Raw genomic sequence first — 72,089 nt, 5'->3', positions numbered from 1 at the left:
GAAGTGATATAGGGTATCCTGCCTAAGCAGGGGGTTGGACTAGAAGACCTCCAAGGCCCCTTCCAACTCTGATTCTATTCTATTCTATTCTATTCTATTCTATTCTATTCTATTCTATTCTATTCTATTCTATTCTATTCTATTCTATTCTATTCTATTCTATTCTTAAAACATTTCTATAGCCACACATCTAATATTGAAGTCTCGGTGGCTTCCAATTAACAATTAAAACACCATCAATAATAAAACAACATAATACTATTAAATCTATAAAAATCTATTTAATCTGTTAAACATTCAAAAACTGGGACCAAGGTTAAGCTTCCACATGCAGTCCTTCATTAAATCCTCTCATCCACCTCATATCCTAGCACCTGGGGCAAAAAGTTAGATGCTAACTGCTTTTTAGATGGCTAAAACAGGAGAGGAAGTGCCAAATTTCAAGGGGAGAGGATGCTGTCACATTTGCCAGATCCTATAAATGGCAACACAGGTTGTCCTTGACTCACAACCACAACTGAGCCCAAAATTACTGTAGCTAAGTGAAACAGTTGTTAAGTGAGTTTTGCCCTATTTTATGACTTTTCTTGCCACCGTTGTTAAATGAATCCCTGCAGTTGTTAAGTCAGTAGTGCAGTTGCTAAGTGAATCTGGCTTCCTCGTTGACTTTGCTTGTCAGAAAGTCGCAAAAGGGGTTCACACAACCCCCCCCCCCGAACACTTTAACCGTCATAAACGTGAATCAGTTGCCAGGCATCTGAATTTTGAAGATGTGATCATGGCGATGCTGCAATTGTCGTAAGTATGAAAAATGGTCATAATTCACTATTTTCAGTGCCATTGTAACTTTGAATAGTCACTAAATGAACTGTTGTTAGTCGAGGACTACCTGTTCTTAAGGAACAGAACTAAGAGCATGACCACCCTATCTAATCTGGGATGATGTATAGATAATTTTAGGGGGGAGGTAGATAACCTGGTGCTGTGCCATGTAAAGCCTATGTTGAGTAAACCTGAAGTGACACCCGTCACTTCACCCACCACCGGATTTTCGATCTTCCTGATAGCTTTGAAAGAAGCCCTTGGACAAGAACAAGGACTAACAAGGACTAAGATGACTCTATAAGATATGTGAACTCGGCAATTTTCTGATGAATCACTAACTTTATTCACTTATGCCTCCATGCTTCTTTTCTTCTCCGGAAGCATACTCTTTCCTTTGAATGTCAAAAACATAAACCATAGCAGGGTCATTTATATTACATCGTAGAATACTTAAACATTGAATTGTCTGATTTATTAGAGTGTCATTGACTATCTTTTCCTATAAGTTTCTGGGATTTGCCAAGTCTTTGGAAAAGTTTTTGTTTTAAATGTCACCACCAAGGAACATAAGGTGAACTTTGAGTTCCTCGTTTATCTTGCAGACCCTTTTAATCAATTAGAAAAGTTAAACCTAAAGCTTAAAAGAAATTATTTCATATCGTAGAATGGCACAGTATTTTTTTTTTACTCATTTTCTTCCCAGAGCTGTTTATAATGTACCCAAACATTAATTCTAAACACTGTGACTATATAAGAACTCAAAAGCTTTGCATAATAATGTATTTCAATGTGTTCTTGACTGCATAGGTCAAATAAAATGTATATTTTCTCTTATATAATGTTTATATGTAGCAAACCACTGACCAATAAAGTGGAATTTCATGATTATTTTTATTATTTGTCAAATGTATGAGACACATGGAAGCTACAAGAAACTTCTACTCATAAGTGTAAAGACCCATAAAGGAATTAGATTTGAATTGTTTCATTCTTGGTAATATCAGTCATGATTTTCATTGAATGGGAAACAAAAATAATAGGAGTCTTTTAAGTTAGTTCAATTAAATATATTTCAAATCAGGACTGTGATCAGGACTTTTGATGATAAAGGGTGATCATAGAGATTATTCACTCAGATTTATCCCTTTTCAGATTTTCATCCTCCATACATTATTCTCAAATGAGTTTTCTGAATACACATAGAAGAGTCAAAGGATTGCACCAACCTGGTTAGCCATGCTCCATGTTAAATTGGGTTTGTTACTGCCATTAGCATATATATGAGAGCATTTTAAAAAATGGAATTAGCTACATAGCCTGTAACACAAAATTCACATAAATTCATATATAAAAAGGAAGACTTGAAGTTCGTGTACTTCATGCTTTCATATTCTCAAGTAAGTTGAAGCATTCATAATATTGTTTTCATACATTCATTCATTGGGCAATCACCATCGCCCCAATGTTATATGGATTTAGTTGTATAAATAGAGGCAAATGCCACAATACTTTATTTTGAAGAAATTGATACCCTGGAGATATTTTGTTTGCAGATTGCCTTTTGTAATTAGTTTTGGTGCTGTGTAATTTCCAAAATTAAATCAATTTGCTCTAGAGTTGTCAAAAGATAGCGGATTTTGTTTTATTTAGGATTGTATTTTTATTTTTATTCAACATAGTATTTTGAGTGAAACGGAGTGATAGAATTAGGTGGGATTCTAGTTAGATATTAACTAGAAATTTTTAAGAATGAAAGATAACACCCAGACACATTTTTGAACCATTAAGAAAACTGAGATTTCATATATACTTAATGGTGAGTTAGTCGGTAGCTGTGGGAAACAGTTCTCACAATGCCAGAAGCAAAGAACCTAAAACTAGGTTTATCCACTACTAGAATAAGGAACAGATGGAAACGATTCTTTCCACACAAAAGAAAATGGTGTCAACCCTGTTAAATCCCTCTGGAAAAAAAATGCAACAATTCAAATCTTGAATTTTCTCTAAGTAGGGCTTGCAATTTCATATACAATACCCACTGGAATTCTTTCATAAATACTTCATTAGTTTTTCTACACTAAGATTTTCTCTATAGAAGCAGTGTGTCCTCGAAAGCCTGTTGAACTTACTTACAATCTAGCAATGCTGAGAGAAACTGATAATGGTTGACAATGGTTACTTCTGAATTGTCATATGTACAGTAAGTTACATGGCAACCTCTGTGATTTATTAGGATGAAAAATTATAGATCTCCAGAAATTGGTGGATTCCATTTTACCCTAGACCCACCCGGCATAAGCAAAGCTCAGGTGATGGGAATTGTTGTTTAATAGATTGAAGGGTCACAGATTTCCTATCCCACCCTAGATGGGTAGATGGCATGAGCTTTTCAGGAGAGAAATTCTCAGCAGACACATCTTTAAAGTGTGAAATACAATTATTTTATGGAATTTATTCTAGAGGCTCGTGCTATATATTTTATAAATCAAGCATCAAGATTATTCCAATTATTCCTTGTGCCTGGAAGGAATGGTAGGGTGATTGTGTATGCAAAATGCTACTCAGAGAGTGTGAGTGTGTAATCCTTAACCTAAAGTCAACATTTCACAGGAGTATTGATTTTTTGCTTAACACATCTTCATATTTTGCAATTATTTAAATATGACACTACTGTTATATACGTACAGACTCTGTTAATCATGACATCATGGGTGAAAAACCAGGCAAGCTGAATAGAGCTGAAGGGCAATCCAATCAATCCAAGCTTCTCATTAAAAGGTAAAAGTGTCAATAATCTTTGTCAGGCCTTTTTATCTTGTGGTTTAGCACACTGTGATCCCCAAGGCAACTACTGTTATTGAGATTTTAAAATGATCCTTGATTTCACATCTCCATCAGATTAACTCTTTGGCTACTTGGCTAACATTACTTCTGCCCTATTCAGGAGTGCTGCTGGAATAGCAAAAGATTCACTGTCCCTGAATTAGGAATACAACAAAAAGATGTCACAACTCTTCATCATTTGACAAGTGCTTCAGAGTATGAGAAAATGCAAACACAATAGTTGCTAACCTTGTCTGCAACTCCTTAATAGCAATAGCAATAGTACTTATACACTGCTTCACAGTGCTGTACAGCCTTCTCTAAGCTGTTTACAGAGTCAGCTCATTGCCCCCAACGATCTGGGTTCTCATTTTATTGACCTTGGAATGATGGAAGGCTGAGTCAACATTGAGCCCATCAGGATCGAACTCTTGGTGGTGAGCAGAGTCAGCCTGCAAGATTGTACCACCTTAAAGCAAACCCATTGTTTCTTTGGATTGTGCTGCATTTTGAAAGAAATTTGTCATAAAGTTTATTGCACTAGCTTAACTATGAAATCACCAGAGTGTGGATTAATGTAGAAGAACAACTTTTATTCCTATGGATGTTCTACCTGAAAAAAGAATAAGGAAACTCATTTTTAATTCCCTATGTAGTGAAAATTAGCCATTCCACAAACTGATCACCAATTATCGTTTCTCCTTCAAATCCCAAATTTCAAAGCTTTGAATCACTTGAAATCAAACAAGTCACCTTTGAATCATTTTGGAAAGATGTGTAGGCAGTGAAAAGATCTATCAGACTTATCTTGTGCATTTGGATTCTACAGAGTCTCAAATGTCGCAGTTTTACTTCTATATGTGGAGAAAAGTGAAAGAGATTAGAGTAGTATGGTTGGATGTCTGATAGCCAGACAATGAGCCATGCTAAAAAGCTTTTTTGTCTAGAAAAGTAAATAATAAGCCTGTCAGGGATCCGATCAATGCCCTAATTAAAACATGAATCTCAAGCTGAGGTTCAAAAGAAATCCAGTTATTTATTAGGAATGTCATGTCGGCACATACCAAGTGAAGCCAACTCTGACCTCACTTAATTCACGTCTTGGCTCTGACCCTGTTTCCCCTCCCCTCAAGGTATGTCATCATTCACATTCCCCAACAAAGTAATTTCGTGGATTGTAGAAATCACTCCCTCTGGTCACTGTGGATCTCCATGGAGATGGCCTTGACATTTGCCAACTGGAATGTGCTTTGTTTTGACTGAGGTGAAAACTCCTCAATTCAGCTGTGAGGCTTGATTCCCCATCCCCCTGCCTATGGCAACTCGAGAGCAGGTCGGGAAGGGTTCACGAGTTGACAAAGCCCTTTGATCTTCAGTAATATCTTCATTTTCTCAAGATTTTTAATGATGTATAGAATACTTTCTGCATTGGTTCAAAACAACTACTCAATGGGATTATTTATTTTAACACACTGACTGCAACTTGGTGGGATCAATGATTTCTAAAAACATTGAATTAATTAATACATGGTCTCAGGAAATATGAATTTGAGTCAAATGTGTGTTTCCCTGAGGCCCTGCCATTATCCAGGAGAAAAAAAAACCATGAAGGGAGCTACAAGCTTTTTGAATCTTCCCCATTAAACCTTATGGATTTCTTCCCCCCTCTCCCCATTTTCACATGGCCCAGACAAATTAGTTCCTAGTTGCATCTTGAACTGTAAACTCAAAATGAATCATATCCTCTTTGAATCTCAAATTTCCAGATCAAAGCTGACTTATACCACCCAAACCCATCAGTTGGGCTGATTTTAATTCATTCATAGGAATAACATTTTGAAAATTAACAGGGAGTGTAGTAAGAAAAATGATGCTAAATTTCCACATTTTTCATTATTACAGCAAATCAAAATCTATTAGTTTACTAAAGAAACAGATTTTTTTTAGCTCAGCTGTGAATTTCTTTATTATAGCAAGATTAAAAATAAACGTGGATAGTTTCCTAAAAGTGAAACGCAGCCACCCACGCTTAATGAAGAATTTTTGTTTAGAGAAGGCAAGAAACAATGGAATGTAGTTATAGGAAATCTTATAAAGAGGCTCTCATTTATTAACAGTTCCCGTTATGCAAGAAAACAGCATCTATCAATACATAAGCACTTAACTGCCTTCTTCTAACTGTAAGTATCAATGCCAAATTTGAAAATAAACATGCTGATTTATTAGACCTGCTATAACTGGATAGCATATTATCATAATTATCCACTGTATTTAAACCATTGAAAAGATGTTGAACATTTTCTCTTGCTGCCACTATGGCCACCACTAATTATATTTCTGACTTAGAATCATGAAACGATATATGTAGAGAGCACATTTTAATCTGGAAAAACGTATTGGGGAAATTAATAATTTATCCTTAGCAGTCCTTATGCTTCTCCATTTATGCTTATCAGAACTTTGTAAGGACGCCATGCTTTATTTATGGATATGAAACTCAGACAGGTGATTAGAATTAGATCAGCCCCTAAAGTTAGGCCTGAGAAATAAGCTTGGAGCCTGTGCTGAAAGCATTGTTGTGGTCCATAAAGGTGTTCAGTCTATAACAAAGAAGAGGGGGGTCAACCTATTCTCCAAAACACCTGAAGGCAGGACAAGAAGCAATGGATGGAAACTAATCAAGGAGAAGCTACAACTAAGGAAAAAAATCCTGATAGTTAGAACAATTAATCAGTGGAACAAATTGTCCCCAGAAGTTGTGGGTGCTGTAATACTGGAGGTTTTTAAGAAGAGATTGGACAACCATTTATCTGAAACGGTATAAGCCTTCTGCTTGAGAAGGGAGTTGGACTAGAAGAAGGTCCCTTTCAACTTTATTATTCTGTTCTGTTCTGAAGTAGTTAGTATTCTCTAGAAACAGAAACTCTTTTTCCTAAAATAAACCTGATTAATTCATTTAGAAAATATGGCAATTAGAATTGCCTCTCTAGTTCTGGATGTTTTCTGTTAAATAACCAACATCAGGCATCATCGTGGGTTGAGGATACAACAAATCTAGACTATGTAGTGTAGGATATTAAACAGGGTTTGCAACCCTTCCAGTTGGAGCAGACACTAATTTTGCTAATGACCAGGAGTAATATTTAGGAAGATCCACTCATTCAGTCATAGCTGGATTGGTGGGGTTGGGGGAAAAAAAACTTTGTAGACACATGATCACTGAAGAGATCACAGAACTGAACATATCTACTTCGCTGCTTCCTGTCTGTTAGGAAGCTTATGATCCACTTACAAGTGTGTTCAGGTACCGCTAGCTGGTTTAGCTTAGTTAGAAGAATGTCTGGAATGATGGTGTTGAATGCTGAACTAAAGTCTACAAAGAGGACCCTTGCATAGGTCATTGGAGATTCAAGATGTTGTAGGATGTAGTGCAGAGCCATATTAACAGCATCATCTGTTGATCTATTTGCTTGGTATGCAAATTGCAGGGGGTCTAATAGCGGATCCGTGATGGTTTTCAAGTGGGACAGCACTAGCCTTTCAAAGGTTTTCATAACTACAGATGTTAGAGCAACTGGTTAGGGCCTGGTGGCTTAGCAGACTGATAGCATTGTGATTAACACCAGCTGTCTGCAATTACTGTAAGTTCGAATCTCACCAGGCTCAAAGTGGATTCAGCCTTCCATCCTTTCTAAGGTAGGTAAATTGAGGACCCAGTTTGTGTGGGCAATAGGCTGACTTTGTATAAATATACAAAAGTATGAAGGCTATTGCTTAACGCATTGTAAGCTGCCCTGAGTCTCTGGAGAAGGGCGGCATATAAATAAAAACAAAACAAAACTGGTTTGTAATCATTCAGTTCCTTCAGGAGGAAAGGAAACAATCTTTCCCCCTTTGCCTTAAGAGAGATGCAATTTACCCTGCAGCTGTCTTGGCTGGCAGGGAACTACAATAGGTTCATTTTTTTTTCCAGTGCTAAAGAAATTATAATGAAATTCATATGAGTGAGGTTTGAACTTCTTACATTTTTTCCTGTTCATGAGGCAATTAAGGGGTGCTACAGGTTTGTATCTGTTCTCTCTTTCTTCATCTGACCCAAAATCTGCAGCCTCCCTGGCTTTCCATCTTTTAATTAAATCCCAGGAAAAGTCACATTCTAAAGCTCAAACTCTTAGTGAGGCTGCAGAGAAATAGGGTGATGTGTTGTAGAAAAATACCAATAAAGGAGAATATTTTTAGCTCAGAGTTGAAGTGAGGCAGTGGTGAAATTCAATTTTTTTTTACTACCAGTTGTGTGGGCGTGGCTTGGTGGGCATGGTGTGGCTTGGTGGGTGTGGCTTGGTGGGCATGGCAGGGGAAGGATACTACAAAATCTCCATTCCCACCCCACTCTGGGACCAGCCAGAGGTGGTATTTGCCGGTTCTCCGAACTACTCAAAATTTCCGCTACCGGTTTTCCAGAACCTGTCAGAACCTGCTGGATTTCACCCCTGAAGTGAGGGGTCCTTGGTGCTCTCTTAGTTTAGTTGTTTTCTTGCAGACATTTCATTACCCAAACCAGGTAACTTAATCAGTGCACTGTTGATGTTAGCTACTTTGGGAAATGAAATGTCTTCAAGAAAACAACCAAGCTCAGGGAGCACCAAAGACCCCTAACAGAAAAGTGAATGAGCCAAGCGCTCCTGAAACAACCTCAAAAAAGAATACTGAGAATGGAATAGAAAAACAAATACTTTTTCATAGAGGAAGTGACTTTAGGGAAAATTGGACAAAGAATCTTGACACTTTATAATCCAAGAAGAAAGAAGAGAAACTCTATGGCCGTGAGAAGTTTTTTATTCATCAGCCCTAAGATTCTATGGACCACATTTCAATAGCTTTTCTAACATTAGCAATTCTGAACCAATGTTACCCAAAGCTCAGCCGTAGCATGGTTTTAAAAGATCCTACAAGATTTTTCTAGCAGCAACTGTTGTATATAACATATAACAAAGAAAAGTAGAAGAGATGAAATAGATGGTGGGCGGGTGGGCGGGTGGGCGGACGGATGGACAGAAAGACGGACAGACAGACAGACAGACAGACAGACAGAGACTGTAGTCCAATCAAATGAATAAAATTGACTTTGAATCTTATTCCAAGTAAACACAATCATGCTCCATTCTCTAACAAGATACAACGCTCATATGAAAAGGGTCAATCTATTTTTCTTGATTTGCTTGTATGATGCATTACAAATTTTCATTTCAGGACTAAAAGGCTAATAAAGAATATGATTTGTTTTTATTAGTCTTTAGTCAGCATTCTGTCTCTGGCAAAGCTAAGCAGATGAATACTTTTAAGTGTGGCATTTAGATTAATGTTATCCTATAAATTGCCTATATTACGTGATTTCTGAGGCTGATCTTTAGCAGAAATCAACAGAAAGAGAAGACTATTTCATATGTAGATACCAGACATTATTGAGAAAATGTTGTCTTGACACTGAGCCAACATATCTAAAGAAAACAGGGTAGACAAGCAAATAAATGCACAAAAGTATTAAAGCCTCCAAGGTGGCAATTCAATAGAAAAGTGCAAAAATTGTGCAAGTACCCGGTAGAAGAATCTTGTACTACAGCATCAAAACTGTGGCATAAAAGGCTTTGAGAAGACCTTTTGGTAGATACAAGGAATATCATCATGCCATTTGGGACTAATTAAAATTAATCTTCCATATATTCTTCCCTACCTCTGTGCATTCCTATTTTCGGAAACAGCTGTTTCCAACTTCACTCATGTCCCTTGGAAATGGGACTGTTTGCTGGGTGGCAGGTTTCAGCTAACTTTGTTTTCAAGCAGCATAGGCTTAATCTTAGTTAGTTAAAAGACCTTTATATTTCAAAGTTCTTTAGTGAAACTCATATCTTTAGCAATATTTTTTTTAGCCCAACATTTATCTCCCTTTCTTTCCAGCTTATGGTTTAACTGTCTCATTCCAGCCCATTTTTTGTCATTCTTCAACCATCCCTTATGAATTTCCTGGCTATGGATTATGCTACTTCCATATTCTATGTAGGAAACTGATTTTAAATGACAGAAACAGTCACATATATTTCTTTCTTTCCTCTTCTTTCTTTTATTTTTCTTTTTTTTTTAGAAATCCCTACCGTAAATAATCTTTGCATTACTTTCTGAAATGCTGACATTGACAAAAGTGTGAAGAGCTTACAGGCATTTTTCCCTGTTAACCATAAATATGTAAGCATTACATTTCTAAACATTACATTTTCGTTGAATGCTTAACTCATACACCAAACAATGTTACGGGAAAATCTTGTAGTAATAAAAAAGTAGCCAAAAGATTTGAGAAAGATGCTCATTTTCCTTCTTGCCTCTGGCCGACAGGAACAGGTCAAAACTTAACCACAGAGAATACAACCTTACCATTGTGAATTGCTTTTCTCTAACAAGAAATTGTCATTTTCACATGGATTCCATATTTTAAAGAAAACAGTTGAGGATATGTTGTTTTTATCATAATGACATTCCTATTTATTTTGTGCTTACACAGCAATGTGCAACATTGGTGTAGCATGACGAACAATAACATTTTCCCATTAAAACAAGGAAACCAAAATCAAAAAGAGATCCTTCTATGAAAAATGACCATGCATAATAATTTTGACTGCCTGTAAGAATGCCTTTGGCCCATATAGGCAGACGCTGTAGTGCTACTGCAGTTAAATGTCTCTTTGACCTAAAGGACATTTGGCATGAATGACGAGCTGTTCGAAATTCAACATATGTCCAATTTCAATATCGCTTCGTGCTTAAGAGCAAGAAATATTTAACATACCACAAAAGGCAGACAATGCTATTAAAGCATCTGTGTATTAGATCCAATACAAGGGAGATTTGTCATGAAAGGCAGATTTTATTCCTTTGAGTTGGTTCTAGCACATGTCCCAAGTGAATATGTACAGTTTGGAAAACATGCATAGCATATTCAAATCCTAAACTGAAGGTAAAGCTGAAGTTTTGTCAGAACAGGCAAATAATTCCTGGTAACTTCCTTGGGCTCAATTATATATTTGTTAAACAAGATTTATGAGACAATTGCATCATTATCTCTCTGCCATGTAGTATCCTGTTTATGGCTTAACTTTCTCCCTGTTTGAAGCTTCTCTGGGACTCTCCCGCACATTCTTTTTAAAATAAATTTCAGAGTGTCAGAATCACTGCTTCAACAACAGTCGAACAGCATCTGCCAAAAGGATAACTGACATTTTTGTTGCCATAGAAACTAGTCATATTACTTGGGCTTGCCTAGCTCCATGTTTATCATGCATTTTAGCCAGCAACGGAGTATATTCCCCTTTTATTTCACAAGGAATTATATTAAAACATAATTTGATTTTAGAGTATTTTCCAATCTCCTGCAAAGAGGATCACTGAATGTTAAAATACATGCAAAGAAAAGTGCAAAGTGTTGATAAAATTGCTATATAGTTTATATGCATTCAAACCTTAAAAAGAAAAGAAGGAAAATTGGATAATACAAACCCTTCTTTTTCCCCCTCTCAGATATTTGATATGCTATTAACCAACATAAAAGCATTGCTATATTTCAGCAAATCTGGCTTTTTCATACTGAAGTTTAAAACCAAGATAGTTTTATGAATAATTGACACCAATTATTCATTGGTGAATGAATACGAGCAAGCAAGTAAATAAAAAGAGAGCTATCTTTTGGAGTGGGGTGGCTATACTAAATCTAATTAATAATAATGAAATTATTATATGCTTATGGTGAAAAATCAGTGGGAGCTTACAATTGAAAAAGTAGTTGAAAATGAGCATGTTAAATATTGGGATTTTCAAATATAAACTGATATAAATCTTGCTTCATTAACACACCAGATTTAACTCTGGTTGAAAAGGAGAAAGTGTGGATAACTGATGTGGCAATGTTAGAAGATAATAGAATAGAAGACAAAGAACTGGAGAAGATCACAAAGTATGAAGATCTGAAACTCAAAGTTGAAAGGTTATGGCATAAACCAGCTGTGCTGGTCCCAGTGGTTATGGGCACACTGGGTGTCAAACCAAAAATTGTTGGATGGCACTTAGGAAATCTGTGCATTGACAAAATTTCCACCTAAAAAAAGGTTGCACTACTTGGATTCAACATTTACTGTGGCAATGCATTATGGCATGCTAAATTCTTGAGAAGAACTTGTGGCATACAAAGGCTAATATTAACTAAGGAACTGGTAGCTGTGATTTCACTTGGCTGTGCAAATAATAATAATAATAATAATAATAATAATAATAATAATAATAATAATAATAATAATAATAATAATAATAATAAACAACAACAACAACAACACAAAAGAATTCAGCCAAGACATTGGAATGCAGTTTGGAATTGACAAATGTGCAACAATAGCAACCAAAGCAGGCAAAATCATAGAAGAGGATGGAATAGAACTAGAGAATGAAGAAATGATAAAGGCAGTAAAATCAGAAGAAGGCTACAAGTACTTGGGGATTTTAGAAGCCTCTGACTTAATGCATAATAAAGTCAAGGAATTAATTTCAGCCAAGTACATTCGGCGAATTCGTAAGATATTAATGTCCAAATTGAGTGGAGGAAACATCATAAAAGCCATAAATACCTGGGCTATACCTGTGATTAGATACTTTGCAGGAATAATTGACTGGACCCAGATGGAGTTAGACAATTTGGACAGAAAAACAAGGAAGCTTATGACAATGAATCATGCCTTGCACCCTAAAAGTGATGTTGACCGATTATATTTACCAAGAGCAGAGGGTGGTCGAGGACTCCTACAAGTAAAGCAGACTGTGGAAGAAGAAAAATGCAGCTTGAATGATTACATCCAGAAAAGTGAAGAACCAATGATTAAGGAAGTAAATAAAGAAGGCCTTTTAAAGACAACTAAAACAAAAGCAGAATATAAGAAAGAAGTAATTGAGCAGCGAGCTGAAAATTGGAAACACAAAGCTCTGCATGGCCAATACTTGAAAAGTATTGAAGGCAAAGCTGACCAGAAACTAACTTGGAACTGGTTAAGATCAGGAGTACTGAAAAAAGAAACAGAAAGCTTTATTTTGGCAGCTCAAGAACAAGCCCTAGCCACAAACTGCATGAAGGCAAAAATTCAACATGTTACCACCAACAGCAAATGCCGCCTCTGCAATGAGAAAGATGAGACAGTCGACCACCTGATCAGTGGGTGCAGCAAAATTTCACAAACTGACTACCTACAACGCCATGACCGTGTTGCTAAGATCATTCACTGGAAATTGTGCCAGAAGTTTGGATTTGAGTACAGCAAAAACCACTGGGAACATCAGGTCGAGAAAGTTTTAGAGAATGAGAAACTCAAGATCTTGTGGGACTTTAGGATTCAGACTGACAGGCACTTGGTCCACAACACACCTGACATAACAATAATTGAAAAGAAAAAAGTATGGTTCATTGACATTGCAATACCTGGTGATGCACGGATTGAAGATAAGCAGCAAGAAAAAATCACAAAGTACCGGGATTTGCAAATTGAAGTTGAGCGACTATGGAAAAAGAAATCGTGTGTTGTCCCGATTGTAATTGGAGCCCTTGGAGCAATACCCAAAGGGCTACCCTGCTATTTAGAAATTCTAAATTTGCCGGACTTGAACATTTTGACTCTACAAAAAACCACCTTACTCGGAACAGCTTACATCCTCCGACGATACCTTAACAGTTCCTAGGTCCTTGGTTAGGACTCGAGCTGCTGAGCTATTAATCAGCCTCAAAGGCTGTGAATCTCACTAAAGATTAAATTATTATTATTATTATTATTATTATTATTATTATTATTATTATTATTATTATTATTATTATTATTATAGGAATGCATACAATTGAGATAAATTTCAGCTCTAGAATCAAAGTGGGTTGATTCATGGATGTCAAAACTGAAGGAGGGCTCCAATGAGGTCACTCAAATTGAAATCGGAACGCTTCCAAAGCTTTATTGGCAATGTAGAGTTCACAAGGATATGTAGACATAGGACATATTCACATTGCCAGGTTAACCAACACAAGTACCGGCCACACTATATTTTTGGAGAGCAGGAATAGACAACAATGTCCTCTCCTAGTCCTCTAGTCCTCCGCAAATGTTACCTTCCCTTAAATTTTCATGCACTTCCTTTAAAGCAATCTTTTCTGGTATGTGCCAGTTTTCAAGTTAGAGACAGCCCTGAGACTTTGAAGGGCAGAAAGGAAATAAATCGTCTGCTCTTCCAGAACAAGGGAGCAAATATGAAATAATTACTGTCAAGTGGCAGCAACTCAAGTGGGATTATATCTGCTAATGGGAAATACGATGGATCGGTTTTAAATTAGTATTTTATGGGGAAAATGTTTGTTTGCTTAATTTGCATAGCCTGATAGGCAAACCAAAGAGCAATTATACCTGGAAAAATATTTAAAAGATGAGTATTGGAGCAGGCTGTACAGACTTCAGAAATAATTCAGAAGCCTCAGGCCTTGTATAAGCGTGATTGTGCCCCACTGCTATTCTGACAGGAGCTGGAAAAAAGATGAAGTGGTTTTTATGAGTAACAGTGAGAAATCACATTTATATAAGTACTAAAGCACTTCTTGCATATCATTTACCAAACACGCAGAACTCAACAGCATTCAGAGGTAAAAATGGCTCCACAGCTCCATATTCATCAGCAAAGTGTACTTGGAAATTATGTATTACATTAAGAACAACTGTTCCTTAAATTATGCCTATTGAGCAGACTTTTAGCCAAAGATTTCTAAATTAATTGAATTAAAACATATTTGCATTTTCATTAGGACTACTTAAATAAAAATCAGGAACAAGAAGCAATAGTGTGTGGACATAGTGAAAATAACAATGCTTGGCAATGGTAGATATGGAAAATTTGGCTATTCGATCTAGATAGCAAACAACTGGATGACCAACACTTAGCATCAAAGTGGTACAAAACCCGCTAATTCTTTGCTGACTTCTAATGATTTTTGTAGCCCATGTATAGGAGCCCTAATGAAGACATGTAGTAAATTATGTTAATATAAGCTACATTTAATTGGATTTCTTTTCCTTTTATCCTCTGCCTCCCATTCCTTTTACTTATTACTTATTCTTTTCTCTGCTTTGCATAACGTTTCTTACCCTAAAACAGAATAGTTGATGAGTTTGTATGTATATTCTACCGAAACCAGTCAACTTGTAAAAATGGGAAATAGAAGAGAAGCCAAGATTGAAAAATTCAATATAAACTATTTGAACATCATGTTGTTTTTAAAAAGAGCATAATAATAGATTGCAACCTATTCCTATATACTAAAATGTTTTACAAAATTCTAAATGAGCATGTTTCCTCTCCTGTCCATTATTATATTATATGCTGCTTGATTAGGCTTGGGGGGAAAAGAATTGTGTGTGTGTGTGTGTGTGTGTGTGTGTGTACATGTGTGTGTATGTTGAAGCAGCTTCTTGCCATCCAAACCAATGGCCCTAGAAAAGTTGGCAAGCTCCACCATCCTGAGATTATAGAAAATCACTTTCCAAACAGTAGCGAGTGATACAAAAAAACCCACCCTTTTTAACAATGCAAGTTTCAGCCAAAGCTACATTTTGCTCTGAATTTCCTGAGTTTAAGCAAGTTAATTTAGCATGCCCCGTTGCATCAGTCTGTTGAGTTATGTTATGTAGCAAGCTGTCGCCCTGTAGAAAGCATGACGTATCATCCCAGTGAGGCATGAAATTAGAAAGATGTGCCTTGCTGGGTGAACCCTGGATCAATTGAACCTGATTTCCAGTCAAACTATACTTTGGTTTCTTTTCAAAGCAGAGAAAAAGAAATGAAAAGAAACCTTCACAGTCAACGAATCCCAAAGTACCGTACCCTTTTCATTCATTCTGGCTAGTTATGATACATCCATCTGAATAACTGATGCTTTGGAGGATTCACAAATGAACTAAAAATTTTATTAGGACAACTAATTATTCCTCCAACATTACTCCCAGAAATTAATAACTATGATTTCTTGAGGAAAGGCACAAGATTTAAATTAATTGCAATCTGCTAATGAGCAAAGATTGTAAAGTCAACTCATAAGACCCAGGGACACTGCTGTCCCTGTCACTAGAAGTTGGCCTCTGTAGCAAGGAGCCTCTTAAATATATGAAACTTCTGAAAACACTGAGTGCAGATTTTTGAGCAGTCTAGAAAACATGGAGAGCCTGCATGGTTAGAGGGGTGCTCCACTGAATACCATCACAGGGATCATGCAGGGATCATGGATAGGATGCCTGAAAGGGGAAGCCAAGCAATTATGCTTCTTCCCTTCCCATCCATTTGACACCTAAAGATGCTTTAGTTTTCTTTTAAAATACTCATTTGTTCAATTGAGAACAAATTGCATGTGGCATTCACCCCAAAGTTGTGGATAGGGAAATGGGGTGTCTGAATTTTCTTAATCCCCCGTTTTCAGAATTTCCATTGTTTGGCCTAACTGGAGCTGTACCCCTACTGATGGAACTGGTACATGATTGGGTCTTCCTAGATTTTCATTTCCTAGGGGAAAAAAACAGGTAGCATGTTAGGAAATGTAACGGTATGTGGGAATGGCCTTGGGAGACAGGAGGAAGAGGCACAGTTAAGGGAATGGTTGTAGAATTGGCAGCTTAGACTGCAGAAGGAATGCAGGTATGGCAAACAGCTCAAAAGGGACACAACACCCAGCCAGTTTCTTGGGTTGTACAGGCAAAGAGGGAGAGATGTACTTTCAGGTTTGCAAAGTTATTTTTAGTGTAACCTTACAGTAAAGTAGAATTAGTTCATCTGGGCATGCTTCCTATCTTGTACTTTTTCATCCTATGTACCAGTTTTATCCATTCTTGGATTGAGAGTCACTGCTCACTGCAAATGTTACCCTAACACTTTCCTGCAACTGACTATCTGAAGAGTTATCTGAAGAGTTTGGAAGCTGCCAGTGGCCAAAATGTAATGGAGTAAGTCATTATAAGTGTACCATGATATTAAAAAATCTGTATTAATTATCAGTGGATGTGTGTGTAGTTTAAGGTACTGGAGATAACCTGTAACACCCTCCATGGAACAGAGCTTGGATATTTCTCTCTCTGTGTAATTGTCTTTGCCTATTCTAGATGGTAAGATAAGGTGGACATGCTTGGAGTCTGATGAGGGGAGCTCATCACTGTTGACAGGGTAAGAATACGATATCCCTATACCATTTGTCTCTTGGTTCCTGTATTTTTGCTTAGTATTAAAAATTTAATTGGCATAGTTTTAAAATGTTAACTGCTTTTCTATTTACATTTTTATGATCTGTAAGTTGCCCAGAGCTGCCTTACTGGGATATAAATTTAAATAAATAAATAAATAAATAAATAAATAAATAAATAAATATAAACAAACAAACAAACAAACAAACATTGCCATTTCAAGGGTCATGAGAGTCATGTTGCGAAGGTTGTTGAGAGTGTGGTAGCACAACAGCTTCCCCGGTACCTGGATGAAACTGTCTATCTAGACCCGCTCCAGTCCGGCTTCCGACCTGGGCACAGCACGGAAACGGCATTGGTCGCGTTGGTGGATGATCTCTGGAGGGCTCGGGATAGGGGTTGCTCCTCTATCCTGGTCCTGTTAGACCTCTCAGCGGCTTTTGATACCATCGACCATGGTATCATGTTGCACCGGTTGGTGGGGTTGGGGGTGGGGGGCACCGTTCTGCGGTGGTTCTCCTCCTACCTCTCTGACCGGTCGCAATCTGTGTTGACGGGGGGGCAGCGGTCGACCCCGAGGCACCTTGCTTGTGGGGTGCCACAAGGGTCGGTTCTCTCGCCCCTTCTGTTCAACATTTATGTAAAGCCACTGGGTGAGATCATCCGTGGCTTCGGGGTGGAGTTCCATCAGTACGCTGATGACACCCAGCTGTACATCTCCACCCCAGGCCACCCCAACGATGCCCTTGAAGTGATGTCCCAGTGCCTGGAGGTCGTGCGGGCCTGGATGGGGAGAAACAGGCTCCAACTCAACCCCTCCAAGACCGAGTGGCTGTGGCTTCCAGCGTCCCGATATAGCCAGCTGACGCCATCGCTGGCTATTGGGGGCGAATCACTCGCCCCCACGGAGAGGGCTCGCAACTTGGGCGTCCTCCTGGACGCACGGCTGTCTTTAGAAGACCATTTGACGGCCGTGGCCAGGGGGGCTTTTTATCAGGTTCGCCTGATACGCCAGTTGCGCCCCTTTCTAGATCGGGACTCTCTACGCACAGTCACTCAGGCACTAGTCACTTCCCGCCTGGACTACTGCAACGCTCTCTACATGGGGCTCCCCCTGGGGTGCACCCGGAGGCTCCAGCTGGTCCAGAATGCGGCCGCGCGGGGGATTATGGGGGCGACGAGGCGCTCCCATGTGACACCTCTCCTGCGCGAGCTGCACTGGCTCCCGGTAGTCTTCCGGGTGCGCTTCAAGGTGTTGGTGACCACCTTTAAAGCGCTCCATGGCTTAGGGCCAGGGTACTTACGAGACCGCCTACTGCCACCAATAGCCTCCCACCGGCCAGTACGCTCGCACAGAGTGGGCCTCCTCAGGGTGCCGTCCGCCAGACAATGTCGGCTGACGACCCCCAGGGGCCCACCCTCTGGAATAACCTTCCCCCGGAGTTATGTATAATAACAGACCTCCGGATTTTTCGTCGGGCCCTGAAAACTTATTTATTTCAACTAGCTGGGCTGGCTTGAGCTAAATTTTAAATTGGTTTTAAATTGGGTTGTTTTAATTTACGGCCAGAATATCTAATTATTTTAATACTGTTTTTTAAATTTTGTATGCTTTGTTTTTACTTAGGCTGTGCACCGCCCTGAGTCCTATTTGGAGAAGGGCGGTATAGAAATTTAAACAAATAAAATAAATAAAATAAAATGCCCTCTATGTCACAATTCCTGTCATTTAGAACTGCATCTCCTGTGAGATCTGGATGACACTTTAGAAAGACCTTTCTTTTCCTACAGGAATTGGACCAGAATATCATGGGAACACACAAATTATGTCCAATTAGGATCTATTTTCACCTGCAAGGGGCTTTATTAGCATGGTTGTGTTTTTTTTAAAAAAAGAAATAAACTGCTCTCTTGGTGAGTTGGCAATTTTTGAAAATGAAAAAAAAAAAATTTCCATAGAAGGTGCAGGAATTCTCCAACTGTTTCTCAAGAGTAAGTCTTCATCTTAGAATTATCAATAGCATTGTTGCTGAAAAAAAAGAAAAAGTCCAGTGAGAACAATTTGTGGCTGAAATCTTTCCTTGAGATTTAATGGGAGTAGGAGAAGAGAATGTCTATGGAGATTCTCAGTCATCCAGGTCATGGTTGTCCCAAAGGTGCTTTTTCAAGAGGCAACTAGACTTTCTGGTTTTTCTTTGAAGATGTTTTGCTTCTCATCCAAGAAGCTTCTATCCAAGAAGATATGAGAACAGAAGCTCTTCTGCATACTGCTACAGAAATGAATGGAGAAGGGAAGACATAATATTCTGACATATTCCTTCCCCATTTTCCCACTAAATAACTGCAGGAACACCATAGTACTTTCTGACAATGCCTCAAAAACTCCTTTCTCCCATGAAAGGATTGCTACAGCAAATACAATTTGAACAAATCAAATTACTTCTAAAACAAATGTAAGGTAATGTTTCTGGCTGCCATCAATTCAAACTGGATATATCATTGCCGACAAACATTTGGGAAGGGAGAAAGGGGAAAACTTTTCATTGCTGTATTTGGTTAAAAGATGAGGAAAGTAAGACTAGGCGACATATGGGAACTGACATTACCTCACAGAAATGCACATATTAAAATATTGCCTTCCTAGGCCTTGACTGTTTCTTAATAGGGAAGATAGCTATTACATGATGGTGATTTTCTAATACATGTAGTGAGAGAAAAATAAAACTTCACTAATTGTGGTTAAAAAAAAACTCTGAGGAAATTAGTCCTTAAATTCTAGTTGCATAATCCTACACAAACATATTCAAAAGCCTAATTGTGACCAATTGAGTTGAAGATATATCATTTTATCTAATCCTTCTTTGACAATTGGGAGAAGGTTGATTGGACTGCATGGATTGTAGAACAATCTAAATCAATGAAATATGCAGGGACTCATTAATATCTATTCAGGTTATGAATCAGAAGTGTTTAGATGGTTGAAAAATAAATAGCCCAAAAAAAAAAAGAAAAGAAAAGAAAAGAAAAGAAAAAAGAAAAAAGAAAAAAAAGAAAAATCCATATAAGGACCATTAAGTATAATGAACTTGGTGCAACAAGATTATGTATACCTTTGCCATTCACAAAACCCAAGCATCAAATAAAATGTTTCATTCCAATAATTTAAGATACAAAAAATTAATATCTATTGCACTGAGTGGGAGACTTTAAAAGAAATTAATGAAATTAAATTTCAAACAACCTATATTTAGCCTTCCAGTGACATAAATGTCATTCAGTTGCTATTGCCTTTTTCATTTCTTTGCATTTACAAAGTAGAACTGACATTAAGTTTAGTTAATTCCATATATGTGTGTGTGTGCCTTTAGTTTCTTCAATCTGCTTTTACAATTCCATGCTAATAAATGTATATTTGAGGATTTAGAGTGAATTACTGGGCAGAGCTTGACTTCCGACTAGGAATCTTATTAAAGCATTGCCCCAGGGAAGGGTTTTCAATGCAGCATAAATTATCGTGTCAGCTTTCAGAGACAGCATAGTATTTGGCTTCCTCTTTTTTTAGCCTTTTTTCCTCTTAACTTTAAAATGACACAACGTGCAAGCAGCCTGATGGGAAGGAGAGAGAACCCACAAAAATGAGCAAAATTAGTAACCTTCAGAGGAAACGGAAGAAATTGCTTTGAGGCTATGCTACAGGTATCCACACCAAGACTGGATAAAGAAAACTGCCCCGAAAGAAGCACAAAACTTAAAATTCGGAAAAGCCAACAAATGATTTGGACTATCGTCATTAAGTATAACCTGGTGAAACCCATGAGAACGTTGTTCCTGAATACTCCATCTCAACTGCCTTTCATTTTAAGAAGAAAAAGTTGAGTTGCACACAAAATGCATGAAATTTCAAGGTGATGCCTATCTTCCATATGAGGTTCCATGCTAACTTCTGCATTTTGGGACCAATACTGCCCCAGAAACATCCCATGGTTCTTTTAGTATTCTGAATTTACTGTGCTAGTACATCTGAATAGTACATTAGTTTTCTAATGCCAGACTTTGAACAGGACCAGACACCTGCAATGGATAAGAAATGGCCACAGCCTTTATTAGAACCAATCGAAGTGTCACACAGTGCTGAAGACATCTTAAGAGTTCTCCAGCTCCTTTAATCAGGCCTGATGTAAATGAAACAAGAGAAGGGAAGAAAAAGCTGAAGCCACAAAATCAATTAAATCTATTGAGACATATTCCCATTAGGATTAGCCTCCACAATACTCTGGAATTCAGGCCAAATGGCCATCCTGGTTCATGTATCATTATGCAGAATGCAATGGGGTTAATGCATCCATAATGTAGCTTTAGACTTTCTGTTATTGATTTACTGTAACCCATCAAATCACCTTAAGTATTCATTGTTTATATAAGAGATGAAAGAATTAATGGGTTTCAGGCATTCTGCTTTTAAGGAATCTTCTCCTTGAACCTTGAAGCAATGCAAAAAGTTCATATATTTAGGTGAATGGCTAATAAGATGTATCAGATGTTTTCCTAGATTTTATTTATTTATTTGGCAGTATTTATATGCCGCCCTTCTCCCAAAGGTCTCAGGGCGGCGAACACAGGTTAAAAACATACAATGATAATATAATAAAATCCCATTAAAACCAAATTAAAATTAATAAATAATAAAACCCAAGAATCAGCATCAGCCCATTCGTTGGAATAACCAAGTCTTCAGGCCTTGGCGGAAGGAGCGGAGATCCAGGGCTGTCCGAAGCTCGGTGGGTAGTTCGTTCCAAAGGGTAGGGGTGCCCACAGAGCAGGAGATGGTCCTTCAAGTACACCGGGCCTAAGCCATGTAGGGCTTTATAGGTCAATACCAGCACCCTGAAGTGAATCCGGTGGACCAAGAATTCATCTCATATTGGATTCTCCCACTGCTATACATCCCAAGAATACATAGGGGTGAACAAGGCCTTTCAAGAAAGTCACACTATCATTACTGTTCCTTTTTTTGAAAATATTTAAGGATATTTTAAACCAATACACTTTGATTTGGTAAAGATACTATTCTGAATTTTAAAAGGCACTAATTGTATACTTTCAGATTCGTCCTCAGCATAAGGTGTAGAAAGAGTTCATAAAAACGTGGTCTTTAAATACACCTCTGCTATGTTTTCTAATAGAGTGCTAATTAGAAAAAAAAAGGAACTAATGCATAATGAAAATAATGTATTCAATGTTTTTTCAAACTCTTTTTCCATTTATAAATTGTCTACCAATAGCTCACAGGCATTATTGCTTCCTCACTTAGCTCATGTGAGTAAATCATGGCTTGTTGAATCAACTGAGGCAGTTAATTATGAATCCCAAGGAGTCAGGCGGTGTCACCTAAACAGATCATACATTATGAAAGCATAACTCAGTGAATCTAGTTCTCGTTTCTTGACAACATTCTTTTTATGCAACATTTTCTATTGTTGGCTTACCTTTTCCCATTATTAGGTACATGACTCTGTTGTAAAATATTAATAAGGGGGGGGGGAACCATCCATTGTGGTAGACATTTCATTTTGGCTGTTTGTTTGAGAGATGGTGTAGATATTTTTTCCCCTCAGTCTAACAATGCAAAAATAAATTAAGAATTACCAGAGACAAAGACTAAAATTGGGTATCTATGTCAGCGGAGAGAGATCATACAGCCTTACAAAGCTTAGACAGATCAGGAAGTGGATTAGGTTATAATAGAGCAATTGAAAATGTAAGGTATCTCACATTTGGAGTCAAAAGTTCTGGAAGAACTCGTGACATGATAAATATGATACAACAAGGGGCAAAGAGTAGAAGTCAATATATAAAAATTAATAGCCCATTCAGGTAATATATAATGGATTTTTATCCAGGGAACAGAGAAGATAGCTCTATTTTATTTTTACATACAATATTGGGAAAACAGTATGTGAACAAAAGAGAGAGTTTTTTTAAAAAAGTGAAAAAGGCCAAATATCATCTCAAACAGCATCTTCCAGCTTGGACTGGACCAGTGGTGAAATCCAAATTTTTTTACTACAGGTTCTGTGGGCGGGGCTTGGTGGACGTGGACGAAGGATACTGCAAAATCTCCATTCCCTCCCCACTCCTGGGGGAAAGATATTGCAAAATCTCCATTCCCCATCCCCATTCTCTGGGGCCAGCCAGAGGTGGTATTTGCTGGTTCCCCAAACTACTCAAAATTTCCGCTACTGGTTCTCCGAACTGATCAAAATTTCCGCTACCGGTTTTCCAGAACCTATCAGAACCTGCTGGATTTTACCCCTGGACTGGAGTAAATTTGAACTGGCCAATGCAATACCAAACAAATTCAAATGCAAGTGATGATGTAATATGATATAATCAACTGAAACTTAACCCAAAGCAATAAGGAAATTTCTTTAGCATAGTAATAGTATGCAATAGTAAAGAGATTCATGTCTATTATTTTCATTAGGAATGAAAAATAACCCCTCCATCCTCAACACTTTAGTTTAAGCAGGAATACTTAATGTAATACCTTGTATTTATTTTACTATCTAATTACCACTTCTCGCTATGCACCTATGCCGACATGGACAAGCTTCTTAAAGGTATCACAAAAGAACTCCATACTTTGTCTCTGTTTGAAGAGACTTCTACTTCTTCATTTGTATCAAACTGACAGCTATGAAGATATACAATTGTAAGAAAACATTGAAATTTCATGGTGCAAAGCCATGTTTGGGAGTTGCCAACATTTCCCCCTTATGTTTAATTATTCTTTCAAAGTTTTGAGTGTTGCAATGTATTTAATAGTAATCTCAAGTGCAAAGAAATCTATATGAAAACCACTATCTTAATCTACACACACACCCAAAAATCCTGTAATCATGACTCTTTTTTGCCAAAGACTAGGATGATGATGACGACGATGATGATGATTGAGTGTTTGCAATGACCTGCCATAAACTGTTGCTTGATTTCGAAGTTAGAATGATGATTCCTCAAAAAATTCTCATAATCCCCAGCTTTCACACATATGTAATCCTTACTATCATCATAAAACTTGAAGTCTAATCCATTTTAAAAAGTGTTGCTGTATTTTTTTTAAAAAAAATATGCTTATATTTTGTTTGTATACTGTGTATGCTCATAGTATCATACAGTATATTCGGTATTTAAAGTGTAGAATAGCATCTGATTGCCTAGATTACTGAAAATGCCATCATAGAAGAAATAGTACTTTTAAAAAGAAGAAAATTAAGGCTAGAAATGGAAAACCATTATACAGATGCACAATTTTATCACTGTTTGAGGAAACTATATTCAATAAAAATGTAATAAAGCTACTCAATTAGCAGAATCCTTGAGATTTGAAAGTACAAGTTCTCAACAGAACCAATATCTATGGAGATTCTCAATCATCCATGTCATGGTTGTCCCAAAGGTGCTTTTTTCGAGGCAACTGGACTTTCTTTGTTTCTCCTTGAAGATGTTTCACTTCTCATCCAAGAAGTTTCTTGGATGAGAAGTGAATCCTTTCATTCCCCTCCATTCAATCAGAACTGAAGAAGCTTCTGGGATGAGAAGTGAAAGGTCTTCAAGGAAAAACAAAGTCTAGTTGCCTGTTGAAAAAAGCACCTTTGGGCCAACAGAACCAATATTGTTGTAAGGCAAAATTCTCTATAGACTATTATTTAAATAATAATCAGATCTGCTAACTCCAGACTGCTTTTATTCAGGACTGATGTTCAAAGTTTACCACAAAGATATAAGATTGTTCAACACTTGTTTTTATATTAGAATGTTTGTGAACTGGCATTCATTATCTTTATAATCAATAATTGATATAAAGATTATAGTATTCCCAATATATTATTAATTTATTATGGCTCATTACTTTAAAATACTTAAACCTTGCAAGTCCTTAAAAACAAATATGGCAGCTATTAGCAAGGCCTTCAACAATAGAATTGTACCCACAGGCATCATAAAGAAAGGAATCCTTGGGAAGATTAAATCATTGTATACAGCTCCACAGGAGAGCATTAACAAATACATTATGATTATGGTTTAGCATTATTTGGGTTTTCCATTCCACTTTTGTCAGATCTGTCAACTACTGTGCTCTTTGGTGGTTAGATGATTCAGTTCTATTGGATTACAGCTCTAAATCCATTCAGTTACAATTTTACACTCTCACCAAACAGAGTTCCAATCCCCTAGGAGATTAGGAGGTAAGAAATCTGGAATAAGTGAGAAAACTGATTTTCAGATACAGAAATATATACACATCATGAGAAGAGAAATATATCCATTGGAAAGTTACAGGTAATAAGGCCCTAGGAGTGGGCTTGCTGGCCTCACTGAACTAAAGTTTTAAACTAACATAATTGTAAAATGTACCAGACATATTTCTAATATGCTGAATTGTGTGCTGGATTTTCTGCAAAGTATGTGGTTTTGAGATATATTTGGAATCAGAACATTGAAACTGTGAGAAATAGGGAACTGAAAGTAGCCAATGGATAGAGGTTTGAGATGTGCGTGGGTGTTTGCAGACAGTGATAGTCAGTAAGAATGCAAGAAGGAACAGGAAAGTGAAACTATAGAATGCGTATGTCAGTAAAAAAGAAAGTATAAGAAATGTGGCTTGAGATGAGAATGGTGTCCTTTGCCTGATAGCAGTCCTTGTAGGGCTTGCTATGTGACATTGGAACCCATTGCAATGGTTTAATAATGTAAATTTTGTTGTGAAATTGCATTGCTATGTTTGGCTGTTCATGTTCCAAATTGCTCATGAATAAACCTCTGAATCTTAAAAGTAAGATTTATTGCTTATGGTTTCCTCTTTGGATTTTTTTATTGGGGTCTTTTGATAACAACATGTAAGAGAACCCAAGGCACATATATAGAAGATTATTCAGAATGTTGCAGCACAGTGAAAGAACATGTAAGGCAAAAATGAAGAAATCACAATACAGGTACTCCTCAATTTACAACAATTTATTTAGATTCAAAGTTACTATGGCACTGGAAAAAAAATGACTTATGATCATTTTCCACATTTACAAGCATTGCAGCATCCCCACAGCCATGTGATCAAAATTCAGATGCTTGGCACTTGACTCATATTTATGACGGGTGCAGTCCCAAGGTCTTGGGTGATAATCTTTTGGGACCTTCTGGTAAGCAAAGTCAATGGGGAAACCAGATTCACTGAACAACTGTGGCAAGCAAGGTCATACAATGGAGCAAAACTCACTTAGCGACAGAAATTTTGGACACAATTGTGGTCATAAATCGAGAACTACCTATATGCTGAAGCAGTCTTTCCTCCAAGCAACATATTCTAGAGAGAGAAAAAAAAACAACCTGCAAAAATAGTATATCAAATGTAAATATCAAGAGAAGAATGCATGAAAATGTATTGAATATGCTTTGGCTAATTTCTACACAATGAAGCCAACCAAAACTTGGGACCAGTTGGGTGAGAAGTTTGAAGAAAATGGAATTGACAGAGTTGCCCATTCTTAGATAAAAGGCATACTTTGATAATACATCTTATCTTTCCTTCCCAACTGGGGAATGTCAAAAATACAGAGATCTCAATAGGACACATATGGGCTCAGATAATGTCTTTTCACACTCATAGATTGATTACTCTCCTCACTTTGTTTTTTCTCCTTCCCCCAAAAATTTAGAAAATAATCATCACCTCAGCAGTTGGGTGGAACAATGGACACCAAGTCAGTATTTGTTCTACTCCAATGAATTCTTTTGCTACTCTTAACAATCCAATCTACCAGATTATTTCAGCCTAAATAATCCCCTTGAAAATCTCCAGGTAAGCCACTTTTCTACTTTATGCCATATTCAAAATTGCTGCAAATTCCTCACAGAGTTAAAACTGACTGACAGGGAAGAAAATCAAAGATACTTTGCGAAGAAAAGAAATAGATTCTCATTAGAAGAAGGCAGAAATAGAGAATAATCCCCACTGAATAGATTTGGATATATAGATGGTGTTAAACTGCTGTCAGTAATGAAAAGAACATGGGCGGGATTTTTCATAGAAGACTGTCCACTTTGCTTATTTATTTATTTGTTCGTTTGTTTGTTTAATTAATTAATTTATTTGTCTTCCCATCTTATCACAGTGGCATAGATGCCACTATATAAATATAGTGCCCTGTCTCAAGGTTCAAGGTTCATGCCAAAGGGTAAGAAATGGAATTAGACAGTCCAGGTTATAACCAGCAAAATGTATTTACATTCTAGAGTTCAAGTTAACATACTCCAATATCAGCAACAAAGACCTTGTTTGTATTTGTTCTGAAATTAAATAATCTGATGGTCTAGCTTGTCTCTGTTTCTCCACACCAGAGAACAGAGAATAATAGGGTTGGAAGGAACCTTGGAGCTCTTCTAGTCCAATCAAACTATGACATACAACTGGAGACTGGAAAAAAATGTATTAGCAAAAGAAAACAGCAGCTGTTAGAGCCAAGGTGGCGCAGTACTGCAGCTACTTCAGCTGACTGCTAGTTCAGCAGATCAGTGGATCAAATCTCACCTGCTCAGGGTTGACTCAGCCTTCCATCCTTCCGAGGTGGGTAAAATGAGGACCCAGATTGTTAGGGGGCAATATGCTATTTAGTATACTGTCTTTGGTGTAAGCCGCCCAGAGTCCTCGGAGAGTGGGCGGCATATAAATATGACTAATAAAATAATAAATAAATAAATAAATCTTGAAATTATAAGGTGGCAAGGTAACAATTTCAAGGGTGATCTAAAGTTTAGGATGAGTGATGTCCTCATCTTTGGGAACATATCCAGACCAGATATCCAGACCACCCCCTCTCCTTGCTGTATTTTCAGAGAGCTATAGAAACATGACTGTTCAGAAGAACTTTGAGGAATGAATAAGATCACACCACCCCTGAAATAGTGGTACACCAAATGTATCTTTTCTTTTTATATACACTGAGAGCATATGCACCAAAGACAAATTCCTTGTGTGTCCAATCACACTTGGCCAATAAAGAATTCTAATCTAATCTAATCTAATCTAATCCAATCTAATCTACTGTTTATAAATTGCATTAGTATGATTTTTGTTTTCAGATTTATTGTGGTTTTTCACATGCTAGCAAAATAATGCTTTGGCTCAACCAACGCAGATTAGGCCCTACATGGAAAAAGAGATGCCAGATGTTTAAGCTGGTTTTAGAAAAGACTGAGGAACATGAGGCATTATTTATTGCTGATACATGATGAGTAAACAAAAAATATCAAAAAGAGGTTAGTATGTGTTTTATTGATTATAAAAAGGCCTTTGATTCTGTCAAACACACCAAGCTACTGAAAATAGTCAAAAAAATGGGAATCCCAACATATCTCTTTGTCCTTAGGATGCCACAAAGTAGAACATGAAACAAACAATCTGGCTTCAGGTTGGCAAAAACATGAGTCCAGACTATATATTATCTCCTTTTTATTCAATTTATATGCTGAATATATATTAACAGAAGCTGGATTAGAAGAAGATGAGCATGGTTTTAAAAACAGAAGAAGAAATATCAGAACAGCCGATGCAATGCTGATGACATTAACCTGATATGCAAAAATGCAAAGGATTTGCAAGCCTTAGCACTCCAAGTCAAACAGCATAGAAAAAAATATGACAAAAATTAAAAATGAACAAGACCAAATTAATGACAAGAGATACATTGTCAACCTTAAATTAACAATGAAGATATTAAAGCAGGGGGTAACTTCTGCCTTCCAGAATCAACCATTCAAAGCAGGAGTGTCAAACTCACGTGATCATGGCGGCATCAATTGACATATTGGGACTTCCCCCCCCCTTCGCTAAACTGGGCATGGCTGTGGCCAGCTCATGACGCATCCGCATGGGCTGGAGTCTGACAGCCCTGATCCACAACAAAGGAATAAGCAGTTAAGAAATAATGCTGCAGACCAGTAGTTGATAGAGCAGCCATGAAGGCCTTGGAAAAATTATTCCTTGGTGCAAATCCAAGTGGTAGAAATGAATTTAATCACCCCAACAATTACCTTAACCATCCTTCTATCCCTTATTACATCCATTTTTCAACTGTACAACACCAAAAAGAACCTCATACTACTTTTTATCATTAGTCTAATCCCCATCAACCAACTATTAAACAATAACGAACTTACACTATCGCTAATACCACTAATTATCACACCAATAGAAAACATTGATATCTCCATTACTCTAGACACACTATCACTACTATTTATCCCCATCACCTTATTTATCACATGGTCTATCACAGAATTTTCTACCTGATATATAACCACTGACCCACACAACAACAAATTTACAAAATACTTACTAACATTCCTAATCACAATATTAGTAATTATTACAGCAAATAACATATACCATGATTCTATAATGACAAAGATCAGAACTGTGCAAGTCATAGTATTCCCTGTCACACTCTATGGAAGTGAAAGTTTGACTTTGAAGAAGCGGAATGGGAAAAGTATTGATATTTTTGAATTTTGGTGTTGGAAAAGACTCCTGAGAGGATTGTAAAGGAAACAAATCAATGGATCATTGAGAAAATCAACCCAGAGGTCTCACTTGAGGCACAAATAGTGAGGCTCAAATTATCCTACCTTGAATGCAAAGTGAAGACTTAACTCTCTGGAAAAGACTAATGCTGGGAAAGCTGGAGTAAAGAGTGGATAACCAAAGACCAAGGTGGATTCAGTAACAGTGACAATGAGTAGATTAGCAGACCTGGAAGAACAGTTTAGGGACAGAGTCCAATGGAGAAAAATCTGTCTATGCAGCCACTAAATGTTGAAAATGACTCAATGACACATAATCAATCAGTCAATATATTGTGTTTGATACTGCAAGCCCTTCAAAGTCTCTGGAACTGATTCAGCGTATAATTTGTAATCATCATCATCATCATCATCATCATCATCATCATCATCATCATCATCTCCACTAGGGAGTTCGGGAGTGAGAAGGCAGGGTAGAAATGAAATGAAATGAAATGAAATGAAATGAAATGAATGAATGAATGAATGAATGAATGAATGAATGAATGAATGAATGAACAAACAAACAAACAAACAAATAAATAAATACAAATTCAAAGGGAAAAACTAGGATTTATACATATGCACAGGAACTTATAAAAGTTCCTGTGAATAAACAGAATGTTTGGGTTTATACAATTAATGAGAATCATTGTCCTCATTTTAAAAAAGCTAGAATTCTGTTTAGTTATTGCTGAATCCACTGATCTGACCAGTAATGTAACTAGATGACAGTAATATCATGAAGATATTTATGTATTCGGTAATGCTGCAGAAAGATTGCAGAATGACAATACCACCTGTTAAGTGTAGGGGCACAATTATTGAGCAATCACATATTGGGCCTTCCAGATATAATTATGCCTTGATGGAGCTTAAATTTATATGGCTCAGACAAACACAACTAGAATTATACAATGGATGAACAACTCTGTAATGTTTCCTAGGGAGTCTTCTAATGGTCATGAGGAGAGGTGAATACCACAGAGACATTTCTCATTGAGGACAAAAAAGAGACACTATATAGAAAAAATACATCTCATCGCTTACGGATGGTAAGATAGCAACAGGCAACTGAAGACATAATTGCAGTAATCTAGGAGAAGAAAGGAAGAACAGGTTTTATCACACCCTATCTTGGCATACGCTTGTACTAAGCATTGTTGAAAAGAAGACTCCAAGGAAGATTGTAGGAAAGATTACAGGGCAGAATTTGGATCCTGATCACCCCAGGATCGTTTGGATGCTGTATTATTAACCATTGCAGATCTCTTGTTTTGAAAGATAAGAAATAGCAGCAATTCTTTTTGGCTGGCAGTAGATACGAATGTGAAATATTACACCATAGATGCAATTATACATTATCAGTCTGCATTCTGCAATAAAAAGGAAGTTTTCAATATCTAACCAAAATTTTGCAACAGATAACTTGGGGACACCCAGATTCCAAATACTAAGATATAAACCAAATTTATAAAACTGTCTTTGCTTAACTTTTTCTGAAAATGCTGCTCATAGGAGTATTGAGGGCTTACATTGCAAACAATGTAACTTTCTGAATAAAGATTGAGATATACACACAGTGTATACGGTACACTGTGTGTACCGTACACACAGTACAAAGTATGACACATGTGTATACACATGCATACATAAGTTACATACACTCATACATATGTATATAAACAACTTCAAAGCAGATCAAAGATATTTATTAAAATAACATGATATTGTACTAAAGTTATGCACTTTGAAATCAATTTCATTTAATGTATTAAATACTGTATGCACTGCATTCTGCTGTAATCAGCAAGAACTCCTAGCAGTTACCAATAACAAAAGAATAGATATAATCATATTTAAAATGTCCAAGCTAAATAAGTAGATTAAACAAAACAAGATTAACGAAAAATAATAACCAACACAATATATAGAGATATGCTTTATTCAAAACTTTCCATTCTCCATTATTTTTTTCTCCAAATTCTTTCTTTCACCATTGTCCCAATGGTGACATCCCATTGTCACCAACATTAAAAGCCATCAAGAAGAGCTTAATACCTTCCATCAAAGTCCTCACAAAATTTAGCCACCAGAGCAAGTAAAGATATTTCTATCTCATGCTCGGACATGAATCCTGACTGAAAGGGTACAAGCTAATTTACTACTTCTTGTCTCTCTGCAGCTGACCTTACAACAAAATCTCAACAATTTCCTCAACAAGGGTTGCTTGAAGTAAGGACAATAAGTGTCAAGTATAGCAGTGGTGGGTTGTTCCCGGTTCGCACCAGTTTGCAAGAACCGGTAGTAAAAAATTTTAATAGTTCGGAAACCCGAACTAGTTCGGAAACCGAAATAGTTCGGAAACCGAAATAGTTCGGTAATAAGATTGGCTGGCCACGCCCCCGAACTGGTCCCCGGCCCAGTCCCTGGCCCACTCGCTTACCCCGCCCACCTCATCAGAGTTTTTTTTTTTTTAACTTTTAAAAGCATTTTTTCTACAACCTCTTCGGCTGAAAAAATACTTTTAAAAGTTTTTTAAAAAGCCTCTGATTATCATGCGGCTCAGCTGAGATCGTCAGAGGCTTCTGAAAGCATTTTTTCTGCAACCTCTTAAGTCGAAGGGGTTGTAGGAAAAAAAATCCCTTTAAAAGCCTCTGGTGATCCCAGCAGATTTGCCTGATCATCAGAGGCTTCTGAACGCATTTTTTTCTGCAACCTCTTAAGGTTGTAGAAAAAAATGCTTTTAAAAATAAAAGAAAAAAAGAAAAAAAAAGAGTTGGCCACGCCCACCCAGTCACATTACCCCAAGCCATGCCCACAAAATAAGCCATGCCCACAGAACTGGTAGTAAAAAATTTTAGAACCCACCCCTGAAGTATAGTCAGATCTAGGGAGGGTCTTTTAAGGAGACACCATATAGTACAAGGGTGGGCAATTATGGAAACTTTACAGTCTGTGGACTTCAATTCCCATAATTCCTGAGCCAGCCATTCTGTTCCTGGCTCAGGAACTCTGGGAGCTGAAGACTACAGGTGGTAAAGTTGTCATAATTTCCCACCCCTGATATAGTTCTTTTTTTCATGGCTGTCAGCATCTCCAACCTCCCAAAGCAAAGCATTGTTCATTCCCCGATCAGCATATCACACTTAGTCCTCATTTTAACAGATTTATAATTCTTATAACAGATTTATAGTTTATCATTTTGTTATCAGTTTGTGGTTTCTAAAAGAAAATGTACATAACATTGTGATATTTTATAATTTTTATTTATTTATGATATTTTCAAAAAAGCTCAACTCATTAAGACTGTGGGCAGGGTATGAATGCACAAAAATCAAAACAAAAGCAGTACTAGAAGCAAAATTATCTAATCACAACTTCATCATATATACTGTTTAGCCCAGTGTACACAATTTTTGTGTGCAATTTTCTGTAATACAATGTGGTTTTCTGTTCTTTTCACTAGCATCTGTATTGCACATATAGGTTTTGCAAATAAATTCATGACAGTATACTTTTTTGGGGGGTAAACAGTTGCAATGCAAATGTGCAATGTTTCTGTATCACAATATACACCATTTAGGTATGCATATTGGCCTGGCAAATTCACTTTCAAATACAAATAAAACAAATCCTATCTTTACTACGTATTTTTCGGAGTATAAGACAGACCTTTTCCCCCAAAAAAAGAGGGTGAAAATCTTATATTCTGAATATAGCCCTGCCCAGCTTCTCAAATAGAGGTTTCAGAGGCTGAAAAAAGCATCAGAAACAAAGCTTCAGAAAAGAAGCCCCCAAACAGAGCTTCACAGGCTTTTTTTCTGAAGCTCTGTTTTGGAGGCTTTCAGAGGCAGAAAAGAAAGTTTTTTCTGAAACGGTTTTCAGAAGTGTCAGAGGCAGAAAAAAAAGCAAAAAAAAAAAAAGCAAGGCACAGAGCTCACAACCAAGGAACCTGTTGCTAAAATTCACCTCTGGGAACAGCTGATTGGGGGTATTCTGCCGATCCACCTGCCAATCAGCTTTTTTCTTATTTTCCTCCCCAAAAATTAATTCATTTTATACTCCGGTGCATCTTATACTCCGAAAAATACAGTAGCCATCAACTAATATCTATAAATCTCAGACGTTAATTTAACAAGACATCCTGGAACCCCCAGCCAATGGAGCCATGGAAAAATAAAAATGGTTGAGAAGATGCTAATAATGATGAAGACCATTCTGAATCAAACTAACAGGAATTCTCCCCAGATAAAACTAAACAAACACTTTCATTGCCCAGGCATCAAATACTAGAATTCACATAAAATGGTCTTTTGATATGATGAGCCATAAAAATCGACCAAAAAGCAAAGACCCCTCCTTCCCATTCTTTTAATTAGTCTGATTGAATGCACCAATGCTTTCGAATTGGATTAATAATCCTGAAAGGTAATTGTGCAACTCTTCAAACCTTTTTCAAAAATCCATTGCCAACAGTGTATGCTGAATTGTAAATGCACTCTCTGACATTCAGAGCACTGGCAACTATAAAACTGTCATTTTTCTGGACTTCCAAAACAAACAGCTAGTATGCCAAGAGAGAAAGGACACATTCCATCTGGTAGCTCAATCGATCACTCCCTTCATCAAACAAAAAGGATAGAAGCTCTCAAAATTGCTATTACCCTCAAGTTCACTGGCAGGGTGTCATTGTTCATTGAATCCGCTTAAACCATATCCAAACAGCAGTGTTTCCCTTGACCAATAGCACTTACCCAGTACAACATATTGTACCCAAAATAAGATACCAAACTGGAACTATAAATACAACGTTTAATTCAGTGTTGACTCCAGACCTGGCAATTGCCTAGGCAAATCCCTGCAGTTAGGCAAGATTTCAGAAGTGATTTGCCATTCTCTACTTCCTAAATTTGGGAAAGATCTAGGTCTTTGCCATAGGTCACCCAGGTAGCTTTATGCCTAACATGGGACTAGAACTCACAGTCTCCCAGTTTCTAGTGTTTCTAGCCTTAACTGCTACACCAAACTCTCTCGCTACCAAATAATAGTGCTATGTTATGTTACAGTCCCAGTTTTAGCTACACAATAATTGTATCACAACCATCCTGCTAATTGTCTTGCTTTGCTGATTAGCATGTTGTTTCATATGTTATACTGTTTCTTTTTCTACTAGCAGCATTATTTTCAATTATGTCTTCTATGTCTTATGTTTATTCTAGACATTAGAACATATTTATTTTACCAAACCTGTCCTCCAAACATTTGGACTCATAATACCAAAATTCCCAGTTGGCACTGTCAATAATCGACAGCGATGGGTGAAGTTCCATCAAACTGAGTTAGAACATTCAGAGCAAGGGGTAGCAGACTACTAACTGTTGGTTAGGGGACAGATTTATTTAGTTCTAATTTCTTAGGTATAACCAATGGTATCTATGGTAAACCACTTATACAATAATGAGAAAATGATGAAAAACCTGTGACAGCATAATACTAATGCTTCAGTTATAGACTTGCCTTGGGTCATCTGACAAGTTGTTGCATTTGTGTATTTATATCCTTATGCAGCAGTACATTATGTGTGTCAATATTCTTTCCCTTGCCCTCTTGTTGATATGCTGTATGTGACTCTCCTTTTTTTAAAACTCTTTGACTCCATGAGTTTCAAATATCAACTATCTAAGACAAAAACCAGGCTGAAATATCAAGAAGGCACCCGATTAAAGAATCAGGGAGCAATGGAGGTCTAAGAATTAAGTTTTCTATTAACTATAAACTCTGCATTAGGAAGATAATAGTCTGCAAACAATTAAGGTGAGTGTTCTGCAGTGTTGCCTTTCCCAGAATCTGAGCCGCAGATCTGACTTTGCTTCTATTATTCCCTCAAACAAAAAATTGCCTCAAGATCCACTTGACTTCTACTCTATCTTAGAAAGCATCATTTCTGGAAGGTGGATTAGCACTACCAAATCTCTCTGTTGCGTTTATCACTGTGGCATCATCTCTCTAACTTTTTCACCTTTCAGTTCATGGATGTGCTGATGAGATGTTCTAGGATTTTTTTCTCTCTCTCCAACTTTCTTTGCTATATCAACTTATCTCTTTTCCATTTGGCAGGTCTAGGAGTTTTATTTACAAAGTGAAGACCTTAGCCTCTGATAGACTGGCCATAAAGCAAAGTTGTGAAAGGACTTTCTTTCAAAAGAACTATTGGTAAACTGACCCTGACTACTGACCAGTCTTACCAGTATGGTGAGGTCCTGACAGTTATGTATCACATAGAGAAGGATCAAGAATTCATTACAGGGATTGCACTGCAGATCTCTATGCAGGGCATCAGGTTCATGCAATATATATATAAAAAATAGGGGTTAAAAACAGCAACAGAGAAATATAAAACATCAGTCAAATATATGTTAGACTAGGCTTGTATTACTCCAGTGTTAAAAATGAATGGTAGAGTGTAGTTATACTACTACAGATGTGACCTTCCAGATCCCAGATGTAAGTTTTAAAGCATATATAAATCAAATCAAAACTTATTAGATAATGCCTCTGATGGCAGGAGTGATAAGTGACTTTGTCCTGTATGTATGTATCTGCAAAATTAAAAGGCTCTTCGAGAGAGAAACCAGGCCTTTATGCTTTTTATTCAATTTAAGGTGTTTATTAGAAAATAAGGCAAAACTCAGAACCTTGCTGGGGTCCTTCCTTACAAACATGAGGCGGGCTGTGCCTTCCCCTCCTCCTATTTCCATTTTGCAATTGGCCCTAATTATTCTTCATATTCCTCCCATCCCCACCGGAAGAGAAGTCACATTTCTTATTCCCTTCCCCGCCGTGCAGAGCCACTTACTTGAGAGAAATCAAATTGAAGCGCTTTATTTCCCAGAGCACGCAGCTGGGGCCATTTCACAACTCAGTTCTTAAGAGAAGGCTAATGAAAGAATTACCACTTACGTCCTGGAAGACAGAATTTACCTACTGTAATTGCTAGAGACCATCTCCTCGCCGAAGACAAGGCAGCATATGTAGTGCTCCCATGAAGTGAGATGAATTGAACTCACTGTTGGTAACAGGCCCATAAGGAGTGTCATTAATCACCTGTACACTCTCAGACGCATCCGTTGCCAGTACTGTAATGCACTTCATCCTGGAGAAACCTGACTCTAAGTGCTAGAGGGCACTAAAGGAGGAAGAGGTGTTTTATGAATATGTTATCTAGCTGTTTAGAATTACCTGTTGGCTTCGAAACAAGTCTTGGAAATAAAAGCATTTTCTAAAATTGTATTATATATTGCATTCTATATGACTTCCTCTTTTGACCATAAAGATGGCTGCACAAAATTCTTCAGATTAATGGATGCAGTCGGGTTTCCCATCTCTTAATGACAACTACCGGATATGCATAGTCTTTTATCCCAGTATTACAATATCCAATTACTTGCAGAACACAAAACCACCTTTCCATCCAAGCTCCCAGGCCAATTTCTCCTTAGAGATTCTACTTGTTTCTCAAACTTCTTTAATGAGGTCTTTGGGACATTGAAAATAGGTTTGGTCCATCCCTGTCTTAAGGATATTTATTAATAGTAACAGCTCCTTCCAGGGAGAATGGAGTCAAAGCCAGCTGACATAATTTGCAGTACCTATCCTTTATTTCAAGGCAGGAAAGAAGAGATTGTCAGATGAGAAATGCATGACTGTTGGGAGGAGAGAAATATTTTTCTGTGGTTGCCCACAAAACCACCCTGCTGTGAATAACCATACAATCTTAATTAATTAATTAATTTAATGCCTTCAAGTCAGCACTGATTCCTGGTGAATGCCTGGACTAATCCCTGCAGTTTTCTGGGCAAGGTTTTTCCAAAAGTGAAATGCCATTTCCTGCTTCCTAGAGATGAGAGAGAGTAATTGGCTCAAGGTCACCCAATTGCATTTGTACCTAAGGGGTGTGTGTGTGGACTAGAACTCACAGTCTCCTGGCTCCTAGCTAAATTCCTTAGTTCCTTAGCCACTACAATTGCAGAGGAACCCAGGTAGTTTTCCAATTTTTTAAATGTGCAGTTGGTGAAAAAAAATAATATTATGAACTCTCTGGATTCTGTTGGGGAGGGAAACTACAAGTGAGCTCATTGGAACAGCCAGCAGAAAATCAGCTTATATTTCTCCATAATCTTCAAGAATGATGTTTATAGAATAATTTAACTTTCTATTTTAAAAAAATTACCTGAAAGACCTTGTGATTTTCTGCTTCTCCAAAATCAAAAACTAAAGGTATTTTATACAGGTACTGACATCAGCAGACCTTATACAGTACATGTGAATGACAACAATAATAATGGAACCTTTTAAATTCTTCCTACTTTTCCCATATCCGGCTGTCTGCCTACCAATATAAAATCAATATGTATATTGAGTTATACATATTTACGATAATGTGTTTTATTCTACAAGCAGTCCTTACACTTCATCAGAAAGTCAAGGAGAAAAGCCAGGGTATGACAAAAAGTCAAAGTGGCAGCTGTGACCACCCAAACAATACTGTCATTGTGTCAGAGAGAGACTGCCATAGCCAGGAGAAGGAGTTAAGTAGGGAATTAGTTTAGAATCTTTATGTAGTCATAAGAAGGTGAAGTCCAACACCCCTGAATACACTGAATCTTTCACCTAGATGCAAACTGTTAGTCTGAGAAGATTCCTATGTATAGGCTTGAGCAGTTTAATAATAAACTGAACCCTTCAATTTACTGGACCTGATTGTTCACACATGATACATTGTGACTTTATTTTTTACTTTCCCTATTAATGCCTTTGAGGGATTCTACTATGGAAAATGCTGTAAAATTTACTCGTAATATTTGCACCCTTTTCATTTTCATGTGAAAATGTAATTGAAATACAAATTATATACAGTTATGCTTTATTTAAGGATGGGAGCATAGAGAGGGGTAATGACCTACTTTCTGAAGATAGTCTTGAAGAGAAGATTACCTATACTTTGAAGCAACTTAGGTAAATTGCTAGTATGATTGTTTAGACTCTTGTCAATATCTTATTAATAATTTTCTTAATAAATCATAGTTTAATGAACCAAATATTGTCTAATTATTCTGAAATCTATAATGAATAAAATCCATTTCCTCTTATTCTCCAAACCATTGTTTTGCAACAATTATGTGACTTGTAATAAATAACTCACCTTTGTACTTCAGTAATGACAAATTGCTTACTTAATTCAGTATAGAATTTGTCACTCTTTAGTATGCATATTGTTAGAAAGTACAGCTTGGGCAAACTGATCATTACAATGAGGGAAATGTTGCTGATTCAATGTAATAAAAATAAGTATCTGAAGCAATATAGCTAAATTATATTGGATTATTTATTTTGCATATTTTGTTAGTTTTTCTAATCCTTGTTCATGTCTATTATGAGATCTACCAACATTTTTTGCTTTCAATATAAGAACAATATAAAATAATATGTATTTTGGTATGTAATTTTATCTGGTATACCTTTCCTGAGTAAGCAATTTCCTTAATAAATGTTTTCATGTTACATTCCCTAAAAATCCAATTTCTCCTAATGTACAAATTCTGCATTTGTTTAAAACAGACAGAAATCTGTTCAATAAAATGTAGGATAATGCCAAAATGAAACAATAGCTGTAGTCTAATTTGCTTACCAGTCAAAATTAGGCTGGTAAGCATTAAAAATAAATTTTGCTCCCATTTCTATATAAAAATTGGACACAAACAGTTGTAGAATATTATTCTGATTTCTCTGTTCAGCTGAATCTCAACTCTCAAATCACATCAGAATAATTTGGACACATAGATTAACTGCTTGAATCAAAAGCTGACTCTTTTAAAGTAGTATTTTGGATACTGATCAGGATATAAAATATAGGCAATGTTCCTGTAGAAAGTGATATATAGTACTTGTTTCTGTATAAATAACATGTCAAAAATGTGGGAAATGAATGAAGGAAGGAGAGGATAGTTGTAATTTTGTGTTAGACAGTGCCAGGTTTAACTTCTATTCATAGTCAACAATTTTAACAAGATACCCTTAATTATAGTGCTTTAGGGAGCAAAGTTGTAATAAAATGTAGCTCTGTTTCAGAATTCAGGCTGTTTAGTAGCATCTCCCTACAGAAAATGGAACCTTAAAAGAAGTTGGTAGAATCAATAGGACAAGGGGCAAAAAAATCACTTGTTTGAAAAGGGTGGCTCTACAAATTGAATGAGTGAGTGAGTGAGTGAATGAGTGAGTGAGTAAGTGAATGATTGATTGATTGATTGAATGAATGAATGAATGAATGAATGAATGAATGAATGGGAATGAGTGATTGACCATGGAAACTCTTTTGCAAAATGCTGGATGTTCAGGTTCTCATAACTCTGCTGCACGCAGAGTTATATCTAGTCAATCTCTTTTATCTTTTTATGCTTTGCTACCAAATGAACAGAAGACAGAAAACCATTAAATATGTTTAATTCATCATCACCCTTTTAGCTCTGCAACACATCTTCTAACAAACTGCAGGTTTGGAAACTCATTTGGAAGGGGGGGAATCCTTCACTTTCATTCCTAAACCTATATGCAAGACTATCTAATTTAAAATTTCCCCTTGTTGAAGCATGCCATTCATATGGATTTTTTAAAAAAGGTGGCTTAGCTAGAGTCACTTTTCTGCAATATGTCATTTTCATAACAGCTACCTCTCTTTCAATTGACTCGGTAACTCCTTTTCCTTTCTTATCTGACAACTAAAGCACAGTGTGAAAAGTGTGAGTGGAAGAGTACTCCATGTACCCTCATTACAGGAATGTTATATGGAAAGGGGAACTCTCTGACATGCTAGCAAATGAAAATATGTAGGCTGAGGCTTCAGCTTCCTGCATAATGCCCCTTTGGTACTGTTCTTCAGACAATTATTGGCAATCAGCATTAGTCTGCGAATAGGTCTAAGATTTCAAATGAAGTAATTAATCCTGATGAAAGTCATCATTTTTTTAAATTTGAAAGTTACGATTCCGTTCCAGACAATCTTAGGTTATTTTGGAGGGATTATATCTCAGCAGAATAAGGAAAGAGCTTGAACAACACTGCCTGCCAAGGGCTCTTCATTCATTTCTAAACCAGAAAGGCTAAAATTGTTTCATGTTTTTTTTTCTGTTTTGGGAAACTGTAACTAGAGGTTTTTGAAGAAGTCAGAAGAGTAATCTAACTTTGGACAATGCTTTCATAGGCTTTGGATTGTTGTAAAGCTAAGAATGGCAAGACCCTGTTTCATCTTTAATAATAAAACTTTAATTAATTCATGAAGGGATTATATCCACCTGCTTCCTATCACATAATACAAAGAGAGATAAAAGTTTCTAATCTGGGTCACTGAGTATTGAATAGTGAGAAAGACATTAGTGTCTTTAGTATTTAGCAGTGAGAAAGACACATTTAGAATGTACTCTATTGCTCTTCCTATGTTATTTTATTTATTAAGAAAATTTATATGGCTGCCCAACTCACAGTGGCTCTGGCTGGCTTAGTAAATCCCTATTTTCCTGGTGAAGATAGTCAGGCCAACCACTTGATAGGCTCCATATCACCCATACTCCATATTCTATAGATGAAGTCTAACATTTAAAACAAGTTAGACAATAACTGAAAATACTATATCAAACTTAACTCTGCTAAGCACAACAAATTTCACTTATTTAATCTTTAATAAGATTATTGGTTTTACTTAATCTTAGTCAGAGTTTCTCTCCCGGCCCAAAGTTGTTCTGACTTGGGTAGCTATAAATATGCCAAATAAACAAACAAATAGACAATCTGAGACAAAATTGTCTTAGCTGCGGGAGACAAAATTTTATCTAAAATATTTAAAAACGAGTGTATAATATTTTTAGTACATTTGAGGCTTTAATCAGATAACTTCACTACTCTCAGTTTTATTATTGCAATATGAATAATCACATTGCAGTTAAGGTAAAAAAAAAATAGAACATGTTTTAGTGAAGAGTTGAACGTTGACAACATGGCAGCCTAAAATATTTATTGCCCACTTATTTTCAGTGCTGTATTTTGGAAATTTTATGAAATGCTTTGTATCTTGCAAACATCAATCAATACATTTTGCCTATAGCTTAACAAATTATCGTGCAGGTTTACAGCAGCTGTGTTAAACATTTATGGAGCAGAAATGTATTTAGGGGACAGGAACAATCTGCTATTTCTTCTTATTGTGTGGATAGTTAAACATCAGCCTGGGCTTGCCTTAAACTATTCCAAAAAATGAGAAGAGGCATTGAAAAGCTATGCAAAAAAATAAACAAAGATGGACATTGGATTTCTGTATGTCCACACAGAAGGAAAAAGAGAAACCAGAATAGTTGAGCAAACTTTTAGCCTGTCAGCAGCTACCGTAATGGAAAAGCAGATTTTATCCCTCTCGACTTATCAACGTTTGGCTCAAGCTCCATTTTCATAAGAAGAAATGGAAAGCTGAAAAATTCTGGGTGCACTAGAAGGCTAGTATAGCGATTTGAAAAGAGTTAAGGAAAAGACTGGCAGAAAGTCACATTAAAGAGCTAATTGGATACTATAAAAATACAACCCAGGCAGTATTTTTCAAAGTATTGGCATATTTCTGTCCCTTCTCAGTTGAGCAAGGTTTTTTTTTTATTGGATTCCTTCTCTTTTTAAAAGAATCGAACATGGAAAAAATAAGCCTGTTTTGTCTATCCAGGCAGAGCTTTTTTATGCTACTCATGCCTCTATGAAACCTTTATCTTCTATATCTATACCAAAGCCATATATGACAGCATCCAATGTCTCTTATGGAGCATTGAATATATTGAACGTGATTGCTTGCATCAAAGTTTATTTTGTGGTTCCTCTTTTTTACAAACAATAATGTACCAAAATTATTTGGTCTATTATTAAAATTCATCATGCTGTCTCATATTATGTGGAAGAACTTTAGATTTTGTTTTAAAAAATTCTAATAGAAATGATATTTACCCAGTCTGCACTAGCCTATTTAATTGAAATATTATGGAACTTCAAGTGCTGCTTTAAATGAATTCAAGGAACAGATTCAACTATTTCTGCACTGTGAATTTTATAAATTTTATCCATTTCAAGTAGAAATTTGTACCTTTGACACTAAAAGTCATTATGTGATACACCCCCCACCCCCCCACCCCCGTTCGAGCTTCACATTTTGGTACCACAGCCAAGCATAAAGACTATGGTTACACTCATATGTGTGTCATGACCCATGTTATCAGTTTCCTTCATTTGCAAATGGTGCAATAGACAGAATGATAACAGGGCAACCCATTGACTAAGTTGTAATTTTCTACTCTGTAAGGAAGAAAATTGTAGAAAGATAAAAGAAGAAATAAAAGGAGAAAACCTGATTTACATAAAGCTCAACAGAGAATATGTTTCTCATTGTTTAGGAGATATTTGGTCACCATGATCCAATGCTAAGTATCCATCTTCAAATAAGAAAAAATCTGAATATTCTCTCATTTCACTTTACATCAACACAACTTTTCCCCAATTTGTATCTCTAGACTTGTTACATTACAAGCCATCAACCCAACTAATCGTATTTCTAGTATTGAATGGGCACTGAATTCAATAAAACAATTTGACCATGTAAAGATGAGCTGTGGACAGCCATGCGTAATTGATTTTTAGAGCTCTTATGCAAATCAGATATATTTATCAAACATTAAAACTCATATACCAAATTCAAATTTTCCTACACTGTTAATGGAAATGAATGTATTGTAACAGGAAGACTTACCAATAAGTTACAATTAATTGCATATGCATACTAATTGTATTCCTTTGGCCTGGGCATACAATTAGGCACCTAATTACAGTGCATCTGCAATTGCATACTATAATGAGTACATTTATCTCCTGGTCCATCCAATTGTTTATGCCTTTTGATTTAGACGCACCTACTTCTTTGCTATTAAGTTCCACCTGTTAGAAATTTCAGAACCACAGCAGTTGGCTGTCTAATTAAGAGCATAATTGCCATTGTTTTGTGAAAACATTCTTTTCCTCTTTGAAAATTTAGCATTCATAATACTTTGCACAATAAGAAGCAAAGGAACAATTTGATTTGGTAAGCCAAATGTTGCTTTTGAGAACAATTCTTCACACGCTTGAGTCCGCGGGCTCATAGACATTACCACCAAATATTCCACTGCTGGAATTTCTACTGATATCTATTTGATTTTCCAATCTTTTAGAACTGCATTTTTTCCATTACATTTGTTTACTAATGTGATTTACAAATGGCTGTAGCAATTCTAAAAATGGAAGTTTAAAAACATGACTGCAGGTTATTTTACATGTTGGAAAAAACACACAATATTATACTCTCTGTTGAATCATGCCTCAGCAAACGGAATAGGGTGTAGAATAATAGTGTTGAAAAGCCAAGCTAGCAATAACAAAAGACCTGTTCCTATATTTTGTATTTTGCAAAATAGAATTATTTGTTGCAAAGGATCACTTTTGACAGTTAAAATGTTAGGCCCAGACTAGCATGGATAAAAAAACATTTTGCCACAACTGTGGGAAGATGTCATATTCATTGAAGCTCTTCCTTATCAGCTATCAGTACAGAGAAGATCTTTTGCACTTATGTTTCAGTAAAAAAAAAAAGTGTAATTCTTATTGGAACATAGAATAGAAGCCAGTTTTTAAGCTACATTTATGTAATGATGTCAGCAGTATATATCCTTTCACAGTGGCCAAATCTGTCTGTATGTCTGTCTATCATCATATACACAAGAAGTATAATAAAATCATAAAAAAATATTTTCTCTGTGATGAGGCACAGAATTGGAGGAAGGTATGAAGTGAATCCTATATTTATACAATTTATAGCAAGAAAATAAATTAGAAGTAGCTTGATTTTTACTAAGATTATCCAACAGTGAAGAGTGCAGCGTTCTATTTTATATGAAGTTTTTAAATTACACATTCAGATATCCTGCATCCACATTTTATACATTACTGGAATTAGAAATGAATTTGTACCTCTAATATGGTCAAAATAAAATTGATTGCAGTGTGTGTGTGTGTGTGTGTGTGTGTGTGTGTGTGTGTGTCAAATACAGTTTCCTTGAACCAATAAATAAAGGCATATTCAATATGTCTGCACATATTAAAAAAAACAAGCTGAAAATGCTGGCAAGAGAATAAAAATAAAACCATCTGAAAATGATTTTACTGACCATCTAGGGATAGCTGATAACACTCTGTTAATTAGATGCTGAATAACAAAATTACAATGATGCTAAATGTATTATGAAAGACTATTTAACTTGGATTTAAATTAGAAAGGGATCTCTCTCTCTCTCTCTCTCTCTCTCTCTCTCTCTCTGCAAATGCAATTTATAACAATTGTGTTTCATTTTAAGGCATCGTATCTTAATATGTCTCAAGGAAATATGATCTTTGAAATTCTACAAAAGTCCTCTTCATTGCTTCAGCTGGAAGATTTCTCACAATAAGACTGGATAAGATCCAGAAGACGGAGAACAGATTGGAAATCCCACTGAATTTAATGGAAACCTGATCCTTGCATCAGGAATATGATATAAAAGTAAATATTGGATAAAAGAGGGCAAGCTATCCTTTATTTAAAAGATGGCTGTGTTTAGATATAGGATAATAACTTTTAGCAGACAAGCTAGTTTGTTTTCAATTAATAAGAGTCTAGTGTCAAGTTCATTTTTTTGCTTTAACCAACTCTGCCACATGCTTCAATTCAGACAGTTGTGCACAGCAAGCAGTTTCTCATCCCCTACTCTACTTTTAATATGTTTTTGAATATCTTCCCAAAGACAGGGCGAAAAGACCTTTTGGAAGAGTAAACTGTTCTCTAATTTTAACTTTTAACATAACAACAGAGGAAAATTGTTAAGCATCTGGAGATGAGCCCTCAGCTTCCAATGAAAATAAATAAAATGTCTCTGGTCCAAAGTCTACTTGGTTTGAAAACTCTTGTAGACTGAGCTTTATTCCTTGAGGTTTTGAGCTACTGATACCTTGAGCTATTGATTTGATTGATTACATATCTTCAAGTCAGTGTTGACTGTTATTGATTATGTAGACAGATCTTCTGCAGAATGATCTGTTCCCAAGTTGGCCATCAGATTTCCTAAGAGTGTGCATCCATAAATGCAGTAATTGAATCCATCTGCAATGCTACTAGTCATCCCCTTTTTCTTTTTCCTTCCACCTTTCCCAGTTTTATGGACCTCTCATGGATAACAGTCTTTACATAATATATCCAAAATATGATATTGCTCATTTGTGCCTTAAATAAAATTTGTTCTAGGATCCATTTTGTTTGTTAACCTGGCTATTCACAGCATTCTCAAAGATCTACTCACTACTGGCCATAATAAAATAATATAAATGACATATCATGTCAATAATGTGTAAGTTACTTTTTGGTTATCGTACTATAGATATTAATATATCAGTCCTAGGGAGGTCACCGTTCCTCAGATAGGCGGGTGTGAATCCCTTCTTTTGAAATGGGACCCTGGAGTTCAGTCAGGGCTGTTGATCACGTACCTCTCCCCCAGCTGCGTGGCCTCAGCCCTGCCCGCACTACTAGATGTCTTAACCAAATTGGCGGTGGAACTACCCAACCTTTTGGTTGTGAGAGATTTCAACCTGCCGTCGGCTGGTGAGACATCTGAGTTGGTACGGGAGTTCATGACCTCCATGATGGCCATGGACCTAACTCAGATTGTATAGGGCCCAACTCATATTGGAGGACACACACTCAACCTGATTTTTCTCTCTGGACGGTGGATAAATGATCATGGGGAGGGGACTTTATCTATCGACCCTCTGTCATGGACCGATCATTCCCTCCTTAGGCTTGACTTTCCCACTGCCATCCCCCATCGCAGGGGTGCGGAACTGATAAGATGGTTCCGCCCCAGGTGCCTGATGGAAGCCGAAAGGTTCCTGATGGAGCTTGGGTCATTTCCCACCTCCTTAGCTCACGATTCATCTGAGGCCCTTGTCGTAGCCTGGGAACGGGCTGTGGTGGGGGCCCTGGATCGAATTGCGCCTTTGCAGCCTCTGATCCAATGCAGATCCCGGGCGGCTCCTTGGTTTACCGTGGAGCTCAGGGAAATGAAGCGTCGGAAAAGACGCCTGGAGGATGGTTGGAGATCCTCCCGATCCGAGTCTGACCGAACACAACTAAGAACCCATATTAGGTCTTATCTTGTGGCGATGGAAGTGGCGAAACGTAATTATTTTGCCACTCTCATTGCATCTGCAGAAAACCACCCAGCAGCCCTGTTTAGAGTGACCCGCTCCCTCCTTAATCAGGGAGTGAGGGAGGACCCCTTGCAGAACCGTGCTGAGGATTTTGCACAGTTTCTGCAAGATAAAATCACTCAGATTCGGACCGGGTTGGACTCCGACTGGACAGAGTCTGTTGAAGTGACAGGGGCTAGTCTCAGTGGAAACATCTGGGTTGAGTTTGAGCCTGTTTCGCTGGATGACGTGGACAGGATTATGGGTAGGCTGGGGTCCTCCATGTGTTTATTGGACCCTTGTCCCTCCTGGCTAATTTCGGCAGCCAGAGAGGTGACTGGAGACTGGATCCAGGCTGTTGTCAACGCTTCATTAAAGGAGGGGGTCTTTCCCGCTGCACTCAAAGAGGCGGTGGTTCGACCCCTCCTTAAGAAGCCTAACCTGGATCCTGATGTTCTTAACAACTACCGTCCAGTCTCCAACCTTCACTTTTTAGCGAAGGTTGTTGAGTTCGTGGTGGCACAGCAATTCCCTCAATTCCTGGAGGAAACTGACTACCTCGATCCTTACCAATCTGGTTTCAGGCATGGTCACAGCACGGAAATGGCATTGGTCGCCCTAGTAAATGATCTCTGGAGGGCCAGGGATGGGGGTTGTTCCTCCATCCTGGTCCTTCTTGACCTCTCAACGGCTTTCGATACCATCGACCATGGTATCCTGCTGCAGCAGCTCAGGGAGATGGGGTTAGGAGGCACTGTTTTACAGTGGTTCTCTTCCTATCTCTCTGGTCGTCTGCAGTTTGTTTGGGTGGGGGGTCAGGGATCCTCCCAGAGGCCTCTCACTTGTGGGGCGCCTCAGGGATCGGTTCTCTCCCCTCTGCTCTTTAACATCTACATGAAACCGCTGGGTGAGATCATTCGTGGTTTTGGGGTGAGGTATCATCAATATGCTGATGATACCCAGCTTTACATCTCCACCCCTGACCACCCTAGGGATGCCCTTTCCATGATGTCCCACTGCCTGGAAGTGGTGTGGGTTTGGATGGGGAGGAACAGACTTAGACTCAACCCTTCCAAGACTGAGTGGCTGAGGATGCCGGCATCCCAGGATCTGGAGGTTCCATCTTTAACGATCAGGGGAGAAACTCTTGCTCCCTCCAATAGGGTCCACAACTTGGTTGTCCTCCTGGATTCTCGGCTGTCCTTAGAGGACCATCTGATGGCCGTAACCAGGGGGGCCTTCGCACAGGTGCGTCTTGTGCACCAGTTGCGCCCTTTTCTAGACCGGGATGCCCTCGCCACGGTCACTCATGCCCTCGTTACCTCTAGGTTGGACTACTGTAACAACCTCTACATGGGGCTGCCCTTGGGATGCGTCCGGAGGCTCCAGCTAGTCCAGAACGCAGCTGCGCGGGTAGTTACAGGGGCGTCTAGATACTCCCGTGTAACACCTCTCCTGCATGAGCTGCACTGGCTGCCAGTGGCACTCCGGATACATTTCAAGGTGCCCGGGATACTTGCTGGACCATCTCCAGCCGCTCTCACACCGTCCTGTGCGCTCTCACAGAGTCGGCCTCCTCAGGGTGCCGTCGGCCAAACAATGTCGGCTGACGGCTCCCAGGAGGAGGGCGTTCTCTGTGGGAGCCCTGACCCTCTGGAATGGATTGCCCACCGAGCTCAGGATAGCCCCCAACCTTCTTTCCTTCCATCGCGAGCTGAAGACGTGGCTCTTTCGTCAACTCAACTGATCCATTTGGGGATACGCTGTCATAATAATTTAAACAGTTTTTAATAGGGATGCTGATTTTAATTTTATTTCATTGTGATTTGTATTGGAATTTGTCATTTTGTAAGCCGCCTTGAGTCCCTAGGGAGAAAGGCGGCATATAAATCGCAATAATAAATAATAAATAAAGAAATAAAGAATAAAGAAAGGCTCTTCTCTACCAAAGTGTATAGCCCTCTCTAAGCTTCACAGACAAGATTCTGTGGGGAGGCATTTAAAAGCTAAAATGTCAAACAAGATAGGAAGGCTGGACAAAGGAAAAAGACTGAAAAACTGGACATATATCTATGTCAGTTTTGCAGCCTTAATTGCAGTAGGAAATGGAGACTCGATTTGGAATGATATGCACTTTATTCACTACTATACATAGTATCTGAAATGTAACAATTGCCAAGATACTTGCAATTACAGTCTTCATTAGGACGATTCAACGGCACACAAATCTTCTAATATCAATATAAAAGGACAGGTTCTGTTCTAATAATGCCAGATGCTTTATAAATTCTGGATTAAGAAATAATTTGCTTGGACCCCATTTTAAGCCAACCTGACTTCGCTACTCAGATAAGAATGCCCACTTCTCTCAATTTTTCAATGTTGTTTTCAAAGGAAATATTAAAATATGTTTTGGGGAAACAGCATGTTAATTGATAATTTTTATTGAACAATTGCACAATTCTACATTTTCTAGGAATGAATGTCCAGGATATGCAAACCAAAGTCAGGGCACAAATATCTAGCAGGGCCTCTAAAATAGAATAATAGTTGGAAGGAACAATGGAGGTCTTCTAGTCCAACCCCCACTCAGGCAGGAAACCCCATACCATTTCAGACAAAATGGTTATTCAATCTCTTCTTAAAAACCTTCACTGTTGGAGCATCCACAACTTCTGGAGGCAAATCATTCCACTGATTAATTGTTCTAACTGTCAGGAAATTTCTTCTTATTTCTAGGTTGCTTCCCTCCTTGATTAGTTTCCATCCATTGCTTCTTGTCTTGCCCTCAGGTGCTTTGGAGAATAGCTTGACTCCCTCATCTTTGTGGCAACCCCTGAGATCTAGATGCTGATGGCTTTGCCTCCAGACCTCACCACTATCAACTGGTGATGGTGCAACTGACCCTTGAGTCTTTTGGCAGTGCTACCACCCCTTCCGCAATATAGCTTCCAGTAAGAGTGGAGGCTGCCTTTTATTGATCATCCCATAGTTAATGACATCAATTTTGGAAGTTCAACAATGTGACGCTCTGTCCCAGAGAGCTTCTGGGATCACTTTAAGTACAACCTTGCAATTATTTTTTTCAGGAAACTATCACAATGGGAATTAAGGGATGCAATGGTGGGTTTTCTGTTTGTTGACTTGGCAGAACTTTTTTTTAAAATGTTTTCATTGGAGGAAATCTCCAGTTGATTTAAACTGAAGTGGACATAGTTTGAACTCATATAGGAAGAACTGGAGAAATTCAGGGATCTACTGTTCTCTTTACCATAACAGCTATTTTTGGCTGAAAGCCTAGAGCAATCTCTACCCATGGGTGCCATTTTTCATCAAATATGGGAAAATATAAAAAGTAAAAATACTTTTTAATGTATGTTGTTAAAAAGCATAGCATATTGCAGTCATTCTTTTCTCTCTTAGAAGAGGAAAAACATCTCACCGTTAAAACAGGAGTGAAATCCAGCAGGTTCTGACAGGTTCTGGAAGAAATTTTGAGTAGTTTGGAGAACCAGCAAATACCACCTCTGGCTGGCCCGAGAGTGGGGTGGAAATGGAGATTTTGCAATCTCTTTCCCCCAGGAGTGGGGAGGGAATGGGGATTTTGCAGTATCCTACCCCTGACACGCCCACCAAACCATACCCACAGAACTGGTAGTAAAAAAAAATTGGATTTCACCACTGTGTTAAAAGTAACTCAAATCTCTTTGCTTTTTCATGAGAACATAGACACACATTTCTCTGTATGTTAGCAAAGGAGAAGTTTATGGTAGATGACTCCAAGGCTGATTTAACATTTGCCATCAGACAGAGACATATGTTCAGATATACCTTGAGATTGGTAAATTATTTCTTGTATTCTGTTCCCAAGGCTTCAGTCTGTGGGAAAACTATTTATGTTGCCATCAGACTGATATACAAAATAGTAGCAACCGACCATGATTCCAAACATTGAATTTCCCAAAGTACCTTCCATATGAGAAATCATTTGTTTTGGCCTGTGGGGGCAGATTTATCAAAAGAGACATTCTGTTATAAGGTGTAGCTTTTTGCTATTGGCCCTCATATACATCTTTAACAAACTAGGCTAGAATCCCTGTAAGGAATTTTTGACTGCAGGCAAGATATTATGCAAATACAAGGGCTGTTTTTTTCTCCCATGGTGAATGACAGACTGATGCATAAAGAAAATAAATATCCAGTGAAAAGTACAACAGTGGTTAGGGGTAATAACAGCTTAGGATTTGTTATGTGTACACTTTTTAAAGTCTATAATAGCCTTTCAGTTACTCCATAGGGAAATTTGCATGGAATCAAATATAACCTCAGAGAAATCAGAAACAATAAAAGCAAAATGTATTATTTTCATATAACTCGGCTTCCCACACGTAACAGTCCTTTTAAGTATCTGTATAACATTCATCCTACAGATAAAGAAAACAAATACTCTTTGTAATAAAAGTCCTAAAAATCAATCCCCTCTCCTCAACACTAGCCACTTTATTTTCTCTTTTGTGTTGATTTTACAGTCAAATAAGTCTGCCAGGATTACAAGCCTCTTTAGATCTTCTGAGACTTAAAATTAAATGTGAAACTCAGGAATCTAAATGTATTTCCTAGTCTCTGCTTATTCAAACGGTGGTTGCTTGCAATAGTGTATCATCCACTGCTTGTAGATGCAATGAATAGCAAGCTGTTACCATTTTAAACACAGAATATTTCTTCAAATGTCTCTTTTTAGCAACTGCCTAATATAGCAACCTGTTCCCTTTCATAGGAAATGCAGATGGTTCTTGTAAGTTTGGTTACAGCTGAGCCTTAGAATAATCTGAAACAGGAGACAGAAGCATATTTGCATAGGTGCCTAATAAGACTTGAATATTATGAAATGTAATTTACCTCAGGGGTGAAATGTAAAATTTGTTACTACCAGTTCTGTGGGCGTGGCTTGGTGGGGGGTGGTAATGTGATTGGGTGGGCGTGGTCAACTTTTTTTTTTTTTTAACTTTTCAAAGCATTTTTTCTAATGCTTTGAAAAGCCTCTGCCATCAGGCAACTCAGCTGGGATCATCAGAGACTTTTCAAAGCATTTTTTTTACCACCTCTTCAGCCAAGAGGTTGCAGAAAAAAATGCTTTGAAAAGCCTCTGACGATCCCAGCTGAGCCGCGCGATCATCAGAGGCTTTTTTTTTTTACTTTTAAAAGCATTTTTTCATCAGAAGAGGTTGTAGAAAAAATGCTTTTAAAAGTAAAAAAAAAAAAAAGCCTCTGATGATCGTGCAGCTCAGCTGGGCATTGGGGGGGGCAGGGATTTTTGCTACCGGTTCTCCCAACCACCCGCCGCCATTGCTACCGGATCAGGTGATCCGGTCTGAACCGGGATTACCTGCTTATGTTGGCTGCAGCATGCAAGTCACAGGGTTTGCATTATGGCATCAGGGTACAAGTTTCATCAATGCTTTCATCATTTCCCTTCCATGGGGATGACTATACACAAGAGATTAAGCAATGGCTGCCAAATACAGAAAGGAATAGGCTATACAGATAGTCCTCTACCTACGACCACAACTGAACCCAACATTTCTGTTTGCTTAATAAGAAAGCTGTTAAGTGAGTTTTGCCGCATTTTATGATCTTTCTTGCCAGGGTTGTTAAGTAAATCACTGCAGTTCTTATGTTAGTAACACTGCTGTTAAGTGAATATAACCTCCCCATTGACTTTGCTTGTCAGAAGGTTGCAAAAGGTAATAACATGGCCCTGCAACCGTCATAAATATGAACCAGTTGCCAAGTGTCTGGTTTTTATCACGTAACCACGGGGATGCTGCAACACTCATAAGTCACTTTTTTCAGTACCGTTTAAACGTAGAATGGTCACTAAACGAACTGTTGTAAGTGAAGAACTACCTGTATGAAACTGGCAAACCAGAGGCAAAACATACCAGTCCAGCAACCAAAGATTGATATCCTTAAAGGTAGCTAAAGATGTTGAGTTTGGACAAAGAGTCATTTTTCTTTCATGCAAACCAGAAGGCCTGTAAGTTAAAGCTGCAGAACTTCTAATACTGCCCTGCCATGGATTCTGTCCAACTGCCAGACATTGTCTAAGTGAACTGAATTAATTTTACTCCATCCTGTTGCTTTCAGATATTAACTCTGCTGTGACACACAATATTGCCAAGTTCGGAGAGGCAACCCTAAACTCAGGCTGTGCTTGTGGTTCATTTTTATAAATGAGACCTAATACACACCTACTTTTCCATATTAGAAGAATTATAGTATTGTCTACTGCATGCTTATGTTCCCCTACACCCAGGGGTGAAATGCTCCTGGTTCAGACCAGATCGCCCAATCCGGTAGCAATGGAGGTGGGTGGTTTGGAGAACCGGTAGCAAAAATCCCTGCCCCCCCCCCACCATGCCCAGCTGAACCGCACAATCATCAGAGACTTTTTTTTTACTTTTAAAAGCATTTTTTCTACAATGTCTTCGGCCGAAAAAATGCTTTTAAAAGAAAAAAAAAGCCTCTGATGATCCCGCGGCTCAGCTGGGATCATCAAAGGCTTTTAAAAGAAAAAAAGCCTCTGCTGATCAGGCAACTCAGCTTGGCTCATCAGAGGCATTTAAAAAAAAAAAACCTTTTTTTCTTTTAAATGCCTCTGATGCTCCAAGCTGAGTTGCCTGATCATCAGAAGCATTTAAAAGAAAAAAAAGCCTCTGCCGATCAGGCAGCTCAGCTGGGATTGTCAGAGTCTTTTGAAAGCATTTTTTTACAACCTCTTTGCTGAAGAGGTTGTAGAAAAAATGGTTTTAAAAGTAAAAAAAAAAAATGGCCACGCCCACCCAGTCACATTACCCCCCCACACCAAGCCATGCCCACAGAACCGGTAGTAACAAATTTTAGATTTCACCACTGCCTACACCCATCTAATGCTTCTACCTGTCAGCCTTTCAAAGTAGACCAGACTAAGACACTAAAAGTTATGAATCTAATATTACTGTCATTGTAAAGTTACAGCAACTGAATCTTTCAAATCTGAATGTGCTTTCCCCTCACCCACTCCCTTTGTGTTAAAAAAACTAGGGAGGGTCAATCTGAGACACGTTCTCAAATTACATTGCATATGAAAAGCAACAATATAGAAGAAGCAGTAGTGTAATGGCAAGTAAGAAAAAGGAATAGGATATATTGGTGGTCCTCTACTTACGACCACAATTGAACCCAACATTTCTTGAAGAACAAGAGGAAGATTTCTGCTTTGGATTCAACTTTTGTTTGTATTACCTTTGCTCTTCCTCTTGTTCCTCAAGGTTTTTCTAAGTCCCCATTATGCTATTCTTTATTTTATATTCTTGCTCTTTATATACAATGTAATTTTAACTAATTAGGCAAACTGTGACCCATTGGGTCATCGTTTCAGAGATATTCCCATATCTAAACACAATGACTACAGGCAGCCAAACAGCTGTGGAAGTGGGAGTGATTTCTGAGTGACCACTTTCTTTCTTTTTTTTTTAATTGAAAAAGTTTTTCAAATACAGATTTTCCCCCTTTTTCCCCCCCTCCTTCCTAACCCCCCCTCCCTCTCCCCTCCCCCTGAGGCTTCTCCAGAATAAAACCCAAATTAATAACAGATTATATAATACTTTACCATCCTTTTTACTCCACCCCCCCATATGCTGACCCTTTCTTTCTAACAATATTATTATACCCCCCTTATACTATACATTTCAAAGCAACATTCAACTATAAAATTATATAATAAATCCTAATTTGGCAATTTCAACTCATAATCTATCCATTTCCTCCTCCCCCATACATATATCTCTTAATTCAAATCTTTTACGTATATTAATATAACATAACATCCCTTTTCCTAAACTAAACAATCAGTAAGCTAGCCTATCTCCACCCACTTTCCTGCAGGTCTATCATACATAATATTTTCAATATCTTTGTTCTTCTGCCCACACCACTAAAAAATATTTCCATATATAGATAAAATCCTCAAATGACTTTAAGCTTGTAATCCATATGGTATCTTCTGTAATGTCTTTCAGCTGGATTGTTAATTCCATCACCCATGTTAGGGTAACATCAAATTCTAGTTCCAACAGTATGTTCAGTATCTTCAATTACCATCTGCCCCATCAATAATAAATGTTTTCGTATATAAAAAACCACTCGAGTGATTTAATATTTATATTCCATATAGTGTCTTCTGTAATGTCTTTCATCTAGATTATTAATTCCAACCACCGTATTAGGGTAACAACCAGATCTTCTGCATGCCCCAGTCCCATAGTTCTCTTTGCCTTATAGCTCAGCATAAACATATCCATTTGTCAAAGAGTCCAAAATAGAAAGTTCCAATCCACTCAGTTAAAGGCCATCTTCCACATCCCAGAAACACAGCACTGCAGAGATCTGTCACTCTCCTCAAGATAGTATAAACCAATACTTTGCCTCAGCTATATTTTCATGTTTTTAATCGTCTCTTAAGTAACTGGCATTACACTGTTGTTTAGTCTAAAAAATTTTATTTTTGTAGGACCTGCTTCTTCTTTTCTTAACTTTTTGTGGCTTAGATCTCCATCCTGGTTGCCTTTCTAGGAGTTGTATATCAACTGATTGATTTCCATGCTGGTCTGTAACTTGATAAGTCATCACATTAGAATCCAAAGCCGCCTCCTGAGTGACCACTTTCTAGCAGCCTATGATGGACTGGTCTATCCAGCATCCAGAGGGCTAGGACAGGCTACCTGATCTCCAGTCACCAAAGGAGGAGCTGGTCAATTTGGTCTATTGAGGGATTGGTCTCCTGAACCTACAAAGAGCAGCACTGAAGAGACCACAAATTTGCCAAATTTCAATGCCATGGGAATCACAGGATCTGGATTTTTGAGTACATTGTGTAAATTGCCCATTTAAGGTACTTTGGTTCAACAACTGTTGCCCTATGATGTACTATTTCAACCAGTTAAAGGTTAAAGTCTGAGATTTTTAATAGTATATAGATTTATATATTTTATATATCTTCCAGCCTTTTATAATTTTTTTTTTTTAGATTTTTACTTTTAGTCTTGAAGTATATTTTCACATGATTTATGTTTCCTTTAAATAAATGTTTAAAGTATGCCACTGTCCTTGGCCTGGTCTATAACTGTAAGAAAGATTTGATTTGATTTGATTTGACATTAATAGCACTTGGAAAAGCCTGTAGGCCAGTGTTTCTCAATCTTGGTAGCTTGAAGATGGGTGGACTTCAACTCCCAGAATCTGGGGGATTCTGGGAGTTGAAGTCCACCTATCTTCAAGCTACCAAGGTTGAGAAACACTGCTGTAGGCAAATGGGGCAAACCAACACTTGCTCATACTGAATTTGTAAGAAATTAAGTTTTCTTCCAATGTTCTGGGAGCACACGAGGGCTATAAGATAAGGAGACTGTCAAGGCAGCAGTGCTAAAAAAGGACTTTGTTGCCTGGCATTGTTCACCTTTGGCCTTGTTGCAACCCTTCAGCCAAAGCACTCTGACTTCAGCCAGACCAAAGCAAGAGGAATGGCTCCCTTCATGGTTCACAGCACGTGGCTTCTGTCACACTTGGCTTGAGTGCTTAGGACACAATCCAGTTTAAGAGAAGATCATCACTGGCTTAACTCCTCACTTATTACATAGTGCAGGTGTTCAGCCATGGTTTACTTGGCTGGAGCAAATGAAACACCCTTTCAAACTTGCATCACCGCAAGATGTAGATGCTCCAATATTGTGTGCTTCAGGAAGACGAACAGCAAATGATTTTCACCCAAATAATGGCAAAAGAATAGATAGAATAGGGAGGGAGGGAGGGAGGGAGGAAGGAAAGAGCTCTGATCAGGCTTTTTAATTTTTTTAAAGGTACAAATAAGGCTTTATTTATATTGATACTACTCCAGTTCACCTTAAAGCTTACCAACAGACAACTCAAAATAAATGAAGCCTTATTTATACCTTAAGGCCTCATTTATTTTGAGTTATCTGTCTGTAAGCTTAAGGTGAACTGGAGTAGTATTATTTTATTTACCTTACCTGTATTGATTGAATAACGTTAAATGTATTGCAATTTTGGATAATCAAATTTATTTCATAAGTGGAGCTCAAATGGGGGATGAAGTCAACGTTCATTCTACCACAATAGAAAACAATCTATTTTTAATTGGGGGGGGACTAATATAATTATTTTATTACCTATATTAAAATGTACATGATGTCCTTCTACTATATACATGGTATCAAGTGCAGCTAACTGTAATATTAAAAGTATATACTTGTATTTTATTAATGCAATTGCATATATTCTTTACGTGAATTAATTTAATTTATCCTTCAACATGACCAGCCTCATTTTTGAATGGCCACAGCCATATGCCATCCATTCCTCAGAATTCCTGATACATTTGTCAATTATAAAATAGCTGCCAAAGAGTCTTATTTTCCTGTTGTTGTTATCTTCATTTGTTCTATAACTTTATTTCTATTTCTAGGGTTTCAATTAGGTTTGGAAAAACTATATGTAGTGCAGGAGGGGAAATGTTTATCTACTCCCCATAACTTTAAAAGAAAAGCAGAACCTTCACTGGTGCCCATATTTTACCTTGGATGTACAGAATCTTGACTTACAACCGATCGCACAATGGCCATTTAAGGTTATGGTGGAACTTTCATAAGTCCAAGACTATGTATAAAGATATGCAATTGATCATTATAAGCCTAGGAAACAAAATCCCTATATTGAATTTACAGCCAGATATGGTATCCCAAGAATCCTAAAGATGCTATGATGACATACTGTAATTTGCAGGAAGTTAATCACAGGAAAGACAAGTATTTCTTTCTGTTTCTGCTTCACTTCATTTTGTTAATCTTATACTAGGATAGACACTAGGGTGCTTGATGAAGATCTTTGCCTGGCATTACTGGTATTACTGAAATGGGATATGTTATGTCAAAACAAAGAAACATCAAACTTCATCCCCACCTCTGAACTAATTGTTTGGCTAGGGCAGGACCAAAAAGCAGTGAATCTCCACATTTATTTCTCTGGATTAAATGTGGCTGTAGGAATCATCTAAGGCAGGAGTGTCAAACTCGTGTCGTTCACTAAACTGGGCATGGGTGTGGTCGGCGTGTGACACATCTGGCCCTCGGGCCACAAGTTTGACACCCCTATTCTAAGGTAATGGGCATAAAACACTTCACACATGTGAAGTCGCTGATGATAAAGCTTTCTTTCTTCTATCTACTAATTTAGACCTCAAAATCATAGTGACCTTTTCAGTCAGACCATCTTTGGTCACTCGAGTCATTTCATTTGAGGGAATTGAGAGATCCTGAGAGATAAATCTTTAGCTTTATCTTTTGTTCCACCTTTCATCCTGAGCAATTGTGTGACAATGTTTTATGGGCTATTTTAGTTAGATGACTGGCTTAACAACTGATTTATTTCATAGGAGAGATCAGCGGATTAATCACTTATACTTTTGCTTCAAAGCCTGCCAATCAATTCTGTTTTATTCATGAATAATGCTTCCTATGACCATACTTTCTCTTTCCGCAAATACTCTCAGCCTGTTTGAAATTTGCTGCAGGGGCGATCTGAGCTGCAAACTTCATTACATTTAAGCAAAGCAAAAAAATATTTCTCTGAATAGCTCAAAACTTTGCATTCCCATATTTAGGACATTTGGATGCTTCCAACCTTCACAGCTACCTAGGGTTCTGGGTATTTTCCCCCCAAAATTTTTGTAAAACTATTTTTTAAAACAATAGTTGTAAATTGTCTTACAGTACAATAAAGAATGGAAAGGTAAGCTCTACTCTGTAAATTCCTTTTGCAATTAAGAGACTCAGTTAAATGAAGGTAATTCTGGAGTCCCAAAAGTGCTTTTTCAGGAGGCAACTGGACTTTCTTGTTTTTTCTTTTGAAGACGTTTCACTTCTCATCCAAGAAGCTTCTTCAACTCTGACAGGATAGTGGGGAATGTATTCTGGAGTGATTGTAAGCAAAGTGCATTATTTGTAGAGGTCTATGTCCATTCCTCAGGGAAGCGGTGGCTCAGTGGCTAAGATGCTGAGCTTGTCGATCGAAAGGTCGGCAGTTCAGCAGTTCAAATTCCTAGTGCCGCGTAATGGGGTGAGCTCTCATTACTTGTCCCAGCTTCTGCCAAACTAGCAGTTCCAAAGCATGTAAAAAATGCAAAAATAGGGACCACCTTTGGTGGGAAGGTAACAGTGTTCCATACGACTTTAGCATTTAGTCATGCCGGCCACATGACCATGGAGACGTGTTTGGACAGTGCTGGCTCTTTGGCTTTGAAACGGAGATGAGCACCGCCCCCTAGAGTCGGGAATGACTAGCACCTATGTGCAAGGGGAACCTTTACCTATGTCCATTCCTCAGAGTTTGGAATTGGATTTCTGAACATGCCTGAATGTTTTGTTGGTCTTTGCCTTTTGTACCTGACCAGTTTTAGACTAAGGGGTCAGGCCCACAGAGCCAAATCTATATGGCTAGCTAGAAGATTACTATATTGGTAGAGACTAAGTGAAATGTCCGGTTCAAAAGATTCCCCTCTCAGTTCCTAATGGATACAATTTCCCAAATAATACGTCCTGTATATTTCTGTTTAGAGAGTGTTACTAGCATCATCAGTAAGATCCTGAATAGTATCCACCTCTGGAACAGCATAGATAAGCAATCTCTCATTCTACATCCTCGCTTCCACCTACAATGAAATTGTATTTAAGGTTCAATTCACATGCTGAATTCCTTATCTGCTTCTGCCTAGTCTGGCAGATCAGCTCCAAGTTATATAAGGAGCTGCTGCTCTGAAAAGATAGTCACAGGTGATGAGGAGGATGAAAGGGCTTTAAGATCTTCTCGTGAGTGTAGGAATGGATGAGCCAACGGTAAATCAGCCCCTAACATTTCTCTTGTTCTCCAACAGTCTTTTTCTTTTTTCAGGATTCCAGTGAAGTAACCAAGACAGTCATCTTATCTTGAGACATTACTTTGTCCAAATTAATTGAGATATGGAATTCTATTATAATTCAGCCTGGCCTGAGAATCGTGGGTTGTTACCTTGCCCTTAAAGACACAGCCTGGGTTGGACTGTAGTTGTGCTTTACCAAATATGATACTAGTTTCACTCCAGACTCTTCTCAACAAGGCAGGGAACTAGGCCTGGGAACAGCAGAGTGTAGCCTGATCTCCCCCGTCCCCAAATTAAAGTCTGAAGAAAACTCTTGTTGGGCTGGTAAACAATACAAAGGTTTTTTTTTTCTTTTCTTTTTTTGCAAAATAACTGGGAATACAATCCACAAACATACCAGCAGGTTCTCTGGAGATGTAAAGATGACCTTTTGAAATGTCCATGAAAAAGTGCTTTGATGAAAGCTTGGAACAACATTATTTGTGGAGACAAATGTAAACAGATATAGATATTCTTTTTTCTGTGCTATTTTTCTCAGAATACACTGTATCAAGAACCCCAGTTTCTTTGCCACTATATAAAGGTGTTGTGCAAATGGCAAAGCTATCAGTCAACCAATAAAAGAATTAGACCCAAGAAATTCTCATTCTTTAAAATGTTCCTGTTTTATATGAAACAGATTGTCCTCTTCTCTGTGTATTAATCCATACCAACCTTATTAACTCAGAAGACCCAGACGGATAGTGAAAGCCAGCATTACTGGCATATTGGCCTAGAAATGCAGAATTTATTTTATTTTTATTTATTCAGTTGTTAAACCACCCAATAGCCAAAGCTCTCTTTGGAATGGTTTACAATAAAAGATCCCAGAATATGTAAGATATACTATCAAATAAAAACACCAAATAAAATAGGCAGTTGCATTACAGCTAGAATTTAAAACATGGGGACATGGCAGGAGATCTTGAATAATTTCTTTAACCATGTATTTCACCTTGTAAAATACATAGTTATATACAGCTTCCCTGGGTACAATGTGAATTGAGTTTTAAAAAGGAAAAAGGGAAGTCTCTCTCAAAATCTTGAATCTTATCTTGAAAAGAAACATGAAGGGTAGGTGATGAAAGTTTTATATATTTGCGTCCAAGTTCTATGTTTATATGTTCACACAACTTCAGCAATGTTGTATGTAATCCCAAACTGTCCTCAAAACATGCATGTGCCTGTTTTTATGAGGTAAAAAGAATCAGGATCATGCTAAAGCCACAGAACAGGTAGTCCTCGACTTACAACAGTTCATTTAGTGATTGTTCAAAGTTACAACGGCACTGAAAAAAGTGACTTGTGAACATTTTTCATACTTATGATCGTTACAGTAACCCCTAGGTCATGTGATCAAAATTCAGACACTTGGCTGCTTACTCATATTTATGACAGTTGACGTGTCCCAAGGTCATGTGATCCCCTTTTGCGACCTTCTGACAAGCAAAATCAATGGGGAAGCCAGATTTACTTCACAACCATGTTACTAACTTAACAGCAGCAATGATTCACTCAACAACTGTGGCAAGACAGGTCGTAAAATGAGGCAAAATTCACTTAACAAATGTCTCGCTTAGGAACAGAAATGTTGGGGTCCATTATGGTCGTACATCAAGGACTACCTGTATAGAAGATTTATTCAAACCGTATACACAAGAATCTGGTCAACTAACAGCACTAAATTGGTGTTAGATAAGGGTCAATGGAATTCAATAGGGGTTGGATTTGAATCTCTTGTGGCAACGAAGGACTCTAAACTGATGACACATTTAACTCCCCACCCCCAGTTCTGCCTGCTCTTCTCCTACAGTTTCCATAAAGTTTTCTCTACTTTTCTTCTAATGCCTTAAGCATATGAAGAAAAAAAGGAAAAAAATATTTCTGTCAAAAAAATATTTTCTTCCAAGTTCAAATTATATGCAAGTGAGATTTTTATTCAGGAAATATATTTCAATGAGAGTTCAACATTTTAAACCCTTCAGTGTGATCTGATTGCCTGGTAGTGACATTGACAACTCACACAAACAATCATGTGTGAAGAGGAGCTTATAAAGAATATGTTTGCTTAGCAATTTATTAAGAAGAAATTACTGTATGTCATGGCAGACAAAATTTCAAACTGAAATTTTTAGCCCTTCCTATGATCCTGAGACACTGATGAATATTTTATTTTTAATAATATGCCTGTCACATTCAGAAGCAAGCATCCCCAATCAAACAGCACTCACCAAGTCTAGGGAGTAAAATGCTATTTCTGAAACATGAAAAACTTCTTTGAGGCTTATAGCCTCTTTCTCCTCTCACTGGTTATAATAATTAACAAGAGAAACTGCTGGTTAGATGGGTAGTAAAAGAGCTGAGGTGGCGCAGTAGTTAGAGTGCAGTACTGCCGCTACTTCAGCTGACTGCTAGTTCAGCAGATCAGCGGATCAAATCTCACCGGTTCAAGGTTGACTCAGCCTTCCATCCTTCTGAGGTTGGTAAAATGAGGACCCAGATTGTTAGGGGGCAATATGCTATTTAGTATACTGTCTTTGGTGTAAGCCGCCCAGAGTCCTCAGAGAGTGGGCGGCATAGAAATATGACTAATAAATAAATAAATAAATAAATAATAAGGAAGAAACTGTATGGCTGAGGTAGAATTGCAAACAAATGTCTCTCGGAGTTGAAGAGCATGCTGGGTTTTTATTTTATTTACAATGAACCTTTTTTTATTAAACTAGCATTAATTTCTAATGGCACTGGTCAACTAAAGTTCAACACTAAATTGGCTCCAGATAAGGGTTAACGGAATTCAGGAGGGCTTGCGCTTTGAGCGTTTATGGGAACACTATGATTCTAAAGTACTGATGCACTTAACTCTGCCCCCCAACTCTGTCTGCTCTTCTCTTACACAATGCAGCAATAGAAAAAGTGTTTCTCCTAGGCCTCAGGTAGCATTGTTTCATAAAGGAGACCTGCAACATGCCCATCTTGTGATAACATGAGATGGGCAGGAGAGATGGTACCACAGTAACTTTTCCTTATGCCATTCCTAAATTCCACTTCAAACTTACTAGCCAAATTGTCTTAGAGTTGGAGCCAAATTACCTGTAACCCTCATTCCCTTCTTGAAGTCCTCTGCAATATTCAGAGACGCAATTTCTGGAAATCAGCTCCTTGGATAGCCTTCAGAGGAATATATGAACTGATAAAAGAGAATACTTGTAGCTCAGGGTTGAACTGAGGGGTCCTTGGTGCTCTTTGAACTTTTTGGTTTTCTTGCAGATGCTTCATTATCAAACCAGCTAACATTATCATGATGTTACTTAGTTTTGAAATGATATTTCTGCAAGAAATCACCAGGCTCAAAGAATTCCAAAGACCCCCCCCCCCCCCAAAAGTATGAACATTATAGTAAAATCCCTTTAAAAGACTATAAAAATCCATTAAAAAGAAAAACTATTTAAAATTTTAGAAAAGAAATGACACATCCCACCTCATCTCTATTCTGTGCCATTTCCCTGCCAACGAGTCCTTGCTGCCACTAAAAATGTTAATTCTGATCTCATTCTGTTAAGACTTTGCTCACTGTTATGAACAGTAGGGTTTTTGTTTTTTTTTTTAAAATGGTATTTAAGTTGGATAGAAAGCCAGTTTGGCATAGTAGTTAAAGCACCAGCCTAGACACGGTGACATCTTGAGTTCGAATCCCACCTTAGCCAAAGCCAGCTGGGTAACCTTGAGCCTAGGTCTAGGAATGGCAGATCACTTCTAAAAAACCTCGTCAAGGAAAACCACATGTACTTGCCCAGGAATTAACACTGACTTCAATTCAGTGACTTCCAAATTAAGATGATATATACAGGCACACACAGCAATTCATCAAAATCTACAGATTTCTCTCTACAGAGGCATTTGCAGAAAACACAGATAACTGTGAATGCTTTTTAAAAACTTCCCTACAGTGTCAAAGGAAGGAAACATAGGTGAGTGCCCAGCACAGAAAAAAATCCTGGTCTCAATCTCTGACCCCAGGTTAGGTAAAACTCCTAGGGAAATGCTGGAGAATCACAACCAGTTAGTGCAGATGCTACTAGTGGATGCTCTGCGCAGGTATAAAGCAGTATCACATATACCTGAAGCAAGCACTGTCCATGTGAATAAGCATCATTATCTCTGTCTAGCATCCGCAGGAAGGATTAGGAGAACAGTAAAGGGATGCAGTTGGGAAACCACACTTATCCTGCTCTATGGATCTTTGTATTGGCATCCTAAAGGAGAAGGGAAACAGAGCATCGATATCTCCACCAGCACTGTATGATCAATTGATTCCATAAAAATGTTCAGTTTAGCATCCAATTTAAAAAAAAAAAAAAAAAAAAGCAACCCAGCTCCATTGTCAAGGATAGCTTAACAATTTCCTCTGGCATTTTGCAAATCAGAATGTAAATCAAGCCGTAAACCAGCAGCTGAAGAACTCTGGGCTTGTCATTTTGATGCTGGTTTGAACAGACGAGGGCATTCCGTGGCACTTGCCTTTCAACCTACACGGGGAATGCAGTTGGCCAAAAGGCAAATAGAATAGACTGTGTGGTTCAAAACCCCCAGGGCTCACTGACCTTTTATGAAAAAGAGATACTAACATATATTGATGCTGCTAGAAATGCAGGATGCAGGCATCGCCACTGTAGATGAAAGCTGCACTTTGTCTTGTACAGCAAGTACCCTCTGACAGCAACTGGTGCGCAAGGCTTTATTGGAATGCAGAGCTGGGAGTAGCACAATCCAAATGGAACATTGCTCCCCCCAGGGAGAAATGCAGCATGGAAACCATTTGGCTACAAATCAAGCTCATTGTCCACGTTTTAACTTTTTAACATTGATGCACATTTAATTTACTGGCATAAAAAGGTAATGAATCACACGATACTGTATTGCTCATATAAAATTTTCTATTCAGAATCACGGCTGCTAGTGCAAGTTATACACACACACACACACACCAATATCGCTTTGAGCAAATGATGTATATGCCGCTGGTTAAGTGCTTTGATTGCATTACAAGTGCAATCAAAGGACATCCTAGGCAGACAAATATTTTATTTCAAGAAGGGGATGCCATTATTAATGCTCTAGAAAAGTAATTGTAATAAAGCGTATACACCACAAGTACAACAGAAAAAAAGATCTATTCTGGTTCATTTCTTTACTCTCACTAGATTCTAGGATCTCTCTTTGTCAACCTAGAATAGCCTTTCTATTACCAGTCTGTCCTCCCTAAATTATCCCATAGTCTTTTTCTCAATATCTTTGCTAAAGCATTTTGTCGAAGCCTATGGATGCTATTTGACGTTTTCTTGCTATCCATATTGAGTTAGGAAAATCTGATACATTATTGGATTATGTTATATTATGAAAGCATCAATCTTTATTTGATTCCTCCCCACATCTAGTTAAATGCAGTTCAATGACAGGATTATCCCCACTCCATTCCCACTCCCACTCATGAGAAACATACACCGGGAGTGTATGGCAAGAGTATCTACTCCCCAAAGAATCATCAAAGGCATGAAGGTCATCCCAGTTACCTTTCTTAAGCAAGCAGGCAACTATATTGGGTGACAGCCATATAAGAAAATGTTGGAGATGGAAGATCCATTTAGTTATAATAACAAAGGGATTTTTCATACTATGTGAAGTATGGTTGATGGACCATTAGGATGGATGGCAGTCAAAATGTTATTGAGGAGGAGAATCTGGGGATCTTTCAGAAAATTAATAGTATTTATGATGCAGCTAGATTAAAGGCCTCAGGATGTCTATTTGCTGATGTTATCATGCAGGAAAAGAACTCCCGTAGCGTCATCAGTCAGCGCCAGCAACTCAGATTCGGGAAGCTGTGCCGATCTCCTCAAGGCTGCATGCCGCTCAATGCTGGACCCAGCTGGTTGCTGTGCGGAGCTTCCCCCACCATCCCAGGCATCCAGGTGGATATTACCGACGCTCCGACTTCCCCAGACCCCCAGTGATGGCGAGCCCCAGCTGTCTGGGGAAGTCGGACGGTGGGGGAAGCTCCGCACAGCAACCAGCTGGGTCCAGTATTGAGTGGCATGCAACCTTGACGAGATCGGCACAGCTTCCCCTAAATGTTGTTGGCGCTCCCGTAGCATCATCAGTCAGTGCCGGCAACTCAAATTCGGGTTAGAAATCTCTAGCAATGACTAGAGATTGTAGTAGCCGCTCTTACTGCTTCCGTCAGTCTGTCAAACCAACCTGGGTAGGCTTATACCCGGCGTATAAGACGACCCCCGACTTTTGAGAAGATTTTCCTGTGTTAAAAAGTCATCTTATACACCGGAAAATATGGTATAATGTGGAATATTTAATACTTGAAATGATGGGAATTAAATATATTTATATGTTTAACAGATTAACAGAGTTGGAAGGGACCTTGTAGGTCATCTAGTCCAAACCCCCGCCCAAGCAGGAGACCCTACACCATTTCTGACAAATGGCAGTCCAATCTCTTCTTGAAAGTCTCAAGTGATGAAGCTCCCACAACTTCTGAAGGCAAGCTGTTCCACTGGTTGATTGTTTGTGCAGGCATTTGGAAATAAATAAGTTTCTGATACTTCCATCTTTTTTGGATCTTGTGCAGATTGATTTAATGCATTTCTAACCAAAGGATATGGGAACAAAACAGCTTATTCTGAATTCAGCTTTTTTTTTTAACTTCAGCCAAGATAGGCTAGGTGCTATTTCCTAGCTGGGGATATAGAAGGGATGGGGTTCTTTTAGTATAAAATTTATATATAATCCATCCCTTATATATCAAATGCACAAACTATATTACCCAGAAGTTCTATTTGTAAACACTGCACAGTCCCCAAGGAAGAAAATGTGCAAAAAACCATGCAATTGATATCACAGCTCAGTGAAACTGGTGTGTTAGAATGAGAACCCGTAGTTGTCTTCCCTTGCTCTCACCATCTGTGATTGAAAACAGTTTCTTTGGCCCTTTGAAGTTCAATGCAGAAGCATTCTGAACAAATCTTTCATCTCTCTTCCATCATAAAAAAGATCCTTTTTATCAATTTTTTTCCAACAGAAGCCAATCTTAATGAGACACCTGTTCTGCAAAATCTAATGGCCAACTCTAAAAAAAAAAGAAAGAAAAAGAGGTTCTATCACTTTTTATCTCTATTCTTACACATATTAATGTAGTTTATGCCTTTTTTGCTTGGATATTCCCAAAATCTCCAGCTGTTACAAATCATTGCTTGTCAGTTCAAACAGTATAGCTCTCCTATGGTTACGTCTGGCAGAAAACATGTAGTAGAGGAAACAGGAAAGCTACACTGGGTAAAGTCTTTACTTTTCTGTCCCTCTTCTAAAAAAAAAAAGTACACAATTGAGATACAATTGAGCAAACTTCAGCCTTGTTATTTGCTTTGTTTTTCATTGGAATCCTAACCCTGGCAAAGAACTACCTTTTAAATCTAAATTTCTGGCTCCTCATCCTGATTAGAATTCCACAACTAAATGAAATTCATGGGTTTGGCTATTGGTGGGGAAGAAATTTGGCTTGTATCTTAATACAAATCTAACCCAAATGTCCCAAATTATGACTCAACTTTGGACATAATTATTCTTCTGGCACTTTTTCCAAAAGTAGAAATAAACTTCTTAAATCAAATGCTGAATTAAATATATACCTAGAGTATATGTATGTGTACTGCGTACTGTGCATTTCTAGTTTTTGTCTGTCTTTCAACGTGTGTGCATTTTTTGAATATATTTGTTTCAATAAATCCTCTTTTCTGTCTCTCTCCTAAAGAGCGTAATCTAGAATACCTGCTTTATTATTATTCGTGGACTCTTATTAATGAACAACCAAAACAGCAAGGACAAGAATAGTAGAAATCTTCAGAACTATTATGCATTAACCTTTTACTTTAGAATTCCTTGCTTGTATATTGGACTTCACCAAATGCACCTCTTTTTATGTTAATATAATTCCCTTTGCATACATAATCTGCCTCTTCAAATGTTTTCCTCTGTGGAATGTAATTTTCAAAGCCTTTTTTGCTGTCTTCAATTCACTTTCTCTAACATGAATGCCTCTTGCTGATTGCCCTTATCTATTTCCTGTCAGAATCACCTGCCTGTGGATCTTTGTCTTCCTGCCTTCCCTGTTTCTTAACCTCAGATCTTTCAGCAGCAGCTGGCCTCGTTATGCCTTGAACTCTTCCTTGTGCTGCATCCCTCTAAATTTGTTATTGTTCCTAAATAGGTCTTCCTAAAAGCCAGTTTTGGTCTTTTCTAGAAACCTGTGCCCTGGAATGTTGCATTCCCAGGTGCTTGTTTTCATTTCCCTTTTTGCTTTGTGGTTAAACCATGTCCTGCACAATTTCCCCAGCTGCACTGAACTTCATACAGCAGATTCTGTTGCAGAAAGAGGCTTTTCTATTTTTCACTTCAGGGTTGCACCTCAGTGCTTTATTGAACCTGCTTTCCCAACAAAACCACCTCATAAACATGATTTATGCCAGGGGTGTCAAACTGGTGGCCCATGGGCCGGATGTGTCATGCACAGGCCACGCCCACCCCAACTCCGAGAATTGGAAAAACGTCATGAAACATCATGTGATGGCAACGTGACACTGCAGGTTTGACACCTGTGATCTATGCGCATAGACCAATTAGGTGAATATACCCTATATTTAATAATTATTCTTTATATCAAGGTCAGTGTCCACCTATTCAACAAGCCCAGATTAATGGCACACATCCCTATGTAATGAAACTAATGTGCAAACCATTGCATCTAAACTTGGTAATCCCAGTCTGTTATAACAATGTTACCAGTCAACTGGCTATTGTGGTGAATAATGATTGTGTTGGGTATAAGCATACAATCTTGGGTCTTCCAGCTGCTAGTCTAGAAGAGAAATACCATTCAAAACCATCTTAATAGGTAGGAGAAATGTCCTGAACACAGCAAAGTAATAACATTTGAAAGAGGAAAGTATGAAGTTGTTCACTTAGGAAACCAAAATCATATACAGTTCAACACCAGAAGGGGAGGATATGCAGCTTGGTAATAGTACATGTGGGGATGGAAGGCTTGCACAGAGGTTGATTGAACAGCAGCCAATAGGGGAAAGTGGATACAAAGAAAGAACTTTGGGCTCCAAATCATGGGAATTTTGCCTTGTTCAGATTTCATCTCTCCTACTGTATCCAGTTTAAGGATCACATGTAAAGAAGGATTCAGAGAAAGGTTCTGAGAAGTGCAATAAAAAATGATCAGGGCATTTGGAAACTAAGTCCAGAGAAAATAAATTGAAGGTGCTGGTTACATTGAACTTTGAGAGGGGATGAGTAAAAGAAGATATTATAGCACTCATTAAATAACTGAAAGGATGTCACACAGAAAAAGTCAAACCTGTCGTCCTGTTCCAGAGTGCAAGATACAAAATAAATATTGGGAAGGCAGTTTTCTTCCTGACCATTAGGGGAAAAAAAAAAACTTCAGAATTATATGAGCGGTTAGACAATAAGACAGTAAGACCCACAAAGGTGGTGGATTCTCCTTCACTTAACGTGTTCAAAGTGGAAATTAAGCTATCTGGGATGTTATAATTTGGATTCCTGCATTGAGCAAAGGTTTGCCCTAAATGGCCTCTTGAAAATTTTTTGAATATATGATTGTGCTATTTCTCAGCACCAAGGTACATTTGAGCTTCACTGAGGAGATCTGTTGCCACAATTTCTTTGCACATAAAACCACTCAGAGTCCTGAAGGGCTTGGTCACATTTGGGCAGTGTCATGTTGAAATGAACCAAAACTAAGGTGTTCACTGCACCATTTAATGCCATTTATCTATATTTCTGTCTCTTCCAGAAATAGCTAAAGTTTTTGGGACAGTTAACCTACTTTCAGATCTCATCTCAGCTGGACTTCATCCAATGACTCCATCCTGAAAAGGATCTCTGAGATCGCTAATACTTTGCTTAGCAATCCCCTATTATCATTCTTTGGAATTGATCACTGGAACAAAATGATTTTAAAAGCCACAGACTAGAATCTAGGTCTACACATGGGGATTGCAAAAAAAAAATATCTGAAGGATCCCTAGGTATTTTGTGTATTTATTTAATTATTAAATTTATTCACCACCTACCGTCGTGTCATGAGACTCTGGGTGGTTAGGTATCAGTAATTAGTTACCTCTTTTGTCCTACTTAACCGTCAAACCAGATTTTTGTAGCCCACATCAAGAAACCACAATTTTTCCTCATTTTTATGTACACATTAACATGTTCTTTACTACAGCCTGATGATTTTAACCTGCTAGTAGATATAGTTTGGGGTAGTAGTTAAGGCATCAGCCTAGAATCTGGGAGACCATGAGTTCTAATCCCACCTTAATTACAAAGCCATATGGGTGTCCTTGGGCCAGTCACTTTCTTTCAACCCTAGTAAGAGGCAATGGCAAACCACTTCTGAAAAACCTTACCAAGAAAAATCTAAAGATGCAAGTGACATGACTTAAAATGTTAAATTCTCCAGTTTGTATTGTTTTTTAAAAAAATCAAACATCCATTCCAATAGTTTCTTAATTTAATATGTTCTGCTAGACTTAAATAGTGAGTGATCAGACACTCACTGAAATGTTCTTGTTTTTAAAGAAAGTGGAAAAATAGCCCTTTGATTTTTATTTTACGTTATTTGTTTTAAATTCAGCCATAAAGTAACTAGAGCATGCCCTCACCTTAAGGTCAAAACAGCTCATGATATCAGCCCTTTAGTTAATATGATCCATATCGACCACTTCATAAAGATTTTAACACAGGAAGTTTTAAAGATTTGTTTCCTAAAGATGTCAAGAGACACAGTTCTTCCCTCCAGCAACTATAGACGCTAATTATCATTGACAGAGCAAGGACTGTAACAATATAACCAACTGACATGATCTTTAGGAACTTTCAACTTAGGAGCAAGATTAATTTCTTATCAGAGGATTTGCTCTGCAGTCCATTCAGCCAAAAAAACATTGCTTTGAATTAGATTTCAACCACTATTGTCCAGCCTTGGGAGTACAGGGGTTTAAGGCACCCTGTTATTAAGCTGGTTATTAAGACCAGCTGCCTGCAATTACTGCAGGGTTCGAATCTCGCCAAGGCTCAAGGTTGACTCAGCCTTCCATCCTTTCTAAGGTAGGTAAATTGAGGACCCAGTTGTGGGGGCAATAAACTGACTTTGTATAAATATACAAAAGGATGAAGGCTATTGCTGAGCACATTGTAAGCCGCCCTGAGTCTTCGGAGAAGGGCGGCATATAAATCAAATTAAAAAAAATATGAGCTAAAAGCAACACCGCCATTTTGTCAAAGAGCTCAGAGTTTATCTGTGAGTAACATATATATTGCCATTTGGGCTATATCCCCATTCATCATAAAAGAATTATTCTGCATTTTCCCCCACTACTTATATGCTAAAATACCCTGAAAATAAAACACCACCTCTTTAGTTTCAGATTAATTTGACATTTATGTAATTTCCAGAGCAACAACCATATTACTTGGCTATAGCGTTGCAGCACATTAAGGAGTAATGAATTTATTATGGCATAAGCTTTCATGGGCAATGGTCTACCTCATCAAATGCAAAATAACCAGTATTACATAGCACTGTTAGAAAAAAAAAAGTTAATTCAAATCATATTTGAATATATACTTACATTGCTGTAATGTGATAGTACATTTACTGCTGTTTAAACTCTATTATGTGCTTATTTGAACGTTTTTGTTGATGGCTTTACATCTGCAGCACCTTGAGTCCATGCCACAGCTCTGACTCTGAAGAAGCTGCTCCAGCTGAACCAGTGGAATGTCTACCTCAGGAGACACCAAGCCAGGAATCACTTAAGGCTGATCAAACACAGGCACCATCAGAACAGCTGGGGCATTTTCAGATGATGAGGTACAGCTTCTAAACCCTTGGACTAGGTGAGAGCAAAGAGCAGAACAAAGACATTCAATGAGGCTCCTTACCAGGCAACAGACTACTTAATTAAAGATAGCTGGCTGCAGCCTGATTTAAGAGGCAGTCCTGACCCATGTATCTCTGTTGGAAACAACAATCCAATGTGGTATTCTTGTGTATTCTGCTCATGTAAAACACTCTGACCTTTGTATTGGCTGACAAA

The sequence above is a fragment of the Pituophis catenifer genome, unplaced genomic scaffold (genome assembly GCF_029215685.1).
Source record: "Pituophis catenifer annectens isolate HBS135680 unplaced genomic scaffold, rPitCat1.0.hap2 SCAF_3, whole genome shotgun sequence".
NCBI classification, from domain to species: Eukaryota; Metazoa; Chordata; class Lepidosauria; order Squamata; family Colubridae; genus Pituophis; species Pituophis catenifer.
This window is presented reverse-complemented; position numbering follows the sequence as displayed.